At 36.6% G+C, this 72,066-nt stretch overlaps 3 protein-coding genes across 8 annotated transcripts; 1 reads left to right on the top strand and 2 right to left on the bottom strand.

Moving 5' to 3' along the window:
* Positions 1 to 14,469: 14,469 nt before the first annotated feature.
* On the top strand, positions 14,470 to 20,155 carry LOC132614493 (F-box/kelch-repeat protein SKIP6-like). Of its 3 annotated transcripts, XR_009572318.1 has the most exons (3): positions 14,470 to 15,855; positions 16,577 to 16,675; positions 19,164 to 20,155. XR_009572318.1 is itself a non-coding variant. In XM_060328949.1 (2 exons), exon 1 carries the CDS (start codon positions 14,777 to 14,779, stop codon positions 15,836 to 15,838), a length of 1,062 nt encoding a protein of 353 aa, XP_060184932.1. In that variant the 5' UTR covers positions 14,470 to 14,776; the 3' UTR covers positions 15,839 to 15,855; positions 19,164 to 20,155. The 3 variants fall into 3 exon arrangements, 2 of the variants coding, with proteins under 2 accessions (XP_060184932.1, XP_060184933.1); XM_060328949.1 differs by lacking the exon at positions 16,577 to 16,675; XM_060328950.1 differs by lacking the exons at positions 16,577 to 16,675; positions 19,164 to 20,155 and adding an exon at positions 17,941 to 19,151.
* Positions 20,156 to 21,007: 852 nt separating this feature from the next.
* On the bottom strand, positions 21,008 to 34,107 carry LOC132614494 (shikimate kinase, chloroplastic). 4 transcript variants are annotated; one of them, XM_060328951.1, is made up of 11 exons: positions 33,953 to 34,107; positions 32,003 to 32,294; positions 25,035 to 25,093; positions 24,563 to 24,617; positions 24,319 to 24,391; positions 24,048 to 24,135; positions 22,191 to 22,273; positions 21,957 to 22,086; positions 21,767 to 21,845; positions 21,556 to 21,617; positions 21,008 to 21,321 (listed from the first exon to the last, which is right to left on the bottom strand). In XM_060328951.1, exons 2-11 carry the CDS (start codon positions 32,217 to 32,219, stop codon positions 21,265 to 21,267), a joined length of 903 nt encoding a protein of 300 aa, XP_060184934.1. In that variant the 5' UTR covers positions 32,220 to 32,294; positions 33,953 to 34,107; the 3' UTR covers positions 21,008 to 21,264. The 4 variants fall into 4 exon arrangements, with proteins under 4 accessions (XP_060184934.1, XP_060184936.1, XP_060184937.1 ...); XM_060328953.1 differs by having other exon boundaries at positions 32,003 to 32,297; positions 33,953 to 34,059; XM_060328954.1 differs by lacking the exon at positions 33,953 to 34,107 and adding an exon at positions 33,151 to 33,496 and having other exon boundaries at positions 32,003 to 32,297.
* Positions 34,108 to 36,976: 2,869 nt separating this feature from the next.
* LOC132614446 (protein YELLOW LEAF 1, choloroplastic-like) lies at positions 36,977 to 42,973 on the bottom strand. Its single transcript, XM_060328901.1, has 5 exons — positions 42,810 to 42,973; positions 39,874 to 39,972; positions 38,737 to 38,897; positions 37,745 to 37,820; positions 36,977 to 37,466 (listed from the first exon to the last, which is right to left on the bottom strand). Exons 2-5 carry the CDS (start codon positions 39,920 to 39,922, stop codon positions 37,270 to 37,272), a joined length of 483 nt encoding a protein of 160 aa, XP_060184884.1. The 5' UTR covers positions 39,923 to 39,972; positions 42,810 to 42,973; the 3' UTR covers positions 36,977 to 37,269.
* Positions 42,974 to 72,066: the final 29,093 nt, after the last annotated feature.

Below are 72,066 nucleotides of genomic sequence, written 5' to 3'. Positions count from 1 at the left end.
CTGACCATGGATGAGCTCATTGGAAATCTCAAAACCTATGAGCTAAAAAGACAACAGGATCTAGAAAGAAGAGAGCCAAAGAAAGAGAAGAACCTAGTTCTTAAGGCTGCTGCTAAAATTGACTCTAGTAATGATGAGTCTGACACGGCTTATCTCACTCGAAGGTTTCAAAAGATGGTTCGGAAAAATGGTAGGTTCTAAAGGAAAGGAAACACAAGTAAAAATCCCAAAGGAAATGACTGTTGTCACAAGTGTGGGAAACCTGGACACTTCATCAAAGTGTGTCCTCTCCACAAGCAGGACTATTTCAAGAACAACTCTGAAAAAGCAGCAAAGAGGAACCTGGTTCCTAACAAAAAAATCAAAAGAAGAGAGGCAACTGACAACTTAGTGAAACAGGCTCTGGCTGCCTGGGGAGACTCCTCCAGTGAAGCTGAAGATGAAGATGATCTAGAAGATGATTCTATGATGGCTATTGATAATGGACCTTCAAACTATGAGTCAATCTTTGCACTCATGGCCAAATCTAACGGTGATGATGACAATGAGGATGAGGTAAATTTTCTTGAAGTTCAGAAAAACTTAAAAAAATTACTCTCATAAAAAATTAATGTCATTATCAAATGTGTTGATTGATGCATATCACTATCTCATAAAAGAAAGGGATGTTTTTACTGAAGAATTTTGTGAAATAGAACAAGAGATAAATGACATAGTAGACACTAACAAAAGTTTGAAGGAACTAGTTGATGAAGTGTCTAGAGAAAACTCTTTGTTAAAAAAATAGATCAAAAGATGGATGGATACCCCTGCTTGAGGAAAGGAAACAGCTAGTGAGATTCAGTTTGAGCTTGAAAAAGAACTTAAAAGGGACAAAATGAATCTCACTGCTGAGCTTGAAAGAAATAAACAACTTCACGAGAACTTAAAAAGGGCGAAACATGATCTTGATAAATTAGTTCACTAGATCTGATCCTCCGATGTGGTTGCATCTATGTACAAGGACAACACGGGAGGTAGGGAAGGTGTTAAATTTCAAAAAACAAAATCTGCCTACAATCCTTATAGCAAGTATGTTACTACTTCTGAAAACTGGCTATGCACTCACTATGGTCAAACAGGTCATTATAAAAGTGCATGTAAAGCCAAAATTCAAGTTGTTGAGATAAATAAGAAATTCATTGCAAAGGAATCTAGAATAGGGGGATTTGGTCCTCGTAAAAGAAATCGGAATTACATGCATGGACTAAAAAGAGTCTGATTCATCCTTTTTATCATCTCAAGGGACCCAAACTGGTTTGGGTTCCTAAATCTAATCAATGACTTTGTTTTCAGGCTGGAGTGAGAGAAAGCAGTCAAAAATGGTATATGGACAGTGGCTGCTCAAAACACATGACTGGAAATATGAAGAATTTTCTCTCACTCAAAGACTTTCAAGGTGGGAGTGTGTCATTTGAAAATGGCAAGAAAGGCTATATTCTTGGTGTTGGAAAAAATAGCAAGACACTCTCTCATGCCATCGAAAATGTGTACTATATAGATGACTTGAAATGTAGCTTGCTAAATGTCTCTCAAATCTGTGATAGAGGCAATGAAGTGAAGTTCAAATCTGATGCTTGCACAGTTACCAATATCAAATCTGAAGAAGTGGTCTTGATAGCAACAAGATACAAGAACATCTATATGGCTTATTCTAATTCTCTAAATGGGAATGATCTGACATGCATCAGTGCTCTTGATGATGATACTGATCTATGGCACAGACGATTAGGGCATGCAAGTTTCTCAATGCTGCACAAACTGATTGCGAAGGACCTGGTTCGTGGGCTGCCAAAGATCAAGTTTGTATATCATAAGGTATGTGATGCGTGTGTAAGAGGAAAGCAAGTCAGATGCTCTTTTAAACAAAATAAAGTGGTTAGTACCTCGAGGCCACTTGAACTTCTTCATATGGATCTTTGTGGACCGATGAGGATTCCAACTAGAGGCGAAAAGAGGTACATTTGGTGTCTTTGCTGCCTTTGTGAAACAAATTCAAGTGAAGCTGGGGAACCAGATTGTCAATATCAGATCTGACCATGGCACTGAGTTTGAAAATGTTAAGTTTGATGAATTCGGTGCTGAAAATGGAATAAGTCACAATTTCTCTACCCCAAGGACACCTCCGCAAAATGGTGTCGTTGAAAGGAATAATAGAACCCTTGAAGATATGGCTGGAGCAATGCTAATAGCCAGTGGTGCTCCTAAAAGCTTTTGGGCTGAAGTTGTTAAGACTGCTTGTCACTTGATAAACAGGTGCACGATTAAGTCCCTACTTGATAAAAATCCCTATGAATTACTCAGTGGGAGAACCCAAGTTGACTTACCTAAGAGCTTTTGGTTGCAAATGTTTTGTGCTTAACAATGGTAAGAAAGCTTTGGGAAAGTTTGGTGCGAAAAGCGATGAGGGAATTTTCTTGGTTACTCTTCACACAGTAAGGCTTACAAAGTCTACAATAAGATAACTTAGTGTATTAAAGAAAGTGTGCATGTAATTTTTGATGAATTAAATAACTTGGGTGATAAATGGGAAGGACATTTTTCGAATGTTCCTGATGAGGCCATCAAAATCACAAATGGAAAGGCTGATCTAATGATTTAAGTTAAGCAACACAATGAAGACGGTTCAAAATCCCCAAGAAGCACACAGGAATCTACTTCCTCCATTACTCTTCATGGAGCTGATTATCGAGTAGCTGATGCTATATCAAGTACTCCTGAAGCTGGATAAATAAATCATGAAGGTCAGGCTTCTCATGAAGAGAATGACGGTGATACCACGGAGGAACCAGGTCCCTCAGATCCTCAAAACTCTGGTCAACCTGAATTCTCAAACTTGAAGCACAGGGGATCTTATCCACTTCAAACTGTGATTACTCTTTTAGATTCTGGTATTCAAACTAGATCTAGGGCGAGAAATATGTTTGCCTTATCAGCCTTCCTGTCACAAATTGAACCCAAGAATATTAAGGAAGCATTGAAATATGCGGACTGGAAAAGTGCTATGCAAGAAGAACTCTATCAATTTGAGAGGAACAAAGTGTGGCACCTGGTCCCTAGACCTTCTGACAGAACTGTGATAGGAACCAGGTGGGTGTTTCGCAACAAGCTTGATGAATTTGGAAACACAGCAAGAAACTGAGTATAGGGGTATTATTGGGTCTTTACTCAACGTAACTGCAAGCAAACCTGATATTGTGTTCAGTGTTGGTCTGTGTGCAAGATTTCAATCAAGTTTAAAGGAATCTCATTTGAAGGCTGCTAAAAGAATTATGAGGTATCTCAACAGAACTCCAGACCTGGTCCTCTTCTATCCTTTAGGAGACAATTTTGATTTGGTTGGTTATGTTGATGCTGGATGCCTGGTGGACAGAAAAAGTACATCTGGAATGGCCCACTTTCTGGGATTATGCTTGATCTCATGAGGCACAAAGAAAAGGAATTTTGTGGCTCTTTCAACTACAGAAGCTGAATATATAGTTGCTACCTCTTGTTGTACTCAATTGCTTTGGATCAAACAACAATTGGAGGACTTTTGAGTGTTTACAGATTGTTTACCCTTGTTATGTGATAATACAAGTGCAGTTAACATGGCAAACAATCCAGTGCAAGACAAGAGAACTAAGCACATTGAAGTTAGCCACCAATTTCTGAGGGACAATGTTGAGGAAGGTTTGATCTGTACGAATTTTTGAAAAACAGAGGACCAGGTAGCAGACATCTTCACCAAAGCACTGAGTAGGGATACTTTGCAAGAGATCGATTGGAGTTGGGGTTGATCAAGATCAACTAATTGTTCCCCTATAAGATCCCTCAATGATTGCTATGATAGAGGATAAGTACATTTTGAAATTACCTTTTGGTAACATCTAACTTAGTTCTATACTATTATAGGTATGCACTCATGGCAATCTCCAGACAACACAAGTATGAATGATATTGCATTTTTCAGAGATTTTGCCTTGTGACTCAGGTTAGTAGTTTCATCAGTATTTATATGTGTTTTAAACTGCCTAGAGTGTCACGTCATTAAAATGTCTTTCCGCCAAAAATTCTTTCCAATTGTTACAATGCTTCAGAACTGGTCCGATAAATAAGGACCAGGTGTAACGTACCACCTCATCATCTCACACCCAATCTGAATCAATTCCTTCTCCTCTTCTTATATCCAAATCATCTCAACCAAACTTTCACATTACTCCTAAATACAAGACCTTCTCTCTCTCTCTCTCTCTAAAACCAAAAAAAATCATCATCGTTTTTTCCCCTGTTCTAACAAGCGTGTTAGCTTTGGGTTCTGTGTTCAAGAAAATGGTTGCGTCATCACCAAAGGTTAGAAAAGGCAAGTACTGAGGGTGAGAAACCTGGTTCCTCCACTATGAAACAGAAAACAGAAATGAGTGAATGGGAAAGAAGAGAAGTGTTGAAAAGGCAAAACGTTCTGAATGGCAGGGTCTTTGATCCAGAGATAGCTGAGAAAGCAGGGATGAGGGAACTTCTGAAAATAGTAGAATTCCAAAAATGGAGTCATTTGTTTCAACCTCCAGTCCCAAGTTTATTCGAGGACGAAGTTGTTTAGTTTTACACCAACTTGCTTGTCACTGATGATTCCTTATTTATAAGTGTGAATGGGATTGACTTTAGTTTGGATGAAGAAAAATTTGGAGAAATCCTTGCGGTTCCCACTAAAGGCTTGAAGACAGTCAAGCAACAATTCGCCTCAGTGGAATTCTTGAATCTCATTGCCAAGCAGGAGGGAACAATCTTAGCGGAACGGGTCTATACGAAGCAGCTGATGCCTAATTACCAGCTCCTTTTCGAACTGGTCAATAAAGTGTTGTTACCCCGCTCTAAAAGAAGGTCTATGGCTGCCATCCCCGACCTATATCACATTGAAGCCTTGGCCACCTTCACCCTAATTAGTTTGCCTGCTCTAATGATTGAGCACATAACAAAGGTGGTTAATGTTAAGGATGGTAGGCATGGACTGGCTTATGGTTTCTTCCTCTCCAAGGTGTTTGAGCATTTTAAAATCAAGACTAGCAAAGTGACATTAGGGACTAGGAAGCAGATGTTCACTCAGGGCACTCTTGAAGAGTGTGAATGTGTGCCCAAGAAAGGAAGACTTAGGAGTAGCTCAACTATCTCAAGTCTAATTGAGGCCGAGGAAAGGGCAACTGAGGAGATTACCAAGCTAAAGGCTGAAAATGCAATCCTCAAGACTGAGATTCAGAAGTGTGCTATGGGAGGAGAGGAACCTGGTGTGGTTGGGTCACTAAAAGAGGAAAATACTCAGCTAAAGGGCGAAGTTGAAAAGCTGAAGACAAAAGTGGAGGAACTGACCGGGTAATTGGTCCAGGACCAGCGAGCTGCCAATGATAGGATCGATAAGCTTCTTAAGATGATGTCCTCTTAGCCGACCAGTTTCCCCCTCCTTTCCTATGACCTCCTCTTAAATTTCCTGATCTCCTATTCCCTTAACCATCCTTTTTTAGTTTGTTTTTTTAATGACTGTGGTACTACTGGCTATTTTGAATCATATTTTGTACTTTTGAACTGCTAGGTTGTTTTTGCTATAAGTATGTTGGGCACTTTCTTTGATCTATGCAATGGTATCTAACCTGTTTTGTTTGTGTTATTGCTCATGTCAGTATTGCCTCAGTGGTCATGCGTTAATGTTACTGCTTTTATTTGCTCATGCTACTCTTACTCTTTTCAATGATGCCAAAAGGGGGAAGTAATTCAGGGGGTCACTTGAGGTTGATACGATGCTTAAATGTTGCTGATATGTTGTTATGTTGAAAGATGAGTTAGATTCTCAGGGGGAACAAGTGGGGATCTGGTTGTCAGGAGGAATATCAAGTTATGGGTTTGTCATCATAAAAAATGATGATTTGACAAACTGATCCGAGGAACCGAATATGCTTTTAGAGGGACCAGATGGAATCAGGTTCTCTAGTCGTTGCAGGGTCAACTCTACAGCTGTAAAGCTGCTGCACTGTACCGACTGGCAGCAATGTAGCAGCACAGTTGCAGTATGCTAGTGGCCAAAACAAGATGAAATGTCCCTTTTATATCATCTCACGTGATGTCCTACATAAACAACATGTTACGAGTGAAACCCCATCACTTCAAATATGAAAATCACTCTCCTCTCAAGTGAAGCAGCCGCATCTCTAAGTGCTCTCAAGAACAAAGCTGCAACAAACAGAAGGACCAGTTCCCAATCACTGAAGATGTCTTAAGTCCTTAGATTTGTTGAGTCTTTGTCATTTGTTCTTTATCTTGTATTCCTACACGACTTTCAAGAAGTGTAATAGTATGACAGATTATCAACCATTCTGAGTTTGTTCACTTGGCTAGAGATAGTCAAGGTGTTTTCTTTACAATAGAGTTATTGTAAGGGGGAGGGATTAAGAGTTTAATTCCTAGGTTGCAATAGATTGTAATATGAAGGTGCTCGTTATAGTGAAGTTTGAGCAAATCTACTGCAGTGGGTCGTGGTTTTAAATCCCCTAAGCAAGTAGTTTTCCACATAAATATCCTGTGTTATTTACCTTCTGTCGTACTCAAGGGAACGAATAAAGAACCTGATTCTCTATACTGTTTGGTGGACTCTTATATTCTATCACCACTTTTTAAAAATATTGTTATGGAAATCATATGCAAGGAAGATTTTCTTAACTTTAAATAGAAATTTTGATATAATAGAAAAGGTTGAAATACTGAATAGGCTACAATCGAGATTTTTATAAACCAAAACAACCCCTTAACGGTGACTTCTTGATCATTGGTCCGTTTCAGGGTAACATAGCTATGGCTCCTTCCATTTTAATTTATACTTCCCCCGGATTAAAAAACGTAATGAATTAGCCATTTACACACCCCTTAAGAAAATACTAATTCCTAGGCAAAAATAGGTAATTTGACTAAACTACCTCTAATTAAATAGATATGGAGATTTAATCACTTAACACTTAATAAGGGCAATTTTAGAAGAATAAGATTAATTGTTTCTTGATTTGATAAGTGGACACTCTTTTTTATCCGGAGGGAGTATTTATTAGTGTGATTGGACATGAAATTCAATTCTTTGCGCAGATTGCCCTTCAAAGGCACTGTTCCTCAAATTGCTGGGCTTTAATTTTTTCCCTTCGCTTAAAAAGGTGGCCGAAAATACCTTGAGGTTCTGAATTCGAACCCCCGCTCAATCAAAAAAATAATCGAAAGGCAAGGCTTTGCAAAAAGTCTGTCTTATGCGGCAGAGTTTATCTTAAGGCATAACTAAAGTCTGTCTTATGCGGCAGACGTTGCCTTAAGGCATAATCAAAAGTCTACCTTATAAGGTAAAGTTTTCGGCATAAGACAGACTTTTCATAAAGCCTTGCCTTGCGATTTTTATTTATTTTTATGACTAAAACGGGTTTCGAACCCAGAACCTTGGGGTATTTTAGGCGAACGACAAAAATTAAAGACTAGCAATTTGAGGGGCAAAAATTAAAGACCACCCCCAAAGAAGGACAATCATGCAAATTGCCCCATGAAATTTAAAAATAACAAAAGATTTTTTTTCAATTTTGTGATTGTAAATAAAAAATGTATGTAATATATCAAAAAAAATCTTAAATTTTGTAATCTTAAATATCACTTCATGTGAAATGTTAAAGTTGAATAATTATAATACTAAATATAGAAAATTACATTTTACTAAAAACATATTAAAAATAAAGTAGTAAATATACAACTATTTACAATACCTACAACTATTTTTTAATTTACAAAATCTACAAAATATACCCTATAAATGATAAAAGGAAAAAATCTTTAGATATGGTCAATTTAGTATAAATATGGTAACAAATTTAAACAGGTTATATTTTTTCCTTAATTTGTCCCTACAAATTCTCCTTTCCTACCTATCATTAATAATAGAATTAATAATATGATGAAGACAATAATATTAAGTATAAGTGACAAAAATAATATACATAAATTTTTACATATGGCCAATTTAGTATATATATGGTAACCAATTTATACAGGTTATATTTTTTCATTTATTTGTCCCTACAAATTCTCCTTTCCTACCTATCATTAATAATAGAATTAATAATATGATGAAGACAATAATATTAAGTATAATTGACATAAATAATATACATAAATCTTTAGATATGGTCAATTTAGTATAAATATGGTAACCAATTTATAAATTTTTCCTTTATTTGTCCCTACAAATTCTCTTTTCCTACCTACCATTAATAATATGATGAAGGCAATAATATTAAGCATACTTGACATAAACAATATACATATACCATATATACTAAACATGTACCTTTAAGTCGGTTTTTCCACTTTCCCCTTGAACTTAGCCTTCAAACATAGATAGTGTTAATATAACATATATTAAAAATAATATACTACATACTATATTTATGCATATATGTGCATGAGTGCATCGATATACTATATACCATATCTCCATATACCATATACCATATACCATATCCGGGTATATTTTCATGTACTTTTCTTATACCATATTACTATATCTCCATGTACTATATTTTCATGTACTTTTCTTATACCATATACCATATACTATATCAGGTATATTTTCATATACCATATCAGGTATATTTTCATGTACTTTCTTATACCATATACTGTCACGCCCCGAACCTGGGCCTGGACGTAGCACGGCACCCGGTGCCTGACTGCATGTGACCGAGCGAACCAACTGGCTGGCTGAATCAACATGTGATATAAAAAAACATAACTGAATGTGGAAACAACTAAACACATGCTGATATAATAAAGGTCTGACTGAAATCATAATGCGGAAATACTTAGACAATCTGAAATATCTGAACGTAGCCAACATGGCTTAAACCAAAACAACTGAACAACTGCCAACAAGGCTAACATAATAAATATCTAACTGTGTCTATGAAGCTTCTAAGAATACTGAATAATAGAGTTGTCTATAAACTGAAATAATTAGATAGCTGACAACGCCCCGAAGGAATTTGGGGCTCACCAGTAGCTGATACGTGCACTCCTAAATAGCTGAGTCGTCAACCTGTATATCGTTGCCTGCATCAGGAGATGCAGGCCCCCAAGCAATAAAAGGGGACATCAGCACATTTGAATTGTACTGGTATGTAAAGCAACTGAAGCAATAAAATACTGAAACTGATAATTGTAACTGTAACAGCAAGGAAGTAGAGATATGAATACTCCCTGCTCTGTATCTGAATCATCTGTATTATCTATGTTTGTATATGTGGGGCCTCGGCCCAATAATAAATGCACGCTATGGCCTCGGCCTAGTAGTGCGTCAGTCAATGGCCTCGGTCATGTATACGTATACACAAGACTGTGTTGTGCCCTCGGGCAAAATCACATATGTATAATTATGGTTAATTAATAAGGACTGAGACCATAACAATAATGAACAAATATTGAACTGAAATAGACATGCCGGACTGAACTGAAAAACATTGACTGTCTCTGAGCATACTGAATTTCTAGACTGACTCATGTGGTAACAATACATAAGTCTATAAAGATTACGTACTGAGTTCATGATATTCAAAGTGACAACCATGAACGAATTCTGTAACTGCAACCTTAGAATATAACAGTTCTACAACATATCATGAAACTAGGGCAAAACTGTATTCTGAGTCAAATTACTGACAAGTATGAAGAATGAGGCGTAGGGAGAATCATGAACATTCCCTAACGTAGATAGTTAACCTCACATACCTTAATTCCATCCTTTGAGCGTAATACAATGTTCGTCAACCCTTTCAACTTTGATCTGTATCAATACAAGTCAAAGGGATTCTATATTAGCAACAATATTCATGCTTTGGTCATCTAAGCATTTTATCAAACACTTAGTGGGCATAAAGCTCCACAATCTCCATTAATGGTGTTTCTTCACCTAATTCCCATTCTATTACTTCTAGGTGATTCTACAATCTCAATTAGGTGTAATTAACATCATTCTCCATCACCCATATCATTATAAAAATCTCAAGTCAACAATCCAAAACCCTACTATAGTTCATATAATTCTCTTTACTAAACCCATTTACTATTCTCCCAAGAACTCATCAATTCACTATTATGAATGATTAGAGTGTAGAAGCATTACCTTTTTGACGTTCAATCCTCTTGAATACGAGGTTTAGGGTTTCCACGCCCAACAATAATGTTCCACTCACAACTATATTGATTAGAAGGGTTTACTCAAGTTAGAAAGAGATTAGGGACTTGAATTCAACCTAGAATCATGATAAAACTTACCTTGGAGGGTTCTTGGGACTTGTTCCCTATGACTTTAGGGTGATTTTTCGTGACTAGGGGTGTTAGGGAAATAAATTCCAAGCTTAATTATAACTTAAAACGCGAAATCCCGACTTTTGACCCGAAACCCGACCTGTTACGCGATGGGTCCGCGATACACGTGCATCGCGCGATATTCTGCAGCTCAATACTCAGAGTTGCACGATTGGCCCGCTATGCGGGGACATCGCACACGCCTTCACGCGCTTCGAGAAGCGACGGGTGTCGGTTCCGCACAGTATTCGGTAAAATGGACATAACTTCTTGTACACAACTCTGTTTGGGCTCCACAATATACCGTTGGAAATATATTTCAAAGGGCTACAACTTTCATGTTTTAAGTTTCCTCAAATTCCCAACGGATTTTCACGAAATTTGACTGGAAGGCAGACATATCGAAAACTTAGCCGATTCTATAGAATTTGAAGTGTCTTACTATTAGCCATATTTAGACGATCATATCTCCTTGCTCCGACCTCTGCTTGGCCTGGTCCTTATATCGTTAGAAAGGTATTTCTACGTACTACAACTTTCATTAAGGGTACTTCCCAATTTCCCAACTAATCAAGGAGTTACGGCTGCCCGAAGTAGGCCTATCAACCATTTTCGCAAAACGTTCAAACCTTCAGTTTTTCCACTAAAACTCTAATGATATGAGTCTAACCTTAGTTCTAAGATACGGGGTGTAACATATTCCATATATCATATCTTTTCATGTACTTTTCTTAATATTAATATATTTAAATAAATTTATATAAGTCACAAAAAAAAATTGCATTCATCAAGTGAAAATAAAAAAAGAAAAATAAAGAGGAGGAAACGAAAGAAAAAAAAATTAAAACGGTTTGAAAGAAAGAGAAAGTAAAAAGTGAATATATGCATTAATGGTAGTAACTCTTAAAATTGAGTATTATTGATATTTTAGGAATGTAAAAAGTTGTATTTTTGTAATTAAAAAGTTAAATTTTTGAATAAGTTGTATTTATGTAATTTTTATAAAGTTGTTGTAATCTTTTTAATTACCATTTTAAAAAGTTGTATTTGTGTGAGTTTTGCCCCAAAATACCCCTGAACTATTCGAAATGGGTCAATTATGCCTCTGTTGCATTGTTTTGCTCAAAAATAACATCGTTCTTACATTTGTTGCTCAAAAATGCCCTTCCTAACTTTTACTGCAAAATAAGGAAAAATAGGTCAATTTTGCCCTTGAACACACGAAAAATTCAATTATGAGAATAATTTTTTTTTAATCTCATTCAAACAAAATAACGGAAAGAAATTGATAATTCTTCAGTTCTCCCTTTTCTCTCATATATTATTTTTCCGTTCATTTTATTTTCAATCTTACATTATCTATAGGGTGAAAATCATTTACACCCCCCAACTTTGCTTTAAAAATCAAGCTCCCCCCTCAACTTTGAACAATAGACAATCTCCCCCCTTTATCCTAATTGACTTTTAGAAATGCCTATTTTACCCTTACATTATTAACTTTTGTCTTCTTTTTTTGCTTCTTTAAAATCATGATTTTTTTTTAATCTATGTATCAAATTTCCTATAAAATAAATAAATGTTATCTTTTGGGAAAAGAAAAAAGTGAGAAATACTGATTGAGTATATAGGTTAATACTGTTCTACAATGAAATAAATTAGCAGAATAAAAAAATTAATTTTAATAATAATAAGAATAATAATCAAACTCTAATATCTATTTATACAAGTTAAAATAACAAATATTAATAACTTTATAAATATATTCCAGTGCATGTAATACAACAACAACAACAAAAAATAGAGTCAAATCTTTAAAAATATTTTGTATATATTGTAAATGAATTTTAAATTATAATTTTAGAAAATATTGCTTTAATGATTACCCAAACTTATTTATTTATATAGACAATAAAGAATAAGAGAGAAGTAAAACTTAAATTTACGCATATGCATGTACATACGTATATACATAATGCATATAATATTAAAATAATAATCTTAAAAAATAGCATTAGATTATGTGACAAATTCGTAAAAGTACTATTCTTATAATATTAATGAACTTATATATATATACACACACACACACACACATATATATATAACATAAATGAAGGATTGAAATAATAAGGGTGAAATAGATATTGCACAAGGTAAAGATGAGAGAATGTCTATTTTTCAAAGTTGAGGGAAGAATTTGATTTTTAAGGCAACGTTGGAAGGTGAAAATCAATAAGACCAATAAATGTACCTAGGGCTGTTCACAGTTTTGGTTAAAACCAAAACCAAACCGAAAATTTAACCAAATCGAATAAAATAACCGACATTTGGTTTAGTTTGGTTTTGTTTGGTTTTAAATTTGAAAAACCGATAATATTTGGTTTGGTTATGGTTATAGTAAAAAATAACCGAATAAATAACCGAACCAAACCGATAATTATATACATAAAATTTATAATTATTTATATGTATAATATTAGCTTTTCATAAATAATTAAAGATATTTTATACCTTTTCATTATTAATTTAATTTTGGTCTACTTATTTTTAAGGCCCATGTCTTAAAAGAATATGTCCAACAATCCAAGCCCAACTCTAATAAGTCGTAAGCATAAGGGTTTTTTGTATTTTGAAACTTCTGTTTGACTTGTTCTTTTGAATCTAAACTGCGTTGCAAGTTTGGTTCACCTGATTTGCCAACAGCGTGTCTTTCCCTCAATATGCAGCAAAGTTCACCCTTGTGGGCTATGAGGAAAAAAGAGTTTCATAAGAAATTTGAAGAATGTAGAGAGAGAATATTTGAATTGTCACGGCTAGTCATAAACCGAAAAACCGAACCAAACCGAACCAAACCGACAATAACCAAACCGGTGGTTATTATTTTACTTGGTTTGGTTATGGTTTTAGACATTTAAAAACCGACTAAATTGGTTTGGTTATGATTTTAACCAATAACCGACCCAAATCGAACCATAAACACCCCTAAATGTACCTACAAGCTGACGTAACATTAAATAGAAAATTAATGATATGAGTCAGTGAGATAACTTGCACGCTTATTCAGCCTCCATGAAGGACTACAACTTAATTGTACAGAAAACTAAATCTATAAATAATTATGACTAAACAAAAGTCCCAACTTGAGATACCAGCAGTTTAAAGGAGACGTGCAACATGAATTTATAAAACCTTAGATTTAATCAGTTGGGATATTTGCACTTTTGATCCTTCAGTTATTAATTTTGGTTAAACATATTTGACTTTTTATCAACTAAAATTATATTTAAACTATTTTTAAAACAATATTACCTTCAAGTATGCTAATAGTATAAAATTTAACGTAGAACGTTGATAATTAAATAGTTTAGCATTTAATAGCATGTTAAGTTTGTGAGATTCACACTCACGAGGATTAGAAGTGTGCATATCAATTAAGTGAAGGTTAACTATGCTTAACCATAAATCACAAAGACCAAAATTAAAATTTGTTAATATTTGATGGACTAAAAATCCAAATTTTCATAGCTGGACTAGTTACTCTTTCGGATACGGAATTGGTAATTAAACTTTATATGAAACATAAAATTGGCATTCTATACAAATTATAATTTAAAATAGTCAAAGTAATATCATAAGGGAAAAGGACACAAATGGTTATCCGGGTGAAATTGTTAACACTCTATGACCCAAGAATCTTAAAAGTCATTTTTTAGCCTTTTCAAAATAATTTCAATTTCTAATCATTTTTCAACTAATTCAAGCATATGTATATAACTTGTACCATTATTGTATATGTATCACTACTGTACATGTATACGAATGTATCATATGTAAATAAACTGTATCATTATTGTATAGAATATGTATCACTACTGTATATGTGTAGAAAAAATGTATCATACGTATAGAAACTGTATCATTATCGTATAGAATATATATCCCTAAAGTATATGTATAGAAAAAATATCATTGTTGTATAATTAATATATAATCAACGTATAATTAAAAAATGTATCACTCATGTATAATTTATGTTTAATAAATGTTATAATGAATGTACTACAACAACAACATGCTTGTACATTTCTCTAGATTTAACAATTTCCCTCTTCCTCCCCCAATCCTCATCAACAAAACCCTCCCAAAATTGAGATTCACCTAGATCCACAACTTCACCCGGTGTAAAAGTGCACAATTCTTTGAATACCATCAATAGTCACCCGAACTGATTCAATCTTTACAAAACAAATAGTAAGTCATTCTATACTTAATTCTAATCCTTTGCTCATAAATACTCAATCTCGTGCTGTCATTCTCCACCTCAAAAGTTGAAATTTCACCCTAACTCATCAACCATTCTTCTCTTTTCAATCTTACATAAAAAATGTCTGATCTTTACACACAATCTCAGCTCATCCCAAACCTACCAAATGACATAGCTTTACAATGCTTAGCCAGAGTTCCACGTTACCATCACGCAATTCTTTCTCTTGTTTCCAAATCTTGGCGTTCCACGATAAGCTCTACTGCACTCTACACCACTAGATCGAGAATCCATACTACTGAAACTTTCCTTTACCTTAATCTAAGGATAAACTCCACTTTCCAGTGGTACACTCTCTTTTCAAGAAACCAAGAAAAACCCATTAAGGTTTTTCAACTTTCTGCAATGCCAACTAGGACAATTGGACCGGCTTTCGCCGTTTTGGGGTCGAAAATTTACGTGATTGGTGGGTCTATTGGTGATATACCGTCGAATAATGTGTGGGTTTTTGATTGTAGGTTTAATTGTTGGGAAATGGGTCCAAGAATGAGGGTTTGTAGAGAGTTTGCTGCAGCTGGTGTTGTGGATGGGAAGATTTATGTGTTGGGTGGTTGTGTTGTTGATAATTGGGCTAGGTCGATGAATTGGGCCGAGGTTTTTGATCCGAAAACGGGGTTGTGGACCGCGTTGCCGAGTCCGATTGAGGTTAGGGAGAAGTGGATGCATGCTAGTGCGGTCGTGGGTGGTAGAATGTACGCGATGGCGGATAGGGGAGGAGTTGTGTATGATGTTGGGGGTTGTGCGTGGGGAAGCGTGTCGAAAAGGCTCGATCTTGGTTGGAGGGGGAGGGCCGCGGTAGTGGGGGAGTTGTTGTACTGTTATGATTATTTGGGTAAGATTAGAGGGTATGATGTGAAGGAAAATGTGTGGAAGGAATTGAAAGGGGTGGAGAAAGGGTTGCCTAAGTTTTTGTGTGGTGCGACGATGGTGAATTTTGATGATAAGTTGTGTGTTGTGTGGGAAGGTAAGAGGAGTGGCAAGGAGGTTGATATTATGTGTGCGGAGATTGAAGTATGGAAGAATGAAGACGGAGGGTTGAGTGGGAAAATTTTGTGGTCGGATATGATTCTTGTTGTTCCTAATGGTGCCTCGATTGTTCATTGCTTGGCAGTTGACTTGTGATGATTACTACAAACAAGGTGCGGTTATTCTCAAGCTTTTGTTAAGCATTTTATTGATTTGTGTGGTAGATGTGCTTATGGTATTCATAGCAAAACTAGGGGGAATTCCTTGAAAGGATGGTTAGATTGGAAATAACTGAAATTGAAGTTGTACTAACCTACTTATTAAAACAAAAAAAAGTTTACGTACTAACCTATACCAATCAGTGGTTCTGGACAAGAGATAGACATCTTAGTTGTAATTTTGGCATAAACTTGAATCCTGTAAATCAAGTCTGTTTGGAAACTTCATTTTGGAGGAAATTTTAATGACTTGGAGGTGGGAAGCATTAGTCTTTTGCTGAAAATTTTGCAGCATCTATATGCATATTGAATCTAGCAAATTAATAATGGTAGCAGTATCATCTGAGTATATGCATATGTTTATTCCTTGTCATTTAATGAGAAAAATGATAAGATTCTCCCCCACTAAGTGAGGTACAAGGAGCATTGAAATAAACTCCCCTGTATTCCTGTAGCTGAGTTTTTACGGAGCAAAAGCAAAAATATGATTAGTGTGGTTCCTCAAGAAGCTCTCGTTCAAGATTCTGCTTAAGCCTTTTCCTAACTGAATATACAGTTGTGCTTCAATGCAATGGGATTACATTTTTTACAAACAATTAGCTTGATAAAAAAACAGCTCTCAATAAGACTACTCTTAGGCCATCTAAGGTAAGTTTTGTCCAAATTTTTGTATTAGTTGGAGTTAATTAGCACTACTACAAACTTGGATTAGCTAGACTCCAACAAGGCTTTCAAGATACTACAAGAATTCAAGTTAGGGCTTGGTTTGAAAGAGGTAATTTCTCCACTCCATTCTTGAATATAATTATGGATTGAGTATTTGGGAGGTGTGGTGAAGTAGAAAGTACCATTTTATTGAAGTTCTATGCAAAGTCTTGAATGGCTTATTATTAAGCTAGGCTAAATTGAGGATGAAGATGAATAGTGTCGAGTTTGTATGAACGATGTCTTTTGGGGTTTCTAATGAAGCTACAAGACTCCATAACTCATTTAATAAATGAATTGGAGTTAAAATCAAGAATCTACCTTCAATGGAAGAATATAGATTTTTTGGGAACCTTAAGAATGATGCCTAAGTGTTGGACACTTAGTTGATTAAATTAGTACCACTGTGATACTTGGTTGATAAATATGAGTTTGTTTATGTAAATTAAAATCGATTGACTCGTTCTTTAACATGTAGAGCTAACGAATGATTATTAAAGTGTTGCACTGAGGTATGTCAAGCTTTAAATTATCTTGTGAGCTTTCATACTACTTCAGGCTTTCGAACTAGCGAATTGAATGGGATTCCAATGTCTTGCGAGACAAGCTTGCATCGTTTGATTTAAAAAAGATGAAATTCACTAAATGGCTAAGTCTTGATTTTTTTATTTTTTTTTTATTTTTTTTTAACAATGGTAACATAAGTCTTGAATTTTATAAATATATGACTTATATAATCCTTGTGATGTTTGTGCAATGAAACTCCACGTTATCTAAATGTCTCTCGTGACTTGTTGATTGTGGAATTCATGACATGTTTTCAAATGATAAAATAGTAACTCTTATCTCGTGATTTTTATTAAAAAATAAAATGAGTCTTTGGTGCTATAAGCAGTGTTGTCAAAGGCGTGCTTAAGCCCTGAAGCGAGGCTCAAAACATGTTGAGTGCTTCGCCTCGCTTTATGTGCGATTCAGTGTCATCATCAAGGCTCTAAGACATACTTTTCCTTGCAAATGAGCCTCTCTTGAAAAGATGACACTAGAAAATTGATATTTCACTTTTTTATAGTTTCTTTGTCCATATATTTGTAATTCATGCTTATTATTATTTGTCTTGGATTAAACATATATTATATATTTGTAGTTTTGCACCATTGCGCCTTTTTTCATTAAAGCCCACAGTTGATTTGCGCTTTTCGCTTAAAGCCCCAGCTGACCTTAGAGCTTTTTTACGCTTTTCGCTTTTGATAACACTGGCTATAAGTGAACGATTTCGGCTAAAATGTCATGACTTGATATGAACCATAAAAATGATAATTGTGTGTTTCTTTCCAGTCGGGTGTGCAGATTGGATCTCTTGGATCTTTGATGCGCATAAAATGAAATTCAGCCAACACCGTGATTTTTAAAAAGATAATGTGAAATGCATTTTGCCTAACCGGTCGGGGTGGTTGATCGGTCTTCTTGGATCCTTGATGCATACATAGAACCTATCTGGCGGGGATGAGCATGCCAGACATCGTGGATGGGATCCCAATGCATATACCATCCCTGTTGTGAAAATCTTGAATTGTGGATATTGAGAATGCAAATTAAGCGAAGCTGTACTTGCCACACTAAAATAGTTCTATAAATGCTTTGAGACACAATTGATGCTTTTATATATTGTTTTATTAATCAACATGATTTTATTCACTGTCGTGATAATTGAAATGTTTCTATTAAATGCTTTGATAAACTGATAATTGAAGGATACCTTTATATATTTAGAAACAATTTCATTTTAAATTCTCATTTTGCCCTTAATGAGATGATTTATAGTCACACAAATGCTTATGGTTTGTTCAAACCACAAGTTTCAAAAATCTTTCTTCATGGACTATTTATCTTAATGTACTTTTCACAATCCTCGTTTCTAGTTGTTAAGAGTTCAGAGTCAGACCCATCCCAATTCTTTGTTCACTGATATTAGGCCCCATATTATATTGTCCACGCTCATGTTAACGAGGTTTGGGTGTGCGGAGAGTGTTGAGCCCCACATCGCATATGGGATGGGTAATTGATCTCGTTATATGGACTTGGAGAATCCTCACCCCAGAGCTAGCTTTTGGGGCTAAGTTAGACCCAAGGTCCATTTCTTTATCATGGTATTAGAACTAGACTCATCCCAATCCTTTGTTCATCAATGCTGGCCCCCATATTATTGTCCACGCTCCATTTAATGGGGTCTGGGCATACTGGGAACTGTTAAGAGTCCCACATTGGATATGGGATGGGTAATTGGTCTCCTTAAATGGACTTGGACAATCCTCACTGTATGAGCTAGCTTTTGGGGTTGAATTAGACCCAAGCCCATTTCTTTACAGTAATTTATGCTTAATTTATTAGTGTATAAACTATTTTTAGAAAAATCATGGGCCTACATACCATCTTGTGCTCACGCTTTTACAAAGGAACGCTATTCTTGGATTTACTGTTGTTGAGTTGATGTGAGTTTGTTGGCCTTCATTATATGCTGAATATCGTTGAATGGAAGGCTGATGTGTTTCTATGCACAGATTGAAGGTGCTGATCAATGCATGAGATGATCTGTCTTTTCACATGTTGCTTGTTTGGTTCGCATCATAATGCTGCAGTTTCGTCTTTGAGAGTTCTATATATGACTGCACAAATTCAGATACCGGCAAGGAACCTCCAGTGTAAACCCTCAAGAATCAATATTTTCAAGTTGTTGAATGTTCCCATAGGCGATTTCCAGATAAAGGTAAGTGCTTCTGGTTCAACTTTCAGTGCCAGACTGGGGGAGTTGTAGATGTGAGTTGTGTTTCAAATACATTTGTGGAAAGCTGCTACATAAATTCTTGGAACAAATTCTAGCGTAACAAAGGCAATGAGCAATAGTTTGTAATTGTCAAGGAGAAAAGGATCAACAAATTTTTCTGACACTGCTTGAGTTTCAAATATTTCAACTCTGCTATTCAGCTGAGGTTCTTGTCAGAATTCCAGCCAAGATTCTTTGCAGATTCAAGTGCATTTCAAACAGTGCTCGACTTGACAGTTCGCTACTCGATATATTTGTAACCGCAATACTGTTGAATATTGTGGACTTCCAAGCTGTCATTTCTCTAATGACGATGGATTCAGACATGTTCGAAATAATCAGTTGTCCTCAACAACTAGTAGACATCAATCCCAAGTTATTTGGGGTCCATTAGCTATATGATTCCTCAGTGTCCATGTCGTCGTTTCATTTTTTTCCATCTCTGTCCAAAATAGCCTGTTGTGTTCAAAATGGGAAAATACTACTGGATCTGAATTGTACAAGTTTCCTGTATTATAATGTCAAGGAACAAAACTTTAGAAAAGCATGCTTGCCTAGGATTAATGCAGACATCAAGGTCTACTTTGGTAGTTCACTTTGTCATTGTAATTCCGATAAAGGGTTCCTACCATTTGAGTTTTCCATTTTTTACTTGGATAATTTTTTGCAGTATAAAGGAGCTCTATGTTGCTCAGACTTATAAAAAAATATCACTAGTTGTGTTGGCTATCCTCCAAAAATGTATAGCTTGTACGATTTGGTAGACCAACTTCCCCTTTCCCCTTACCCAATACCGTATTTATTTTGTGTGATTTTATTACAACAACAAAAACATACCCAGTGTAATCTCACAAGTGAGGTTTGGAAAAGGCAGAGCGTACGCAGACCTTTCCCCTACCTTGAGAGGTAGAGAGGATGTTTCCAATAGACTCTTAGCTCAAGAGAATGCAAATTAGGTCAGAAAAGCAAATAACGGAAGTGAAGAAACCATGCAAGATAATATAGAAAGCAAGACAAATCATTTTGGAAAAAGGACAAGAGTACAGAGAGTAACATAAAAGTCGTCTAGAAATGGAATAGTTTCCAAGTGTTCTTATTTCATCAGACAAATGATGTTAAGCAATATTAACATAGTAGTCATAACTCATCCTATTTTATTTCAGATTTGGATAATTCAATAGTCCCCATGTAAGTTCCATTTCCTTTTTCCCCCACCATGTTATTTCCACCATCGCCTTCTTTTGTAGAATAAAAGTTAAGCTCAAGTTCAAAATGGACTGTAGTAGTTAGTTGATGAAATCGATTTGGTTGGTAGTATCCCAACATAGTAATGTTGCTGTACCAAACACTTTAAGATACTCTTTTGGCTCCAAACGGAATTTTCACCTTATTTATAGAGGGTCAGCTTAATGAATTTTGGAAGTGCAAAAAGTAGGTAATTGGCATCCACTTCATTAAAATATTCAAGTGCCATGGCTTAAACTATAATGAATAACAGTTGTTCTGTGTGTGATCTAAGTGAGAGCTTGAAATCTGATACTCTTTATCTCGAGAAATTTAAATATTTAATTCTGTCACAAATGGTGAAATAACCACATAATTATTGAGTTTGCGTTCTTAGTATACAAAAATTGGACATTTAGGACAGACTACAGATCCAACAAATGGGGTTGATTATATACAATTACATATCCAGTGCATAATAATAACAAACAAAAGAAAAACGTTATCAAAACTTCCAAGTGTCTCGAACACCTAAAATCATGCCCTTGTCAAGCGAGCAAAGATCAAGTCGAGCACCAAACCACCCTCCTCCCCACTATTGGAAGCGAAAAATCTTATAGCACAACAACGCTCTCTTGGTGCTTTAAGAAGTTCTCAATTTGTATAAGAACCTGCACACATGCACACAGTGCATGTAGTTTAGTGAGAAGCATATTGAATTTGGCCCGACACTTGAGATATCACTGAAAGAAGGTGAAGAAATGCACAAATGCACGTGCACATGCAAATGGAATTCAGAAGTATGAGAAGATAATCGTTTTCAGGATGTCAAGAAATATGTATGAGCACTAACACACGTGCATGCAAAGAGGCACAGAGGCCGAGAGCCAAGAGATAGTAGGGACCTCTAAAGCGATTTCAGTAGGAGTAATATGGCACACATCTTTTTCCCGTTTCACCGCAATATCTGCAAAGAAGGAACATCTAAACTTCAGCATACAGACCACAAAAAGTAGAATTCTGAAGAAAAATGTGTGATGCTTCGTTAGGAAAAAACTAATTCTCAAAAAGTACAACTTATGGACAAAGAAGAAACAATGGATGAGGAATTCATACTTTCTAGTGAAACCCTGGCACTGGCATTGGCATAATTGTCACCCCTCGTCTCCATTAAAGTAGTTAACCGTTTCAAAGTCTAACCAAAGCCAAAGAGGGTATCAACAGGAAGAACATAACATATCAGCTTTGGCGCAAGACATACAAATCAAAACAGGAAATTCCAACTGCCTACTGGAAGGAAAACTACCTTATCATAAATGTCTCCTGATTCTTCATGTAAAAGGGGACGAGACTTAGTTCCTTCAGCAGTAATTCTCTTGGCCAAAGCTTCTAAAGGAACATCTAACCAAACACTAATACCCTTGTGCATATGTCTCCTGAGAATAGTGTTAATAGGAGCCAAATAAGCATGTCGCCAGAAAGCCACAATATAAGATCCAGTAGTCACAAAAAGTTAATTAATGTAATCTGATTCAAATACCAATTAATGGGTCGAACGACTGCACCTCCACCCGTTGAAACAACAAGCCGATGCATCAAAGATAGCTTGTGCAATACCTCCGTCTAAGTAGAAGATATAGAATGAAAAACCATTTAATATCAGGAATGAAAGGAAAGAAACAATCAACTTAATGGTAAGACCAATTAAAATTGTTCACGTGGAGTAGCAGAGTGCTAATATCATCTAGACTTGGTAAAGTAGATGTAGAAGTATAGTAACTAAGATGTATTGTATCTCACGTGCAACTGAGACAATCTAATAGCTTGTGTATATACAACTAAACCTTTCTATAACAACCTCGTGTCTCCGGACTTTTTTATGCCTATTATAGCGATTGCTTGTATACACCTATAACAACATTAGGCATTGGGATTTTATTGCTATTATAAACAAAACTTACCCAAAAGAGGACATGAATGATAATGAAGAAAGGGCAGAATGGGGGAAGGAATGTAATATGGAATGTGTCGAAAATGGCAAAATACAAAAAGTCCCCAACTTTATCTTTTAATTTCTGATACTCCAAGTTACAAGAGTTTTAACGTTCTAGATTACTTGTTGGAATTTACAAAATTTATTAAAGTTATGTTCCAATAAAATATAATTAATAGTCTTTTCTTTTTGGTTATTATAAATACATAGGTATTTAAGTAAGGTTATTACAGAGTAAATTTACAAAGAGTGTACCATTATAATGATGGATGTTGCTTTTTATAAGTAAAAGATGTTACAGAGAAGAAAAATATAACATACAAAGTCTATTCCAATGAAAAATTGCCTGTTACAGTGAAATTTTGTTATAGAGGTGGTTGTTATAGAGAGGTCTGACTGTACTTAGGCGCATCAGATCAATAAAATCTAAACTGCAGAAATCATGACTATCAGTAGATTCATATGGCTGATACTAATTTGTCCTGTAACTTATCATTCAATGAAGACCTGAAGTGCACTTCATACTCCGTGCAACTAATTGTCAGGGGAACTAGACAATAACCAATTGCAGTTATTCTCGTCAAATTTGCCTCTTTGTAGTATAAAGCACAAGATCTAATCAACGACAATTGAACACAATTTAGGTACAAATCTAAAATAGAAAAAAATCTTCTTCACCCTGACAACTGGTAGTTCAGAAATCCAGATGAAACATCGCCCGACATGCCCTCTGAATTTATAAAAGCTTTAGATTTAATTTTGATAAATCTGATATTCACCAGCTAATTTTAAATTCAATGAGTTTGCCCACTCCCTCATTTTCCACACAAATATGACACAGTTCACTGTTCCCCCACTTTTCCCATCCAACCAACATGCTCAATATCCATTTTCCAAAATGAGGAAGAAAACTTGGTTTGGTGAGAAATTTTCATTTTCTCACTTCAAAACCGAAAAGTATGGCAACTTGCAATTTACTGGATATTTCACCAATTATGTTTGCATTTATACAAGCACCACAAAAAAAAAAAAAAAAAAAAAAGGCACTTATTTGCCAAGAAAGCTACTATGAGAGTTTACATGTGCAATTTCACCTGACATGTCAAAGATGGCAGCTCATTCATCACTTAGTTCAATCTGGTCAAAGTTTCACTTCCAATTCACATATTCAAAACACGTCATACTTGAGAGTTTAAGCTATTGATTTCCAACAGTTCAATCTGTACTGAACGGTCATGTTACTAGACTGAAAACAACGCCTATAAAAAGGACTCCAACATATTAACACAATTGTAGTACCTCCTTCCATTAATTAAGCACTTTGTATAACACAACACGGTTGCTTAGATATGTGGCAGCAAGAACAAGAAAAAAGCACAAAAAGGAAGTTGTGCAGCTCCTAACCTCATTGTTCCTGAAGAAGTTCTCTCCACGAAGCTTAAAGATTTCAGCTACAGTAGTTCCACCAACAGCCTGCTCTATCAGCCTGTCACTGAAGGATGGACAAAAGAGAATGACTCAAACGATAGTTAATGACAAGATGACTCGAGCTTCACTAGGCATGCCATTTACTTAGATAGGCCTAACAAACTATTGAAAACTTGAAATGACATTTCTCATGAATCTACAATTTACGGAGAACAGAATCCAAAAAATATATGCTACTTAAGCTAACCAGTCGAAAAAGGAATATCCCAGTGTTTCTGCCAAAATCCGGCCCACAGTTGTTTTGCCGGAGCCCATCATTCCTATATTTAAGAAAAGTGTTGTGTTAACTAACAGGACACCAAAAGTGGATAAGCATATAAAGAAAAGGCTTGTAAATAAACAAGATCTAACAGGATTTACATGAACCATGATCTATTTAAAAGAAAATTCATAGGTAACTACTTAAGCAGAAAAGTCATAAGTGAACTGACCAACGAGGTATACACATCGTCCATCTAGATATTCTTCAACCTCTTCTGCTTTATTCTGAAATCAAAATGAAAACTGAAGCTATCAGAAGCCATCCAATACACAAAGCAACCTCGTATTTACAGTTTTCTTTGAAAACAGAAGGGTATATTCTTTCCTTCGCTTCTTTGGTTAAAGCCTAAGAGGAAAGAAAAGGAAATAGAGATAAGTGCATTCAGCAACTTGTTCTACTCTCTATAGAAACTAAATGATAAGTTTTCTCCAACTGTCACTTAGTGTTCTCTGTATATACATTTCCCTTATTTTTTTCATTTCTTTTTGTTTTTGCAAGTTTCCAGCCAAGGTAGATTTCCTACTGGAAGGGACATTGAACAGATAGGCAACACAAAAAATTATGAACAGACATGACAGTCCGATACAGATTAGATTATTCTGAGTGACAAGGTAAGGAGGCAAAAGGACATATTACTATACCTTCAATGTCTCGATTTCATCAATTGATGCAGAAAGACATCCAGACTCCAGAACTGAAGCTATAAACCAAACATCACAGTTCAATAAGAAATGGATTAGCATATTATGCTTTAATGTAAAAAATTTCCTATCCTGCTCCTTAATTTTTGTGTGTGTGGTGGAGAGGGGGGGGGGGGGGGGGGGGGGGGGGGGGGTCTCATACTAACCATGCACATCGTTAGTAACACTCTGTATATGTGGCGGCCTTATTACAGAATCATAATGTCACTTGCCAGCTATTAGGTGAATATGGTTTTAGGCGCTTCCAAAAAACACACATGCATGAAAGGTATAATAATGGTCATACAAACTTAGAAAATGTAAATATTCCCCCACAACCCGGATCTCTCTCTCGGTTGTCAAGATTTTGCGTGGAAGAAAACAAAATGTAAAAGATGCTGACTGCTTCGGTAGACAGGGTAATGCTGCATTTTGCTAACCAACTATACAGGAAAAACAGAACAGATTTAAGTATGTAATGGTAGGTATCTGGAAGTCTACTCAACTCTTCTTGGAACCATATAATACAATTTAAGTTCAGATACCCATCGAAAGTATGAGATCCAAATTCATGGCCCTTACTTACAAGCATGGTTGTAGAAATAAAACCATCCTTGTTAAAATATTTGCTACCAGAGACTGGAACTTCACAGATATAAAATTATAAAAAATAAAAAGAAAAATAAAAAAGAAAAACTAACTCATGTTTTACTGACCAGGGGAAAAAGAAAAAAGAAAAAAAAACTAATTGTGAGATTAGATCCTAATTAAGGTGCTAATCCAAGTCTGAAATTTATAGCTGACAAAACTTGAAAGGTAATATGATGCTCCCAAAAATCAGATTTTGATACTGGCAAACATGCTTGGCTTCCTTTTCATATATGTAAACTTCATGCAGTGTTCTGCTTTCAAATGGATCAAATTTCAAGTGAAATTCCTAAACATCCATTCTAGGTGCGTCGATTTCAAAAGAAGTATTTACTTTTATGTCATTGTTTCGCTGTGATTCCAGAAGGAATGAAGAGCTCACAACATGGAGAATTGTAAATTAAGTTATTCAATATTCTCCCAAGAATGTCCGGAGGTTGACTTCTAATCTAAAGTTTTTTTTTTTTTTTGATAAGGTAAAAGTATTATTAAAAGAAAGGTACCAAGAAGGTACACCAAATTACATCAGAAACAAACAGACCCTACAAGAGTAACAGATTACAAGTTTCCAAGAGAATCCAAAAAATCCATATACTGATCCATGTTCTCTAAAGTATTCTTCTTACACCATACGAACAGATTGAGCAAACAGAGGTTCTTAGTTCTAGAAATATGATTCTTTTTATTCTCAAAGCAAGAGCTGTTCCTTTCTCTCCAAATAGTCCAGAAAATACACAAGGGAATGGTCCTCCAAAGTTGCTTCTGACTCTTTGTTACTTTCTGCCCTTGCCAGCTCTCCAATAGACTTCTAACATCTGAAGGAAGCTACACGACACAGGCTCAATATAAGTTCCCAGCACTGTTTAGCAACTTTACAATGGATAAAGAGATGATTGACTGATTCCCGCTCCACTTCACATAAATAACCACGGTTGCTTAAATTGTATCCTCTTCTTTGCAAATTATCTTGAGTCAAACATGCATTTCTAATAGCAACCCAGCCAAAGCAAGCTACTTTGACCGGTGCTCTTGTTTTCCATAGCATTCTCCATGGCCAATTTGGTTCAAAATCATCAGAACATTCCTGCAGCAGGTTATATCTGCTTTTAACAAAGTATTTCATATCACTGCTCGCTGTCCATAACAAAGCATCCTCTTCATCTTCCTCTACCACCGTCGTATCCAAAAGCTGTAGAAACTGCCCGACCTCTTCCACTTCCCAATCATTAAAGCCTCTCCTAAAACGTAATTGCCACCCACTGGAGGAGTAATATTCTGAAACACTACCTACTTTGTTAACAGAGCAATTATACAGAGTTAGAAATCTGTTTTTTCAAGCATTCCTCTCCCACCTAAACATCAGACCAGAATTTAATCTTAGCACCATTCCCCAGCTTCAGCTTAGTATGTTGTTGAGACTTATTCCACAACTTGCTAATGTTGCTCCAGATACTGCCTCTAGAAACATTATGAACAAAAGGAGGGCTCCATGTATCCTTTCTTGCATATTTAGCATCTATCAAAGTCTTCCACAATCTATCATCACATTCATTATACTTCCACAACCATTTATACATTAAACTCTTATTATGAAATTTTAAATTTCTCACCCCCAAACCTCCTCCTTTCTTACTAGTAATTACCTTTTGCCATTTCACCAAATGTAACTTTCTCTTGTCTCCTTTACCTTCCCACAAAAAATTGCTTCTTAAGGTATTCAATTTCTTCTCAACACATACAGGTAGCTGAAACAAAGACATTAAGTAGGTTGGAATTCCATCCAAAACACTACTTACCAAAGTGAGTCTGCCTCCGAAAGATAAATATTGCTTTCTCCACGGAGATAACTTACTAGAACATCTTTCCAGCACCCCCTTCCAGATTCGTGTTTCATTTCTTTTCGCGCCCAAAGGAAGCCCCAGATAAGTTGGAGGTATCTGTTCCACCTTACAGCCCAAAATCTCAGCCAGATCCTCTATGCAATGGTCTGCATTTGTGCTAAACAGGCTACTCTTAGCCAGATTCACTTTCAAACCTGTGACCGCCTCAAAGACTAAAAGAATTCCTCTAAGATACAAGAATTGTTCTCTATTTGCCTCATAAATTAACAAAGTGTCATCTGCATATAGGAATATGAGAAGTGAAACAGTCTCCACCTCCTCTTCTCCCAACCTGTAGCCCCTTAATCCATCCCAGATGTTCAGCTTTCTCTAACATCCTGCTAAGTATCTCCATAACCAACACAAACAAATATGGGGATAAAGGATCCCCCTGCCTTATCCCTCAAGAAGATTTGAAAAAGCCTTGAGGACTACCATAATGAGGACTGAGAATCTCACTGTGGATATGCAAAATTCAATCTATTTCAGCCGTTTTTCACCAAAGTTCATTTGTCTCATTTAATCTAACAAACATGCCCAGTTAACAGGATCATAAGCCTTTTCCAGGTCTAATTTACAAAGTACCCCTTCCCTCTTGTTTCTCAACATATACTCCACACACTCATTTGCAACTAAAGAAGCATCAACTATTTGTCTTCCCCTTATGAATGCATTATGATTATCAGAAATTAGCTTCCCAATAATCAGTTTGAGTCGCTCTGCCAACAACTTGGCAATAATTTTATAGACACTCCCCAAAAGACTGATTGGCCTAACAAAAAACAAATTCACAGTGTCCCATACATCACTCCTGACAATATTCCAGCATTACTGACAAAAATGAAGATTAAAACCATCTGGACCTGGTGCCTGGTCTCCCTTAAACAGTTTAACCACCTCTTCTAGTTCTTCCATTGTAACAGGTATTTGTATCCACTCTTTATCCTCCTCTGATAGTTTGACTAAATTCTCATCTAACCATTTAGGCCTCAAGGTTCAGCTTCTGTAAACAAACCTTTGTAGAATTCCAGAATATGTTCCTTGATCACATTTTCATCCTCATTCAGTTCCCCTTAATAACTATTTTATCAACGCAATTATATCTTTTATAAGCATTTGCTTGTTTGTGGAAGAATCTTGTATTTCTATCTCCATCTTCCATCCATAAGCATCTTGATTTTTGCCTCCAAGATATTTCCTCTGCTACAGCAATATCCTCTAACTCTTTTCTGATGTTACACCTTTCAATTTCATTATGATCAGCATTTTGATTCAATAGAACACCATGATCCAAAGCTTCCAGTCTTGACATGGCTTTAGCCTTCCTATCTTCCAAATTTCCAAAGCTCTCTCTGTTCCATTTTTTTAAATCTTCCTTCAGTAGCTTCAGCTTTTTAGCCAAGATTACATCAGCTCTACCTTGTACATCATATGAGTTCCACCAATCACCCACCAAGTCAAAAAAATCCTTATGCTCCATCCTCATGTCTTCAAATTTAAAATAACCTTTCCCCTCACTGAAGTCACCACACTCGAACAGAATAGGACAATGATCCGTCGTGACTCTAGGCAATACTCGTCATTTTATAAGTTTAAATTGCTCATCCCAACTTTCTGAGAACAAAATCTATCTAATCTGGAAGCACATTGGTTATTCACCCCTCTGAACCCTGTGAAAGAACCTCCATGGAGTGGTGGATCCAGCAATGATAAATCATTAATGAACCTAGAAAAATCCCTCATGGCTCTTGTATCTCTGGCAATTCCATTCTTCTCTTCTGCAAACCTGACAACATTAAAATCTCCACCAATCACCCATGGATGTAAATTCAAATCATGGATTACGGCCAATTCCTGCCACAACCCTCTTCTCATCCTCCCATCGCAAGGTGCATAAACTCCAGTGAATGTACAAAAAAAGCCAGAATTTTCTTCTTCCATGGATACAGTGACTGAGTGTTGTCCTACATGTTTATCCTTACAATTCCATCTCCTTTTATCCCAATACACCACAATACCCCCACTGTTGCCATGCGCCTCTAATTCCACCCAATCACTCCACCTAGACCCCCCTACTTGCTTGACGTCTTCCTGTTTCCGGCCTCCCATATTTGTTTCAGCCAGACAAACCACATCTACATTACATCTCCTTAATAACGAATCAATTAAACTTCTTTTCCTTCTATCATTCATTCCCCTAACATTCCAACAAATAATTTTCATCTTCATTAAGAAATAGACAATGCCCTCCTACCCCCCCCCCCCCCCCCAAAACCACTGGATTCACGCTTAAATTTAACACCAAACTCCAATAGCTTTAATTCTCTCTCGCACTTCCGCCTCTAATCTAAAGTTTTAAGCTTTGGGTTCGTGAAAACTTGCCGACAAACTTTTATTGAAAACTTCTGTGCTCTAATTTTCTAACAGATTAACACCTCATCACAACTGACGTAGACTTAACTGGGTGTTAATTTATTCCTCTGAGTTAGGCATTAGTAGAATTTGTGCAAAGCAACGTTTCATTCATTCAGATGTCAGTAAAATTAAGGTCAAGGCGCTTAGTAAGTTTTTGGAGTTTTAAAGAACTTTATGTGGATTATGATTAAGTGTCCAGACAGAGATGGCAACCACCACCAAATCAGAGCGTCAAGGAGGTGGCAACACATGAGACCAAAGAAGAAAATGAACTCAAAGCAATTTACAGCAGAAAAAGCAAATCCACTAAAGTCAGGCTACATTAAAAAGTTATCATCCAATTGTAGGAGAAAGTTTTCAAGTAAAATCAGTTGATGCTTTTTGTTGTACTTGCATGTAAATAGTCAATATGATTAGCAATTAGGAGCGCACCCCAATATCTTTTTACAGCAATGGTTTTTAACAGTAACAAATGTAATTTTAATTTGTCACCCTCTAAGCCTAAATAGTTGCTGACAGATTTAAATTATTGATTAATCAAGGCAACTTGCCTGAAGCTCCTTAGGATGCAAGGTTCAGTTAGGAATATTAAAAGGAACAGGAAATGAGAAGAAAAGACATTTGCATTATTCTTCACCAAAAAGACATTTGCATTATTACCCCCTCCAAAATTCTAATAGGAGGCATTTAAATTTTAAACAAAAGAAGGAATGATAGATAAGTTCAACATTTTCCCACATGAAGTCAGCTTTACATTTCCCTCGTTTTCTTTGCACTACGAAATAGGTTGACCATGCCATCTTCTCGTGTGTCTACATTTTTGAGGCATGAAAGGAAGAAAAGGTCAATTATATATACAAATGAGTTGCACATGGTTGCAGAAAGGGGAATATCATCACTAACAAAAAGCTAAATGTTCAATGGAATGGAACTTAGCCTGTTCAAGGGATATCCTAGTTGCAGTGAAAGGTTATCTTAGTTAGCACATCAACCATCATGCTCGTCCAAAGAATAAGTATATAAATAAAAGAAAAGAAACAAAGGGAGATGGGAGTTTAGGATTTCACCAGAAATTTTGACACCCAGTAAAGTAGTGTTCTCAAATATTTCAAGCGAAATTCAAACCTATAGGTACAACAGGGCATAGGCTCACCAACACGTTATCCCCAAGAATGCAAACTACTCAAAGTCTGCAACAATCAATTGCATGTTTCAAGCATTCCACACATAACTAAAACAACAACAACTAATGGTACTACTACTATACCTTAGTCTGAAGCTAGTTATAGTCTAAGTTGCTCGGATTCGGGTGCAGGTGTCCGATACGGGTGAGGATCTAGAGGTCAGATCCTTCATGATCTAAATTTTAAGATTCGGGGATATGGATCCAGTTATGGATATGGGTGTGGGGATTCAGCTAAAACAAATTCAAATATCTAAAAATAGAATTATAAAACCTAAATTATGAGATATTATGTTGAAAACTTGAGGAAAAAATATTGATCAAGGGGAGAATCCAGGAAGGAGATAAAAGGAAAAGGAGTGACATAGAAATTTCTACATACAAGGTATCCATTTTCTTCAATTTCACCTTAGCTTTTGTTTTGATTAAAGAAATCATTGAATCTGTCCCCAATTTCTCCGCCGATTTTGGTCAAAGTATCCAAAATCGGTTGACCAGATCGGGTACGGATCCCACACCCACACCCATGTCGTGTTGACACGGGTGCGGCACCGAAAGTGAAGAGTCCGAGTAGCATAGGTTATAGTTGGTTATATGAATCCTCTACATCCATTTCACTCCATTTGGTGCCACTTCATTCAATTGAATATGTGTATGTGTGTGCGTATTTTATATATGCGCACATATATACATATTTCTATTCAAACTCTGCATCAGTCACATGTTTGCATAACTACAACGTATTGCACTGAATTGAATCATGAATATTTACAGAATATAAGACTGCAAAAACTAGCAAATACCTTGAACATTGTGAGAAGAACATGAAACTTTCAACTCTACTCGTTTATCAGAACGTGCAGCTTTTCTAGGCTGTAAATGGCATGATACGACTATCCGATTCCTTCGTTTTTCATTCCATTTCTCCGAGAAACACAAGGAACCACTCGATTTCCTTACAACCTTATCTGAATTGATCCATGAGGATAACTGAAGACTTTGCGAAACTCTAGCCTCCATAATCAAGAAATGTATCCTTTTCAAATCAGAAAGAGCTGAACAATATACTCTATATTGTCACCAATCTTCTGTTGCCTGCTAAATCAAGAAAGTTCCAGAAACCCACAATTAATTACCTCAAAATCTACCCAAAAATAGCAATATTAAAACTTTTAAAAGGAAAAAAAAGAAAAAAAAAAGTCAAGATTTTGTTCACCCAATTGCTAACAGGTATATAAGAAAGGAGTACAAATAACAGACGAAAAATGGAAAATATGAAGCCAAAAGAAGGGAAGATTGTAAAAAATATACATCCCAACATAAAATATTACGCCACTTAGCCCAGTATACAATATTATACAACATTACACCTGGGGGAAAGCATTATACATAATGTATCAACCTTGTATAAAAGTGTATAATGGTGTATTTTACACAAATATGGGCTAAACCGGGTAACAAACTCAAAATATGGGCTACATGGCGTAAATATTTTCTCCTAGTAGACATAGAGCGTAATTTTTCCCAAAAGAAAAAATGTTTGATTAAACAACTGAACAGCTCAACACTATAAAGATAACATACAGATCCACAGAAAAAAAAAAAAACTAATCTTTGCGAAAAATGCATACTATGAAATTGAGAAAATTTATTGACTTATCAAAAAAATATAATATACTGAAAATTGTCTTCTTAAACAGAAAAAAACTTAATTGAAAGAATAGAACCTGCACCAATTTTCCTAATTCAACCTTTTTTTAACAACCAATTGAGCTTACTATATCCTAAAAAATTTTACTTCTTAAAAGAAAAATATATAATCGAATTAACAAAACCCCCACACTATTTTCTTGAAAAATTAATCTCTATTACAACCCAAAACAAAGCACAGAAAAAGAAAAAAAAAATCAATTAAATCAATAAGTGAATTGAAGGATTGAAAAATGCATACCTTATTGAGCAGAATTAGGAAAATTGGAACGTAAATTATAATATGTATTGAATGAAGAAAATGAAAAATTAAGAAAAATCGGTGAAGTTGTAAAACTTAAAAAGTAGGAAAGCTTTTGTGAGATTTGTGAGTTAGGTAGGTGAGTTACTTATAAAAATGTGTGTTTTGAAATGAATTTATATATATATATATATATATATATATAGTGGCGGAAAGGTATCATGTGTTAGGTGAGGTGAGGTGAGGTGGATAAATTGGTGAAGAGAAGAACAAACAAAACGAGAAATATCACTAAAAAGGAACTTTTACAACATATGGTTTCGATAGACTCTCGGCTCAAACAAAAGCAAAGCAAAATAATCTGGGAAAAAAATAACAGAAGTAATGAAGCCAAGGCAAAAATGCTAAATAAAGCATAAGAAAGCAGTCTAGATCCACAGGGAAAACCCAATCTTTGCCAAAGATGCATTTAAAATTGAGAAAATTTCTTTACTTATTATTAAAAAATATAATATACTGAAAATTGTCTTCTTAAACAGAAAAGGAGTTAATTGAAAGAATAAAACTTGCACTAATTTTCCTAATTCAGCCTTTTTTTAACAACCAATTGAGCTTACTATATCCTAAAAGAAAACAAAACCAGATATAATTTTACTTCTTAAAATCAAAATAAATAATCGAATTAACAAAACCCCACACTATTTTCTTGAAAATTAATGTCTTCTACAACCCAAAATAAAGTACAGATTAAAACAAATAGCAATTAAATCATAAAGTAATTGAAGGATTAAGAAACACAAACCTTTTATTGAGCAGAATTAGGAAAATTGGAACAGTTAATTAAAATATGTATGAATCAAGAAGATGAGAAAAAAAAAATTGGAAATTTTTTGTGAGATTTGAGAGTTAGGTAGGTGAGGCTGTGTTTTGAAATGAATTTATATATATACCGACTGTGTGGCGGAAAGGTGTCATGTGTTAGGTGAGGTCGATAATTTGTTACCAGAAAAAAATATATATATTGTCCCAATTTAAGTGTTTTAATTTGATTAAGCACGGATTTTAAGAAACAAAAAAAGACTTTTGAGTATTGTGGCTTAAATTAAAGATGAGTTTAGTACTTTAAATCTTGTGGTCTAAAAACTTGCCAAAACTTATTAAATAAGTGTACATCTTGTGGTCTAAAACTTGTCAAAACTTATTAAATATAGAAAGAAATACTTTTTTTAATAAATAAAAAAGGAAAGTAAAACACTTAAATTGGGACGGAGGGGGTATATCACTAAAAAGGAACAAAACTTTAGATTTCATTAAAGACATAATACTCTTTATGTCCCAATTTATGTGATATATTAGGTACGGAGTTTAAGAAAGAAATCAAGACTTTTAAAACTAGTGGTATAAAAAAAGTCATAGATATTCGTGTGGCCGTATATCATTTCATTAAGGGTAAAAGCAGAATTTTTAAGTTAAGTTATTTTTAAAAATAGAAATGCATCATTCTTTTTTAGATAGACTAAAAAGAAAAATGTATCACATAAATTGAGACAGATGGAGCATTTAGCACGAGGAAAAAAGAAGAATTAAGCTTTGTTTAATAAAATATCATTGATTTGGATTTGGCATTTTCTCTTTTGGTTAAATTTAACTATAATTTGGTTGTTGCATTTGAGCATTTGCATGAAGTTTACTATGTCAACTCGAATTGGTAGGTAAGAGTCAAATTATAAAATAGTTTTCGGATTCAATTATAATTAATAAAAGGAAAATTTTTAGTACCCTTAACAGCAAGCGAAAATATACTGTAATAACAGAGAAGTCTTGTAGGTTATAGGTGTGTTTGGCTACATCTTTTTAAGCATTAAGCCAAAGAATTTAGGAAGATTATATACATGGTTGTCTAGCTTACTGTATTAACAATTTAATAATTTCGCATAAATTTTACAATGTTTGGTTGGTCGTATAAAAAAAGTTTATCATTGTATAACTTAATGAAACGTTCGGTTGGCTCATTATGTTTCGCATTTCTAGTACATGCATAAGTTATGAGAAGATATATATATTATTTTATGAGATTTGAAATATGAAATAATAATATATGTATCAACAACACATAAATAAGAATGACTCAAGACCAAACTAGAAATCTTTTGAGATATGTGTTTCAAGTGGAACCAACATATTGTTTAACATCACGGAGCTTTGAACTTTCAAATACCCAATGCATATTAGGTAACTCCAATTAAGTAAAAGTACAGCAAATTTGGAGTTGTATTTTCTTCTTTTTGTTTTTCAGCTACAGTAGTTCTTAATTAGCAAACCCCTAATATTTCTATACACACAAGTACTATTGGCTTAACTTAAAATAATCAATTCCACTTGCTTTTTTCCCAATGTTTCTATTAAATTTGCAGTGTCATTTTCCTTACCAACTGGCAACTTTACAGTTAACATAATGGGTAGGTGACATTTTTGGTGGTTGTTGAGGTTTGCTTCTTAGCTTCGTTGAAGTTGAATGATGTTGCTGACCATTGATTATGAAGAATTCCAAAGCTTGGGTCCCAAAATAATACTCCCATTTCCAGTCTCAATTGATGTTAAACCCCAATACTTATTTACATACAATAACAACAACGGTAATCTCGACTTCACTTGCCTTTACTTTTATTGTTTTACCAGATATTTGTTACTACCATATGCATCAAATAACTTTATTCACCAAAATCTAAGCAGAATAAAAGAAATCCGTTGACATTTTGTCTTCGTTGGAATTTAAATTATTGATCTCTCAGAATTAAAAAAAAAAAAAACTCCTTTTAATTCGGTAGAGTGACATCATGTTTAAGGCATAAGTCCTCGATTCAACATGATGAAGTCATCGATTCAAATTGATGAGGGGCTTGCTTTGTACAAATCCAACTTAGCATTCATATATGTATTCTCGGACCCGCAAGGGAGGCTCAGTTGGTTGAGTATGGGCTTTCATAATAGAGGTCTCAGGTTCGAAACCCACTGCCTACGACAGTAGGGGATTTGCCTTCTGGGTCGAGCTCGTCACACGGGACTTGCTTAGTGCGGGTCACCTCTCCTGTGTAATTTGGCTCAGTTGATTGAGCATGAAGCTTTCATAATAGAGGTCTCAGGTTCGAAACTCACTGCCTACAACAGTAGAGGATTTGCCTTCTGGGTCGAGCTCGTCACACGGGGCTTGCTTAGTGCGGGTCACCTCTCCTGTGTAATTTGCGAGCTGTTGCACAGGAGCTGAATTTACTCTGTGCACACCCAAAGGGTAACAACTGCGGTTCCCATGTCATTAAAAAATATATATATATATATATATATTCTCGGGACACCACTCTCCAAATAATACAAAGGGAAAGGAGACCAGACTCACCTCCCCTACTTTTGTCAACCACAACCATCTTATCTATTCTATTCTCAAAAGGCCTATAGATAGAAGGCCTTTTTTCCGAACTGTCTCGTTTTCAAGCCTTCACGGACTTCAATCTTTGTTGACTGCTAGGCAAGAACTTTGAGTGCAAACACCCAATATTTAAAAGAACCTCAATTTTGTTCTTATTTTTCTAACTATATATACACTATAAACACACTAATTACAACAACAATATACCCAATGTAGTCCCACAAGCGAGGTCTAAGTAGGGTAGGATGAATGCAAACCTTACCCTACCTTTACAATAATTATTTCTGAAAATTATATTTTTCTTAAATCTTTTTCATAATGATTTTTTTGGAGATGTTGCCTGATAACTGCATTCCACAACATTCTAATCTCTCCACCCCAAAGAAACAGAAAAAAAAAATTGAACGAAAAATAGACATTACACAACAAATTAAAACTATGATGGCAACTTATCCAACCATCTAGGGTATAGGAAGAGTTGAAAAGAATGAGCATTTCTAAGTGCATAGTGTATTTTATTGTGAAACATTATGAGCTAATAAGTAATGCTACACCCGAATACATAACCAATAGAAGAATATCATCCCACTACAGGGGGGCTCGAAGCCATCACTGGAGAATAACAAGGGTAGACCAGTTACAAATTCCGTACTTCCAAATTTTTTGATTTCTATGCATCAGTGTTCTGGTTTTCTTCATCTTCTCCGTTGGTCCCGATAGGGTCCTTCCTCCTCCTGGTCCTTCAAGAAGCCTAGGAAAGCAAGAAACCCGAAAAAGAAGAAGCCACCTTTCCAATTGCCTCCACCACCACCACCTCCGCCCCCGCCTCCATCATCATCACGAGGGGGGAACCCACTCCCACCATCATCCAGGTCAGGAGATTTCTCCTTTCCTGCATTCAGCCCCGACACATCAGCATTCAAATGATACTTGACATTGGATCTTTACAAAGCACAAAAATAGCTGTTGATTTTTTGTTGTTTAACCTTACTGAACATCATTGGTTAAGTAGAGCTAGATTTATTCTCTGATCTTTTTACAGCGGCAGGATGGTGCAGATGCTATACTAACCAGAAGTATAACAGTGAAAACAAATAAGTTGGTTAATACAAATTGTTTTATTTCCATTCATTGTTCTACCAGTTGGTATAAAGAGCAAGAAAAGATCACCTTGAACTGGTGCAACTGTAATGGTTGATGATTCCCGTGTAACCGTCTGTGTCTGGCCTTCAGCACATCTAGCATTCTGCATTGATGCAAGAACAAAGTCAAACAGAAATGGCTGATAGCAATATAGTTTACTTGAATGATGCAGGAAACGGAAAACCAAATACTGAATGCACGATTGCAAGTAGTAGTAGTAGCAACAGCATCAAGAACATACATACTAGTAATCAGTTCCTATTTCGGACTGTCTTGCCTGTAGCTTGAAATGCTATTTCGACGGAAAATACCATCTACGGGGGTTTCATAGGGCTTACTCCCGGTAATTATATTTAAAGATCACAAGAAGTTTAAAATAAAAGAAATAAAAGCAACCAACAACAACATACCCAGTGCAATCCTACCGATGGGGTCTGGGGAGGCCATGTTTATTTATTATCCTTTGCCTAGAATTCTTTTTTTTATTATTTTTTTATAAAAATGGATTTATCTGAACAATACATGATTGATAAATCCATGATTTTCTTTTAGCCTTTCCAGGATTGGGTCTTATATTAGGAGGTCTAACCACTTTCAAGTAATATATAAACATATATCTCCACATGTTACCTTCTCAAAAAAAAAACAAAACAAAAAATCTCTAAATGTCATAGATTCACATATCTATAAACAATAACTAGTTAATAGAGATGCTGATTAGCTTGATTTCAGGGTACTTGTTTTAGTAAATGCAGCTGATTTCAATATGCTGACTGCAGAACCTGCTTGGCATGGGGAACTACATATACAAAGACATAGTCCAATGTTAACTTATGCCATAACCAGCTACTTACAGTAGCATTCTGAAACTCTGAAGCTTCTCACAGCAAAGTTGCACAAGATTAATATAAAAGACAAGACAAGTACAATTGACCCACTAAGTTCGCTAGAGGCATGTAATTAGCTAAACAAGGCACTGGCAGCAATTATACAAAGAAAAGTACTCTAGAGAATGATACCAGAGCAGCAGAACATATTATTGAAGCACGTTTTTGTTGAACAGGACATATCAAGTGACTTTTATTGCTAATGAGTTTAGACTGCATGCCAAGTGGATGTAAGCCAGCAGGAACTGATGCTATTGGCTTGAATTGCTTCCAGCATTGATCCCCTGCGCTCACTATGACAACAATATCCAATAATTAACAACTAAGATAACACGAGCAACAGGATGAGCAGCAAATCTTCAAAAGGAATTTGCCAACATTGGATATTAAAGTATCAATTATCAAATGACTTGAACATTGTTGTCACAACTTAAATGTAAAGTTCAATTAGATTTAAAAAAATGTAAATATTCAATTAGATTACTTCAAAACTAAACACTGTCATATCAAGTTAACTAGAAAATCAAAGAGAAGAGCTTTTTATTTTTTCCCAACGAGTCAAAATAGCACCAAATTCAAGCTAGCCAGATGATAGATCATAAACCAACATTATGACTTCTACCGATCTGCAGCATGAAGGTATTATATATTTGATATGAACTTCAATGGAGCAACATGGCAATGAGGATTCAAATAGCTGACCGCCTGATCCCAACTTGTCTGGGTTTAATGCATAGTTGTTGTTGTAGTGATTGTGGTGTAAGGTATATATTTCACTGTGAGTGGGTGAATGCCAATTGGTATTTTCATAGAGAGACAAGGGCAAGCTAAAACAGTCTAATTAGTCTATGCAGAACAGCAACTATGATATAACAAGAGAATCATTACTCAATGTGACTGTCTTAACTCCTACAGGCTACAGCACTTACGCAGCAATCCAGATGCTCTTACATCTACTGTGACAAAGGCTTATAAGTGAGCTAACAGCAAGGGATGCTGATTTATTAATTTTAGCAGGATCAAGAATATGACAGTTTTCACCATCTGATCGTAATTGCATGGAAAACAGCAATTCTAAGATCCCTCTTTTTTCAGAAAGGTAACATCATGTATATTCATCAGCACCAAGTTGCTCCTGGTATCCAATATTTACAATTACAAAAGGCGTTGTTCATCTTACCAATTCAAAACAGTGACTCTAACGTTCCTTCAGAAGACATGCAGAGGTACCAATTAAAAGGAACCAATCAGGGATATACTCCCACATACCTATTGGCAAAGTAGCTGCACTCATGGTGGTGCTGGAAGTTAACGACATCTCTTAGCAATAATTCTGAGTCTCCCTGAGATTGAACTCTTACTAGAATCCTGAAATTGAAAGGAAGATAGATCAACATGCAATTCATACAGGGTGATAATTGCAAATGCAAGACAGTGCCATGAAAGAATTGCTCTTTAACGGAAATGGAAAACCTTCCTCGCCTTTGGCACATTATAAGTATTTGCGATTGACAAAATGGAAACTAATGAAATGATGGTAGTGTCCACTATCAGACTATGACTTCATTCAGTTATTTGAGTCATGAGTGTTTAAAATTCAGTGAAGCTTATGCATATACAGAGAATCAGCCAATATTTTTACGGCAAACTGCAATTCTTGAAAGGTAAAATTACTGCCCAGTGAGGAAACAAAGTTCTCCATTACCAATTTCCACATTTTCTTTCCAAGGGAAACAAAAATATCACTATATTAGGGAATGAACATAGAGGACCAACTCCATCTCAGCTGACTGCAGCAAACCACATTTTCTCACCTTTTTCCTTTCTCTATCCATCCCACTCTCTTAATAAGACATTAGCAAGTTCAACTTGGGCACTACGAGAAAGTTGCCAAGGCAGAATTTTATGCATATGAGGAGAAAAATTATCAAATTTCCTGTCTTTTTTAGGCCTTCTCTAACTTAGGCCAAAAAACAACCACAATTGAACCTAAATTCTAAACTTCGTATGAAACAAATCAGGTTCTAATTGAAAGCCTGAGATAGAAGATCCCTTCTACATCAAAGGGTTAATCTCAAGGAGAGATGTGCATTCCAATGAGACACACTACTATCCAGACATTAGCGGGCTCTATAGCTCCAAGCCTCCAACTCTGGAGGAAATAGTTATGCATTTCAAGGTCATCATCAAACATAGTACTACTAAAGTCAAAGTAAAATGACAAACTTAATTGCAATTTTTTTAATAAGAAACTTAATTGCAAGTGTTATGTTATAATCTTATAAAACTGTAAATACAACCGTCTCTTAAATCAGATGTCACATGTATTCTGTCGCATAACCAAATAGAAACCAGCCAGGTATTCCCTCTTAAAAGGAGGGTCACAATGGCTCCTATTTGAGCATAGAGTGCACTATGTAAACTAATTTAGACATTAACAGCTTATACAGGATTTTACATAAGCAGTGTCTATAATTCGCGCTTGTAAGTAAGTTTGAGTCTAAGGGTTTGTAAGTTTTACAGGTTTTACTTTCTGTTTCAAATCGATATTTACCTTGTATTAATTCCAAGCGGTGACAGCTTATTGTAAATACACATGATATTGTTAAAAATATATATTTATAAACACACATATACTGGCTCTACCCCATAAAGGTCTGTGTATAATCTACCCTCTCCACACCCCACTTTGTGGGATTTCACTGGGTATGTTGTATATTTACAAACACATATATACAGTAAAATGAGCCGAGGGTCTCTCGGAAACAGCCATCCTACCTTGGTAGGAGTAAGGTCTGCGTACATTATACCCTCCCCAGACCCCAAGATGTGGGATTTCACTGGGCTGTTGTTGTTGTTGTATATATACAGTAAAAACATGCTAAAACTGAATGTACTCATACCAAATACTAACTAAAACCCCTATCGATACATAGCCATACCAAAATCCATGTATATAGGTTTAGCACCCCATAAAACTCTAGTTTGTGCTAAAATATCCCTAGGGTTTCACCCCCATGGTATGTCAAGAACAACCTCAATCTTTTACCATAGAACACTCCTAAAATAGCAGAACAAAGCAAGTACCAATACATGCCAACAAAAGGGTGTTCAAAACGCACAATCATCATTACTTCCTGCAAGGGCATAGGCACCGCCAAAAACCATGTCCTCAAATAAATTGTAAGCTACATCATGCTACCCCTTTTTCCAATTTAAATAACAAAAACACACCTTGATATAATTTCTCCGCTAAATAAAGTTCAGATCTTCCCCCAACAAAAGTAAGAAACACACCAATACCATAAAACCCCAAAAATTTCACCACCATAGTATGTCGAGAACAAGCTCCATCATCTACCATAGAACACTCCTTATATAGCAGAACAAATCAAGTAACTATACATGCCAACAAAAGGGTGTTCAAAACGCACAATCATCATTACTTCCTGCAAGGACATAGGCACCGCCAAAAACCATGTCCTCCAAAAAACTCTAAGCTACACCTTTTCCAATTTAAACTAACAAAAACCATACCTTAACATAATTTCTCCGCGAAATAAAATTCAATTATTTCCCCAACAAAAGTAAGACACACCAATACCATTAACAACCAACAAACTTCATATAAATGGAAATATCCAACCTTTACACAAAATAAAGTAAACCAACTGATCATAAAAAAGGGAAAAAACCCCAAAAAACGAAGAAAAAAATTAGTAGAAGCCCCTCCAAGGATCTCTAAAATACAATATACTGCACCTTTAGAAGCCCCTCCAAGGATCTCTAAAATACAATATACTGCACCTTTTTTTCTATTAGATTACTAAAACATACCTCACATAAGGGTATATTGATTAGATGATCCTCTACAAAATTGAATAGATAGCCTCCGTGTTATATCAGAATCGCCCATGTTCATATGGGGGTCATATACCTCTATTCTTTTTTGTAAAGACCCTTTTTAACTAATTTCCTCCTTAAATAACTCTAAATAAAGTTGCAATAACTCCCAACACAAGTAAGACACACCAATAGCATTGAAACCCCGAAAACTTCATCTATATCAATGTCAATATCCAATCTTTTCAAAAAATAAAGTAAACCCAAATGATAATTCACAAGTAGAAAAAAGGAAAACCCAAAATAAAAAAAACGAAAAAGATTTTGAAAAAAAAAAAAAGAAAAAGAGTAGAAGCCCAAACCTTTTTTCAGCTATCCAATAGGAGTAGAGTAAAACGTGAGTCTGCCTGTAGCACAATATTAAAGAAGAATTATACAAATAACGTTTTGTTCGGTTTCTGGAAAGGGGAGAAAGGTTTGGATGAAGTTTATTGCTTTGTTATCGCCAAACACCATTTATACACACCATTCGGGTTAACCGCCAATGACCCATTTTAGCTACTTAAGTCGTTTGGTTGGAGACAAGTTATACTATTAGGGGTCGTTTGGTAAAAGGTATAAGTTGGATATCCGACCACTAATTTTTATACCATATTTAATAGAAGGTATAAATTTATTCTGGCATAAATTTATATCTTGTACCAAATATGGTACAAAAATTAGTGTTAGGATATCCCAGCTTATACCTTCTTATCTCACTTATACTGGGATTATTTTATACCATCTTTTAGATGAGATAAATTAGTCCCGGAATTATAATCCCGGAATAATTTCGACTATCTACCAAACGACCCCTTAGTTACCATGCATTAGTAATTCCACCCTCCCACAGACATAAACTAACACTATAATTTTGGTATAACTAATTTTAAGATTAATTATACCTTTATTTTATCCCAATTAAATGTGGGTAAACTTATTTCAAATATAATTCGAGGATTATTTATCCTAGTATCAAACGAGAGAGTTTTTTCTTTGGAAAAATAGTAGTTTCATTCCTGTATTATTGCTTAATTTCAATTTTTGAACCTAATAATTTTTTATTCTTCATTTTCAAAAAAAAAATATTTGATTCTTATATTTAACCTTTAATTAAACCACGGAGCCTTAAATTTTATATTTGTTTTTATTAAGATTGAGATGCATAAATCTGAATAGACATTTGAATATTAAGATGTGTATTAATTAAGATTTAGATGTCTCAATATGAATACACATCTTAATATTATGATGTTATATTAAGATCTGAATACTAAATAATTTAGATTGTTTGTTTTCTCTTGTTTTTTTTTTAAATTAATGAATATTAAACTTAAATAAAATACTAAATTAATCTAATTCTATATCAATAAAAAAAATTATGGCGGTGATAAAGCGGAGGTGATTGTAAATGTCGATTGAGGGCGGTGTTGGTTGAAGGCGGTGGTTGCGCCGACGACGGTAGACATTGAACGTGAATGAAGTGGTGAATAATCATATTTGTAGAATCCTTGAACAAGACATCTTAATAGTATCAAAAATTCGTTTTAGATCTTAATCATTTAGATCTATCTAGACTCATGGAATGATTTTAAAATAATAAAAACATCGCACTTATTAATTAAGATAAGATTTGAATGATTAAAATTCTGACCTAAAAATAAAAAAATTTAATGACTGAGATATGAATAATGCGTGCAGCGAGAACTTGGAAAGTTCTCCTCGGTTCATCGAAGGCATATACGGGGTGATTATCGAGGGTAAGTCCGAGGAGACGGAAGGAACAAATCGAACATGCGCAAAGGGAGTCCGAGAAAATAAGTCCAAATCTGTGAAAGGCTATCTTTCACAGATTTATATCCGAGAATCACGCCCTCAACAGACGTACCCGATATTTTAGGAACCATTTACCCACGTTGGAATTCATGTCTTTTAGTTAGAGTAGGACACTAGCACTATAAATGCATGTGTACCAGCCCCGTTAGAGGGCATCATCTTCTTCATCTCATCTACATCTCATGTTATCAATTCTCATAATTTCTCTAATAGCAAAAGCCCGATAATTATAAAGGTTTCGTCTTTGATTATTTAGTCCGAGCAAGGAGACAAAATCTTCTCTCACTCGGACCCGCCATCTGCACTCACAGGCTATCTCCTCCACTTTACGTTGATTATTTAATTTATGTTCACTCATTTTATCTTGTTAGTAAGCCCGGTCACATATCCTTTAAACTGCGTACAAATTCAATTATTGCTCTCTTTTGGGGGTAAACAGTTTGGCGCCCACCGTAGGGCTAAGGATAATAATGACGGCTTATTTACTAGAAAACCTTCACTTGCTCTGTTCGTTTTTGTAATTTCAGGATCATGTCGAACCTAAGCCACTTCGCTCACCTCAACGACGATGAATCTAGCGAGCATAACGCAAACCTCAACGGGGTACCACCCAACAACGCACCCGCCGTTGATCCAGTGGGTGACTAGCCCGTCCAAAATCCGCATGCTAATGGCGTGGATAGGCGTGGAGCCCCCGGAGGGGAGGCAAGTTAATTTACGTGTGATTTACAATTTGTTGCAGAAATACCACATCACCATGCAACAACAGTAAGAAGCCATTGTGCGACTTCAAAGGGATCTTAGCGATGCGTTGGCACCAAAACCGGACCGAGTGTCAGAACCAGTTTGAAGGGAAATGGAGGTCGGTGACAGCCATGATAGGCCGTCCATGGGCGAGTCATCAGAGATGATAAGAATGCTCGAAGTCTTGACCAAATGGATAGATACCAACGAGAAAAAAATGGATGACTATAACTCCCGGTGGATCAAATCCCGGGAGTGCCTCCGATTCTCACTAAACAAGAAACTAAATACATTGTGAGAAGGCCGTTTCCTCCGAGCGCCGCACCAAAGCCGATCCCGAAGAGATTCAAAATGTTGGATATACCAAAATATGAAGGAACAACTGACCCGCAAGAGCACATTACTGCCTACACATGTGTTATAGCCGGCAACGATCTCGAAGACGATGAGATCAAGTCAGTAAGCTTGAAAAAGTTCAGTGAAACCTTGACCAAAGGGGCCATGCAGTGGTATTGTTTGTTACCCTAGCACTCCATCCCATCATTTAAGTTACTGGTGGATGCCTTCGTGAAAGCTCACACAGGGGCACGGAAGGTACAAGCACGGAAGGCGGACATATTTAAGGTTTTCCAAAGGGACGACGAGCGACTCAGAGAGTTCTTTACCAGGTTCCAGCAGGAAAGAATGTTGTTACCCCCAGTACCCGACGAATGGGCCGCCCAAGCATTTACGAAGGAACTTAATCCCAGAAATTTCAACGTATCCCTCAAACTGAAGGAAAATTTGTTGGAATTCAGTGCTACAACTTGGGCAGATGTGCACAACAGGTACGAATAAAAAATCAGAGTAGATAATGATCAACTTGGGCTCCCATTGGGTCCAGTAACCCGGATAAGGAACGACAGATCGAAAAAGGCATTTAAGCCGGAATACAATTTTTCGGACAGGTATCTGTAAGGCCTGGCTTCAGGTGGGAGAAAAGCAGGAGTAACCTCGGTCTTAGCATGAACCGAGGAGACAGGCGGATTGATCGGGGGTCGTCTAGCAGAGGCCTCCAGTACAAAGCCAACACCGTCATAGTCTTACATACCGGAGAAAGCCCTAGGTTGTCGGAATATAACTTTAACGTTGACTCATCGGCCCTGGTGGCAACAATTGGAAAGATAGGAGGAGCGACATGGCCGAAACCGCTCCGAACCGACCCTTCACAGCGGGATCCAAAGTTGATATGCGACTATCATAGTACCCATTGGCATCGGACCGACGATTGCAGGGGATTAAGGGATGAAGTAGCACGGTTACTTAAGAACGACCATCTCATAGAATTCTGGAGTGAACGAGGGAGAAATAACTATAAGAACGGGGACGGTAACAAAAAGGCTGAGCCGGAAGAACCACAACATGGAATCAACATAATCATTGGCGGGGTTGAAATACCCCGGGGACTTGTCATGAAGAGGACGAAGTTCTCCATCACGAGGGAAAAAAGAAGCGAGGACTACGTATCGGATGGATTCATTTCGTTCAACGACGAGGAAGTGGAAGACATCACCCAACCTCACAATGACGCCCTGGTAATCTCTGTACTTATAAATAAAACTAACGTTAAACGTATTTTGATTGATCCAGGTAGCTCGGCAAATATCATCCGATGGAAGGCCGTCGAACAACTGGGTATGTTGGGTCAAATCATACCCACAACTCGGGTCTTGAACGGATTCAACGTGGCCTGTGAAACCACCAAAGGAGAAATCACTTTGCCCGTGAACACAGCCTGAGTTGTGTAACACATAAAGTTTTACGTCATTAATGGAGAAATGAAGTACAACGCCTGGTTCAGGAGGCCTTGGATACACATGATGAGAGCAGTACCTTCCACATTACACCAGATGCTGAAATTTCCAACCCCCGACGGGATAATAATAATACGGGGAGAACAGCCTGCTGCCAAAGAGATGTTCGCACTCGAGGAAGCAACACCGAAAGAACCCGCACCAAAGGTCGTAACAGTAAACCGCACTAAGAATTCGGACGCGGACAGTGGGGCCAAATAGCAATCACAGAATGTGGTGGCCGAAGAAGAAGATGACTTCGGCATATCGAGAACCTTCGTGCTGCCGGACGATGATGCAACGAAGTCAACAGTAGAAGAACTAGAATAAGTTGCCCTCTTCGTTCATCTCCCGGAAGGAAAGGTATACCTGGACACGGGACTTACCCCGGAGCTCAGTAGTGAATTAATTAAATTTCTCAAAGCTAATTCAGATTATTTTGCGTGGTCCCATTTAGACATGACAGGAATCCCACCGGAAGTAACCACTCATCGATTAAGCTTGGACCGGAGTTTCCCCTCGGTAAAACAGAAACGAAGGCCAATGTCTGAAATCAAGCACACGTTCGTCAAACAAGAGGTAACGAAGTTGTTAAAAATAGGGTCCATCTGGGAAGTTAAGTACCCGGACTGGTAGCCAACGTCGTCGTCGTACCGAAGAAAAGTAACAAATTTAGAATGTGCATTGACTTTAAGGATTTAAATAAGGCGTGTCCGAAGGATTCTTTCCCGTTGCCTCACATCGATCGTATGATAGATGCGACGGCCGGACACGCTCTATTAAGTTTTCTCGACGCATACTCTGGGTACAATCAGATCCGAATGAACTCGAAGGATCAGGAGAAAACATCTTTTATAACTCGATATGGAACTTATTGTTATAACATAATGCCCTTCGGATTAAGAAACGCCGGGGCCACCTATCAACGCCTAGTTAACAAAATGTTTGAAGAACAGATAGGGAAAACGATGGAAGTTTACATTGACGACTTGCTAGTTAAGTCCCTGGAAATAGAGGACCATTTAAAGCATTTGCATGAAACCTTCGATGTTCTGCGCAAATAAAACATGAAGGGGAAGGTGTACACGCTTGAATACCTCTCCACGTAAGTCGTAATATCATCGTTAGGGCCCGGGATGATAATTGTCTCCCTTAGGGCGCTTCTCGGGAGCAAATTTCGAGTCAAAGTTGTATGACAACCGCATCACGTCCTTTCTCCAAGGTTCATAAGGGACCTCGGTATCTGCCTCAGTAACAGTACCGACGGCACGATGGGAATCATCCGGAGTATTCTCACGAGAGGAAGGTCTAGAACTTGATGCCATTTTTTCCAAGAAAAGGAAAGACGAGTATTTGGGGAAAGCTCGGTAGAGACTTGAAGAACAAACAGGAAATGGTTAAATATATGAAGATCAAACGCAAAACCAAAGTAATTTGGTGAAAAGTTGAAGAAATTTGGTGAGTTGGAACAATGAAGATTAGAAGGTTTAAAGTTTTGGAGAGTTGAAAAAAGGGGAGAGAGGATTTCGAAAATGGAAAGTGAAAAAAGGTTGTGAACTGGTATTTATAGAGGCAGGAAATCGCTTCCCATTCATCGCCTCCCACACGATCTGTCGTGAAAAGACACGTGCCCCGTACTGACCAATCAGGAACTGACGCGTGCACCAAAGCGACAAATCTGCACATAATCAAAACAAAACATAAAATAGTTTGAGGGCAAATAATTTTTTTTTTTGTCAGCACCTGCGACTCGCAAGCATGACCTGCTGTTCGCAGGTGATATCACCTGATTTTTTTTTTTTTACTGTCAGCACCTGCCAAACGCAGGCATGACCTGCGAATCGCAGGTGATGTCACCTGAAAACTTGGTGTGGCTGTTGGGATCTATTTCAACATCAGCTACTGGTTTGTGGCTGCTTTGAAACCCCGACCTGCTCAAAACAATTCCAAAAATTATGAAACTTTGCAGATTAGCAATAAAATAAACTATTCTAAAAAATAAAATTTCAAAAACGACTTAAAAATTTTAAAACGATGGGTTGCCTCCCACCAAGCGCTTGAGTTAACGTCGCGACACGACGGTTACCAATTTTACCACTTTTCCTTCCATTTAGAAGATATGAATTTGCGCCCCAACTTTGAATCAAGATCATGATGACGCTCATGGGGCGGTGGTAGAAAAACAAGGAGGCCAACTTTCGGGTATCGCATTTTGCACTTTTTGGCCTTTAGGTGAGGAATGTCATTTTGTCTTCTTGGCATAGCAAACTTCAAAATGAAAACACTTTGGTCTTCCACCATAGGCTCGAGTAGTTCAATTTCCATATCATCCACCAAGCACAACGTTGAAAAATGGTTAGAATGAGGTCCAATGCGCCCAGATTCCAAATTTGCCTCATCTTTGACATTATTACCCAAAAATGAACTAGAGTCAATTTCAACATTTTCCATGGCACCGATTGACTCTAATTTCCTTTCTTCTCCGGCATCTCCAATAAGCATGGATTCGGTTGGAGGGTGTTCAATTCTTGATTCCTTATTTTCATGATTGGCCTCCAACATAGGCATTATCTTCTCATATTGAGCATTTGAGAGTTCATCTTGATATTGTTCAAATGCCCATGGAGGATTTTTGTGTTCATTCATCAAGCCATTTTGGAGACTAGTTTCCAAGTACTCCTCCAAGGCTTTTTGCTTTTCATTTCCTCCTTCAAGTAGGCATTCCATCATGAGCTTGAACTCTCCATTTTGACCATTCTCAACTTCTTCCACTTCCATTTCCCTATCATTGTCACAACAAAAAGTAGAATCGTCATAGTGGGGGTTCGGGGAAGGGAAGGACACATAAGCACAATCAGCCCAACGACCATTTTGACCACCACATCTATCACATATGCTCCACTCATGGGTTCGAGATTGTGCGCACAATCCTCCTCCGGGAGACTTTAAACAATTTTGCCAAGAGTGGGGTCCTCCACAATAAGGAGAAGGGTCATCAAAGTATGAACAACTTCCATCCGATCCATTTTCATAGAATGATGCCATTTTTTTTTATTTTTTTTTTTATAAAAATAAAATCAACCAAAGAAAACAACTACACAAATATTCACAAGTTTGGACAAAAGCAAGTAAGCTTAAATCCCAAACTAACCCAAATACGCCAAATTGTTCCCCGGCAACGGTGCCAAAATTGATAACGTCCAAATTCACTCCTCAAAGAGAAAGTGTACACGGTCATGTGCAATATAATTTACCCAACTATGATTCGGGGTCGATCCCACAGGGAACAATATACTAGGCGATTTAAACAAGTAAGGAATTATCACTTTCTAAGCTAAGCCAAACACTTGATAATAATTTTGGTTTTTTGATTTTGAAACTACCAAAGATAAACTAACCTAGAAAGCAAGTAAAATGATCAATGACCACAAGCATGGATACAAGGAACTCTCAAATAACGATCCAATATATTTTATGATTTTACAACTAAGAGCGGGTTTATGTTAATAGATAATGTTTTGTAAAATCTCATTGAAAGTCTTCCAACCAAATCAATGAATTTCACTCTAAGCTTTTCCAAGCCTTAGAGTGTGATATCAAGCACAACCAATTGAATCTCAAGTAACTTTCCTATTCCTAGCTCAAGTTATTAGATGGGTTTAATGACCCAAATTATTGTTAATTAATCTTTCTCAACCTAGATTTCCTCTTCCGAGCTCAATCAAAGTAAATGGGCGAGTCTCAGGGTTAGCTAATCCCTTAACAAACATTAAAGAACAAGATTAATTAAATCAACAAAGACCCACTTCAATAGCAATAAAAATCATTCAATGCATAAGCAAAACAAGAGTTTCATCCAACACTTTAATCGTAGAATATTTCCATAAACAAGATTCAAGTGAAGAAAATAAATACTACACACTTAGATATACAATACAAACCAAGGAATTAAAGGTTTAAGAAATGCTCAACCAAATCTTCAAATCTTCAACCCCAAAGTGTGGTGCAGGAACCTAGTCTTCAAAACTTGTATGAAATGGCCAAAGATATGTTTTACAAACCCTAAAAGAGTATTTATAACATTCCAAAAAACGAGAACAAATTGTGAACAAAAATGCCCTGCGTGCAGCACATGCCGCAGCAAGTGCTACTCGCAGGCACAACATGCTGCAGCGAGTGCTACTCGCAGGTGATGCATGCACAACATACTGCAGCAAGTGCCGCTTGATCTATTTTTGCTCTATTTTGCTCCGTTTTGTTTCGTTATGCTCTCCGGGCATCTTATCCTACAAAACGACATAAATACACAAAAAGTAATAACAAAAGTGCTCGAAGAGTCACAAAAGCTTAAGGAATTAACATCGAATATCCCATAATTTTGCGACACATCAACACCCCCAACTTAAAGTCTTTGCTTGTCCTCAAGCAAATCAAAACCAAAATCTCAATGAGGATCCACTTTAAGCACAAAAACATGACTTTGATTGGTACAAATAATTAGGCTACAAACATGTGAATCTTCAACCAAATAACTCCCTCATTTCAAAATACAATTTCAAGAATGCAATGGAGTTTCAAAACAATCAAGCGACAACACTCAAGCCTCAATAAGTGACTCAAAACCACTAGCTTACTAGATATGCTCATTTGACTCAACTTGGAATTTTTGAACATCACCAATCTATCTCAATTCATATGCCCTCACAAGAAAAAAAGTCTCAAAATCACTATATTCATAACAACAACAACAACAACACGGGGGACATAAACACAAAGTCCCTCACACTCAACAAAGAAATTCTAGTGCTAACAAATATCACACCATTAGCTTGCCCTTATTTTCAATCATCACTAACTTAAGAACATTCGGTTGGAGATCACATAGGGACTTTTTAAGCTTATAATGTGGGCTTAGGGAAGGGTAGGATAAGTATTTGGGATACAAGTGACTACGCCCTCCTTGAACACTACACAATACCTTTTGTCCACTTTCCTCTTCATTTCAAAACATCACTCCTTCCTTTGCATACTAGTTTCCCCAATTATTCTAACTTCTTTTTGTGCAACCATTTTCTTGATTTCTATTTTTTTTTTCACAAAGATACATTTTTTTTTGCACAAAAAGTTTGCAACCTTTTTGTATTTTTCAAATTTTCTTCATTTCTTTTGACTTTTCCACAACATCAATCTTCACCACTTCTCAAGCAACACTAGCACCCCCAACTTAGGCTTCTGGCCTCAAATTCACAATTTAACGTTCAAGGAGGAAAATGTTCAAAAGAGAGAATTTCGTCAAGAAGGGTAAAGACTTGTAATGTGGCAATCAAAGGAAAGGTCATAGGCTCAAATGGGGTTACTAGTGATATTATTTATGCAATGGGTAGGCTAGAAAGGCTAAAGAGACTTTTTCAAAAATCACAAAGATAGCCCAAGGTCATCTCTCCAACCAACATAATCAAAATTAGCATTGAAAGACTAACCAGGCAAGTTCTAGATGATAAAAGTAAGCACAAGAATTATTCAACAAACACTCACCACACATGGCATATGAACTAGTCAAGATGGAGCAATTTCACTTCCTAAGCAAGAACAACTAGAGCAATATCTCATAATCCAAGTAAACCTAACTAGTAGGTAAAGAGTCACCAAATGAGCCAAAAAGTTGTCACAAAGGTCATTCTTTCCTATGCACCTTGCTTTTTAACTTTCACAAAAAAATTGGAGGGTATTCGCATTTCAACATTTCACATGCAAGAGACTAACTCTATTAGTACCAAACAAGCCAAGAGTTTCCATATTTTTCCTCAAAGGAGCACCTACACCTAAACTGCATGACTAATTAAAGAAGCTAAGAAAGAAAATAAAATAATAAAAGTGACTAATCCACAACATGCCAACAAAATAAAATCTTCAAAAATTTGAGCAAGTTCCATTTGTAACAACGTCTATTCACAACCACACCAACAGTCACAAAACAAACCAGCAAGGGCACACAATATCCATATATAAGACAAAAGCCCAGCAAGGGGACAATTTATGCATAGCCAAAATATAATGTGCTACCACATGCCACCCCCAACTACAAACATTGCAGTGTCCTCACTCATAATCAAAACAAAACATAAAATAGTTTGAGGGCAAATAAAATTTTTTTGTCAGCACTTGCGACTCGCAGGCATGACCTGCGGTTCGCAGGTGATGTCACCTGATTTTTTATATTTTTTTACTGTCAGCACCTGCGAAACGCAGGCATGACCTGCGAATCGCAGGTGATGTCACCTGAAAACTTGGTGTGGTTGTTGGGATCTATTTCAACAGCAGCTACTGGTTTGTGGCTGCTTTGAAACCCCGTGTTGACACCCAATTTTGTCCCCCCTCTCCTCCGAAATACCTATTTGCGCTTCTAATATTTTTTGGCAAATTAAAAAAAATATATATATATATTTTACTATAATTATTAGTTTTATTAAAATCGACGTTTCATTATTCCATTGCATTCACCACTATTATTATCATCATTATTATTATTATCATTATTATTATTATTATTATTATTATTATTATTATTATTATTATCATTATTATTTTAATTCACAATTTTTTGTCTATTTTGGCATTTTACCAGCTTATGCACACGCATCACATTTATCTTCGCGTAATTTAATAATTGCATTTACTTACTGTTGAATTTCAAATATATTATCGCCCGACTATTACGGCGTCATTTTATTTTTCATATAAATGTTAGTAAACACATACTTTATATTAAGGAGGTATTTTAGCACACTCAGTATATGATTAATTTAAATGGGTTTCTTATGTAAATTTAGAAGCCAAACTATTTCTTCCATCCAGCCCAACATTTTAAAAATAATCAGCCCATTACCCATTTAAACCCAGTCCAGCCCACACCACCGACCCGATCCGATTTGGCCCACTCTTTTCCTAAAACCTAAAATCCCCCCCCCCCCCCCCCCCCCTTTCTTTTCTTTTCCTTCTCCTTCTTCCACCCGCCGCCTTCACCCCTTTTCTTTCTTCTCCGCTCCCCCCCACTTTCTCTCCCCCACGTTACCTCCACCTTCTCCTGTTCCCCACTCCTCTGTGCCTCCACTCCACCATGTTTTATCCCCCGCTCCTCTCTCTCTTCTTGTCAAACGAAAACCCTAAAAGTTCCCTATAAATACTGACTTTTTTTGATCCAGTGAGGAGGTCTTTTCGATTCATGAAATTTTCGCAAGAAAGAAGGGATCTTTGGATTCATAAAGGTTCCCAAGAACAGCTTGTTTTAGCCGGAGAAATCCCCTAGAAATTAGGGTTCGAAGTCGGAGTAGCAAAGTTCCCCCCCCCCCCCCCCTAAGGTCTTTTCCTTCAGCCGTCGGGGAATTCCACAGGAATTAGATTTTTTTTTTGTTTAGTCGCTCAAAATCCCAAAAAAAGTTTTAATGCTTAGTAGTTGTTGCAGTTTCTGATATCAAAAAAGAATCTATATCGTCATTTTTGTTTTACTCCTTTGGTCTCTGTTTGGGTCGAGTGTGTACGAATTCGGAACTCGCAGTGTTCGAAGTAGATCAAAGATTTGAGGTCTCACTTCGCTGCGCCCGGAGAAGGTAATTCTCCCTCCCCTTTTTTATATTTCTATTTTTATCTGTACTTCTTAATCGATGTGAAGGATGTAGGACATACTGTTTGGTTCGATTATTTTAAGTTTAATGGATAAGTCTGCTATGTTTGATACTAATCCGGGTTTAATCAGTCTTGCATGATGGTTTAGTTGTTAAATTAATCATATTTATACAATTATAGAATATGTATTAGTCTAGCAGTCTAGTAGTATTAGTCTAGTAAGTCTCTTGTTTCGTAAGTGCAATATTCTGGTTTGGAGCAAATAACTTGAGTCTGCTAACAAGCCTGTTTCCTGCACAATTCTATGTGCCATCAAGGTTGGTTCAACTGTGACCAAGCACATTCCTTTAAGCCCAGGGTATTACCAATCTATGTCATTACAAATTGTGTTGTGGTCATAAATATATGTTCATCTTGTTAAGAAGCAATCGAATGCCTATTTTTAAACTGCTGGTGGTAGTTTCAAATCTGGATGCTGAATGAAGGAGTAATTCTAGTTCTGGTCTTTCATTTGTTTAGTGCGTAGTTTTATTGTCGTCTTGTTAAATCTGTGTCCATGATATGAGTTTAGGTCGATTGGCTTGGTGTCTCAAAGTTGCAGAGTGTGGGTAGAAAGATTGTTAAATGCAGCTTGAGCACTTGTGAATCTATCTAATATTCTGGGAAACTTATGATGCATGTTGAGGTCCTATTTGGTCAAATTTTATGGATACATGCTGTGTGCACCTCCTTTGAAATCTTTGAATTATTTTGCTAGCTTAGTTATCATTTGGTTGAAGTAGTTGAATCCAATATGATATAAAGCATGCTCAGTTATGTCATAAAATCTAAGACTTCTTAAACCACTTATTCTATTGATTAACTGCAGTAGTTGCCTCTTGATGATCCTGACAACCTCGTGATCTCGCATCTGTTTTATCTGTTTTAATTTTGGTACATGTAATGATCTTGAGAAAATAGGTAACTGCGACAACTATTTTTTAACTAGATAATGCATTCTTCTTTTCATTTGCTGAAAATATACAATTGAGTGTTAAGATGATTCAGTATATATGAATTAGTCCATGGAACTTCCACCTGTCTGCTCCCTTACTAGAAAAAGTGTTCTGTGAGTCAATCATGTATGATGTAGGTCTGCGTTTGCAATAGCCGTAATATTATCATATATTACTTGTTTCAAAATGACTTTGAGGCCTGGTATTCTACCTATCTGTGTTATGTCTCTGCCTCAGTATTTTGTCTTCCTCTTTATGTGTTCATGATAAATGAGAAACTGATTGAATAATGTGAACTGAGAGGCGACGATGTTCTGTTATCGCTCTAGTATTACAAGCTATATGCACAGATGATTTTTTTTTACTATAACTACTGGTGTCTTGCTTTGTTAACACAAAGATATGAACTGAAATGTGTCTGAATGCCATAAATGTCCCTCCTAAATTTAGTAGATGTTTGGTATACCATGAATCATCCCGAAATCTGCAGATCTCGTTGCTGCTGGTGTTGGGCAGGTGTTGCCTTAGTGTGTATAAATATTCTAATGTTGTTTGCCTTAACATACTGGGCAGTTTTGCTTGCAATATTCACTACTATTGCTGTGTTGATGTTGTTTGCCTTAGCATATTATATAGTTTTTCTTGTAATGTCCACTGCCATTGTTGGGCAGATTATGTGCCTCAGTACGTTATAAATGCTTTTAATGTTGTTAAGTTAGCGAGATTGTATACCTATGTATACGCGAGGTATACTTCAAATATACATAGAATATACACGATCTACTGATTTGTTTGAGTTTGTATTCTACATGTTTGACCTTATTCATCGATTATATACTAATCCTTTTCTTCCGTTTTATGCATGAACATCGCACACGAGTCTGAGGGACTCGTTCTTCTTCCGTATTCGGTGTTGGGCTAAAATCCCAACGAAATCCGTCCAAGCCCTCTGTCCGCAGCACATGCCCAAAAGGAAAGAAATAAAATTCTAGGCCAAAGCCCAATAGACAGGAATACAGGCAGCAGCCATAGCAGTCTATAAAAAATAGCTGGGCCAAAGCCTAACAGCGGCCTGTTCACAGCAGCCCAAAAATGGGTTAAGCCCATCTCATTATATTTTACACCTCTATTTTATGTTGTTGCATTTAACTTGTATTATGTGACTAACTTTTATTTTGTTTTTTTATTTTCTTAATTTAGGTGAACTTTAGTGAATTTAGTGGGTTAGCTTTAGTGAAAGGGTAGTTAAACTTAAGAAAGATCAATTAATTCCATTAGCTTCATTTTCTTTCCCTTTTATGTCAAAACTGTTTGCGACATCTAGTATTTATTTTTTAGAGTAATTGATTTGCAAAATAGCATGACTATATATTTTCGAGTTAAGAGAATCATATTTTATGCTCACTATCCTAGAAATTTCAACACGTCACTAATATGCAAATATAAGTTCAAATACATTCTATGAATAATTTTTCAAAGTTTATCCAATAATACACTTCTTTTAGGCATGTATAGTTAATATAAAAGAAATTAAACTCATACCCTATCCATCACATTTTAAAGAAAATAAGTTTAGGTATTTTTACATCACCATATTAATATAATACAAAGTTTTGTCTAAAGTTCACATTTTGCTAAAAGATTATAGGTTTATATCTTTGCAAGTCTTATTTTCAAGAATATTATTACATTTTTCATTCAAGGCTTTAGCGTTTCCAAGTTTTATTTTAAATAGCCTTTAAAATTTTCTTTTATGCAATACATCATATTTTCTACAAGTATTATTTCAAATGACATCATTATTACTTTCATTTAAAGTCTTAGCGATTTATAAGTCCTATTTTAAAAAAATGGCATTTTAAGTTTTCTTTCATATTATATTTTCTATAAATCTTATTTTCACTAATATAATTTTCCTTTTAAAATTTTAACGACATTTGTGAATTTAAACATTATATTTACTCTCAATTAATTAACCTAAGTTTGGTCGGATAACCGTAAGTTAACGGATTCTAAAGGATGCCTAACCCCTTCCCTTTAGGATAATATAGAGCCCTTACCTAGAATCATCCTGGTTAAGCAGACTATTAATTGAGGTTTAGTTTTAACTTTGCCTTAGTTAACCATCTAGGTGTCCTAATTCACCGTTAAATTAATTAGGTGGCGACTCCTTAAAAATAAATAAATAGGAATCACCAAAATGTCATACTCCTAAATCGACCCTGTTAAAATGGGGTGTGACAGCTTGGCGACTCCGCTGGGGACTTTTAGGCTCTAACCATAACAAACTTAGGTTAATAAATAATTTGTGGGATATTTTGTTTGTTTTATTTTATTTTGCCTATATTGTTGCTTTATGTGCTTTTAAATGTTTGTATTTCATTCCTTATGTGCATTTTTTCTATGTAACATATATATTACTGCTTTTCTTAAATTGGCATTCCGCTCATATCTCCTCCATTTCTGGAAATTCACACTATCACACGTACACGCGAGGTGTGTTTTGCGCACCCGCAAATTTCTTCGTAGAATCCAAATTTTAGGAGAGTTGGCTTATGCGCGGGGTGCCCGAGTAACGGGGACCGCGTAGCCTTCTCACTCGAGCAGTCCGCTCGGGAACCTTGTGTCTAGTAAACCCACTCTTAGTCTACCTAAGGTAGAGCGAAAACCAAAACCTTGTAAGGACATGCATCATTTTAAACCTAGGAAGCTTAATACCCTTGGTGTATTAAGTTCATTAGTCAACTTTACCAAATGTCCAAATGAGTCTATGACTCTAAGTGACACTACTATTTATGTGCATTATTTGAAGGACAAATATGTGGAATATGTGGACCTAGTACTCTATAGATAAATATTTCAAGGAAACTGATCTTTTGTTGCAGGTTGTCGTGGAGCACGCAAAATTAATGCCGGAGGTTGAGGACAACCAAAGGAAATTAGTGGAGTTGAAATATTTGATATCTTAGATTAACTTTGAGATTGGCATGTAATAATTTTTATTATTCTTGTAAAGTAGTTTTTAGGAAGAGTTATGGAATGATATATAAAAGACATGTTTGTCCTTCAAATATTCGTTAGGCCTACCTCTGGCATAAAGAGGCCCCTTTGCATTATAGAACGCGATGTATTATGTGCAATAATGTGTTTATATGCAATAATATGTCCTTACCGTATACTGACTCATTTTCTTTTTTTTCTTTTTCTTGTTTTATATTTTTTCTTTTTAAACTTATTTTCAAAACAAAAAAAGGTTGACTTGTGCTAAAGGGGAACTGGCGGAGCATTCATATTTCACACGGTCCAGAGCCAAGAAATCAGATTCCAACCCATCACTAATCACCTGGTTAACTAAAAAGACTCGTTCTAAAATGGAGCAAAGTTTGATCAATGCAACCACTCCATCTGAGCCATCTCTTAGTTTACCGATCACAAGTGATCCCACATCCTCTAATGAACCAGAAACACATTTGGAGATCATTTCTCGTCTGGAGCGACGAGTTGCTGAATTAAGTCACATGGTACTTCAAAATCGGTCATTTTCTCAAACTCCGCCACATATGACTCCATCTCACGGGGTTCGTCAGACTTTGCCTATGCCACCTCCATTCCCAAATTTGGATGAACTTAACCAAGCAAACTATTTTACCACTTCTCAACCAGCTCTTTCCGAACCCATTGCCCACCTAGTTACTCAAAATGCTCCTATTTTGTTTACAGCCGCCTCTTCAAAAACTCAGTTCATACCGCCGACACATAATGTTACCAATGCGCATCAAGTTCCGCCAGTGTATACTTATACCACAGCTCCACCCATGACACAAATCCAAGGACAATATCGCACAGATGTTGATCATTATGTCGAAGTCGAAAATGAGGCAAGGGCAGTTAATGATGAAATGATAAATAGAAAGCTCAAAAGTTTGGAAGATGCCATGAGGAGTTTACGTGGACTCGGTAGTAACCAAAGCGCGAGATATGAAGAGTTATGTGCATTTCCTGAGGTAGAATTGCCACCAGGTTACAAGATTCTGAAATTTGAGAAGTTTGACGGGTCGGGAAACCCTTTCTTCCATTTGAAGGTCTATTGTGAAAAGTTGATTGGCGTGGGAAAGAATGAGGGGATAAGAGTCAAGCTATTCAATCAGAGTTTGAGTGGAAAAGCCTTGGAGTGGTATTCTAAGCAAGATACAACCAAATGGCGTACTTGGGATGACTTGGCAAATGCTTTTGTGGATCATTACAAGTTTCATGTCGAGATTGCTCCTGACAGAATCTCAATTACAAAGTTAAACAAGAAGTCAATCGAATCATTTCGAGAATATGCTATACGGTGGAGGGAAGAAGCATCTAGGGTACACCCACCCATGGAGGAGACATAAATGGTTACTTTCTTCATTCAGGCACTAGAGCCGGAATACTACGAACGTTTGGTGACAATGGGCGGAAAGACTTTTGCAGAAGTGATCAAAGCTGGAGACATGATTGAAGATGGCATTAAGACAGGGAGAATAACAAGTCTTGCGGCTTTACAGTCTACTAGTAGGTCCCTACAAATTGGTGCTCTCGGAAATGGAAAGAAAAAAGAAAAAGAAGCGGCATCGGTAATGGCTTTGGGAAACACATCATACCACCATCAACAACCCCCGCGATATCAGTCTAACGCTCACCACTCACAATATTTCCAATATTCTCCACATCCATACAACCAAGCTTTGTCATCTTACCAACCTCAATCACCACAAATTTCCTACCCCGTTTACAACACACAACCAGCATATCGAGCTCCACGACCACCAACATACCCAGCTCCACCATCACAATCTCATCATCCAAACAATGCATCCACACCTCGCCCAAATAAACCGTTTCGCAAATTTACACCATTGGGAGAGCCATTGAGCGTTGTTTTTGAAAGACTGCAAGCTTCAGGCTTAGTATATCCTGTGGAAGGTAGAATCCCAGATCCACTACCTAGAATTTTTTATCCCACTAAAACATGTGCATATCATTCGGGGGTAAAAGGTCATTCCACTGATCGTTGTTACGCGTTGAAGCATAAGGTTGAAGATCTTATCGAAGCAAAACAGATCATGGTCAAACAACCGGCACCAAATGTGGTTAAAAATCCGCTCCCGACCCATGATGGGGCCACGATAAATATGATTGGAATAGATGAAAATGATGACGATCCGGCCGAATTCATTGTGCCTGTGGATAGCGTGGAAGATCATGGTCTTGTAGCCGTTGCTTCTCCGGCTGTAGTGATAAGGGGTTGCGTACCTATCGAGATATCAGGAGCTTCGTCGATGCCTGTGGAAGTAGTTCAAGCACCAAATCAGTTACCAGTGCTCGATACCAAAGTCGTACCGTGGAATTATCAACAAGCTGTGATGGAGATTAAGACATCAGGAATGACAAGGTCTGGAAGATGCTATACTCCAGAAGAGCTAGCTAGATTGGGGAAAACTAAGGAAACCAATGTACCTCCCAAAAGGGTCGTGTCAAAAGCTGAAGCAGAAGAGTTTTTTAGGAAGATTAAGGCCAGTGAATACTCAGTGGTGGATCAGTTGAAAAAGACCAATGCCCAGATTCCTATTCTCTCTTTGCTTTTGAGCTCGGATGTGCACAGAAATGCACTCTTGAAGATTTTGAGTGAAGCATATGTTCCAAGCGAAACAACTAGTGAGACGCTAGCTGGGACAATCGAGCGCGTGCTGGACAGTCATCGAATCAACTTCGATAATGAAGAACTCCCGCCAGAGGGACGTTGTCATAACAAAGCACTCCATATAACTGTCAAGTGTCGTAACATGTTTGTGTCTAGAGTGTTGATTGATGGAGGTTCTGGACTAAACATCTGCCCACTAGCGAGTCTGAAGAAGATCAGATATAATGTTAGCGAGCTCAAGACAAGTGATGTGAATATTCGAGCATTTGATGGGGCTCAAAGGCGTCCTATTGGAGAAATAGAGTTGAAAGTGTTGATTGGGCCTGTTGAGTTCATTATGGATTTTCAAGTACTTGATATTTCCACGACATACAACATGCTGTTAGGTAGGCCGTGGATCCATCTGGCTGGGGCCGTACCATCTACTTTGCACCAAACTGTCAAATTCGAGTGGGATCAGCAACAAATATGTATACATAGGGAAGGGGACACGTCTTTCTATCGAGAGCAATCCATCCCATTCATCGAGGCAGAAGGAGGGTTCGATGGAGCAACTTACCACGCTTGGGAGGTTGTGAATGTCACTAAAGAGGGTGAAGTGTGTCAAACTCAAGAGGTCAAAAGGTCATGCGCCGCAATTATGGTCGCAAAAGAAATGCTGAAAAATGGGTATCAACCGGGATTTGGGCTAGGGAAGACATTAAATGGGCGGGTTGAGCCAGTCGTTCTCCCTACGCAACAGTTTACATTTGGTTTGGGATATGAGCCAACTGAGGAAGAAGTGAAGAAAGCACGAAAGAATAAAGGAAAGGAGATTCCATTGCCAAAACCTGTCCCTACCATTGATCAAACTTTCTCAAAACCTGCCATCTTCAAAACTTCAGATCTGACTGTTGAAGTTGCCTATGATGATATTATAGAAGGCATCAAGAACCTGTTCGTGGAAGATGTAGATGATCATGCTGTAGTAATCAAAGATTTTACTGAAGTACTGACTTTATAGGCTACTGAGCCAGGACCTGAGTTGCAGAATTGGACTTCTATCTTAGCCCCGGTCCGCCGGGAATTTTCAGTAATTTAAGTTTAAATTTCCTTTTGGTAATAGGCCGGAGGCATCAACTAGAACATTTAGTTCCTTCTGTCATGTTGCCTCTATGTTTTGTTACGGCCTTTTTGATTTAAGACTTTGTCATTTTGTTTTGTAACGAACTACGTTTGGCCTGACTTCCTGTTGGATACGTAGGCAGCCCACATCGGGTTCGGCCACTCCTTTCAAAATATTTCAATGTCTTTGTTTTGTGGGTGGAACTACGTGTGGCCTGATTTCCATTTTTGGATACGTAGGCAACCCATATCGGGTTCGGCCCCCCTTTTTTATTAAAAACAAAAAAAAAACTCAAAAGTTCTTATTTTGATCACGAACTACGTCTGGCCTGATTCCTTTGGGATACGTAGGCAACCCGAGGCGGGTTCGGCCCTTCTATTTTAAAATTTTTAATATTTTCGGTTTGTCCAACTATTTTTGTTCCTATAAGATACATAAGGATTTTTATATAAGATTTTGGTCTTCCCACTGTTTAAATTCATATGTCTTAGTAGCTTGAAACTGGGACAAAATTTTGAAATCGGTCAAATCGCTTCCAAAAACTTTCATTATAAGTTCTCACTTTCCAATCGTTTAGAACCAAGTGCCTCCAGGACTTGAAACCGGGACAATTTTTAGAAGTTAGCACAAAAGTGGTCTTAAATGTTTGACGATTCTAAATAAAAGTCCGCCCATATCTTTCTAAAAATGTTGATAAATTCAAATTCGAGTCTTCACAATCATTCTATCTATTAGAGCCACTAAGTATTTCCCTTCGAAGTCATCCAAATCTCGTTATTCTCAAAAATACACTTTTATTACTTATAACTGAAACTCCCGGGCAAAGCAAAATATCTGGTGGGACATCGAAGAACGTGGACGCGACCGAAGCAAAAATCAATTCAAGGGCCAAGTTCCCCAACAAGCACAAGTCAACCAATTTTCTTTAAACTCACAACTTTTCTTTGATGAGACAGGTTTCAATTAACATAGATGTGGCGCATATTTGACTCTTCTTCAAATTTTAGTTATGGACGTGAACAAAGAGTTAACCTTCTGCAAAAGGCAAATATTCTTCAATGTGGATGTAAATTTAGCTTGCGCTAAACGGTGGATGTTGTTCCATTCTTCATGAAATTTTGGTCGCAACAGCGGACATGAATTTATCTTCTCAACCAAGGGCTGTGAGCATAATTCTTTCAAACCCAGCTATTTACATATTCTTATCACTAACAGTTGTTTTAGCTCGTGGCATTTCTCGATGGATCAAGGGCACATAATCATGGAGTTATCTTTCTTCAAGGTGGATACGGACATGGTCACCTATTATCGGGTTAAATTCTTCAACCTTTTCATCACTTTATATGTACTTATTTATTTCAAATCGATAACGAGTTATTTTTTTAGAATGTGATATTTACTAAGATGACAAGATCAAAATCTTGCATCATATATTAAATTGTGGGGATGATTATAGATTTAACTTCCGTCACAACGGGACATAGGTTGTGGATATAAATGTGGATACCTTTCTACAATACCATTTTTTAAGTGGACGTGGATTTACATTTACATTGTGGATGTGAGCATGGAAGTGGAAGTAGATTTATATTACAAAATAAAAATACACATATAATTATGGAAAGTGGATGCGGATTTATTTTTTCAAAAGTAGAAGTGGATTTATTTTGCGCCGTATAATACGGACGTGGAAGTAGAAGTGGATTTATTCTTTACACCGTATAATACGGACGTGGATGTGGATTTATTTTTTCACCGTATAATACGGATGTGGAAGTGGATGTGGATTTATTTTGGTACCGTATAATACGGATGTGGAAGTTGATTTATTCTTTGTACCGTATAATACGGACGTGGAAGTGGATGTGGATTCACATTTTTGTATTGTGGAAGCGGATGGGGATCTAAATTTTCAATTCAGGCACCCACCTTAGAATGCGTGTATTTCAAATTTCAATTCAGGCACCCACCTTAGAATGCGGGTATTTCAAATTTCAATTCAGGCACCCACCTCTGAATGCGGGTATTTTATATTTCAGTTCAGGCGCCCACCTCCGAATGCGGGTATTTTATATTTCAGTTCAGGCACCCACCTCCGAATGCGGGTATTTTATATTTCAGTTCAGGAACCCACCTCCGAATGCGGGTATTTTATATTTCAGTCCGAATGCGGGTATCATATATTTCAGTTCAGGCACCCACCTCCGAATGCGGGTATTTTATATTTCAGTTCAGGCACCCACCTCCGAATGCGGGTATCTTATATTTCAGTTCAGGCCCCCACCTCCGAATGCGGGTATTTTATATTTCAGTTCAGGCGCCCACCTCCGAATGCGGGTATCTTATATTTCAGTTCAGGCACCCACCTCCGAATGCGGGTATTTTATATTTCAGTTCAGGCGCCCACCTCCGAATGCGGGTATCTTATATTTCAGTTCAGGCACCCACCTCCGAATGCGGGTATTTTATATTTCAGTTCAGGCACCCACCTTCCAATGTGGATTCAACTTTCGAAACAGGGGTTGCAAATGTAACTTCTCCAACCCTGTCTTATTTACACATATATTTCTTTATTGCTAACATTTGTTTTTAGCTGGTGGCTTTGAACAATATTGAAGTTGGCATCACACATCAAATCGTGGAACTTTTTTCTTCGGCAGCGAACTGGGGTAATTTGTCGGAAAGGATAATCAGACTTCCCGACACGGGTCAAAGATCTACCTCGAACACTCGTCTCTAATCACAAGTATTCTTTTGCATTCCAGCAATTCAATTTTCGGAATTCTCAAGTTCTATCATAATACCCAGTGTCATCATAATTCAACACTGGGATAGTATCTTGCAAGATTCGCGCCAATCAGGGTTCAGGTGTCGTAGTTATCCCAGAACTTCACTCGACCTGATTCTCGTGCAGCCCGGGATATGTAGGCAACTCAGAGACCGGAGTTCGGTCATAATCTTCTCAAGTTTCCTTTAGCCGGGACAAAATAGGCTATTGAGTCAACGTCTTTACCCGACAACTCTTTTCATTATTACCGGGCAAAGAGGGACAAGTTGTTGACACCCAATTTTGTCCCGCCTCTCCTCCGAAATACCTATTTGCGCTTCTAATATTTTTTGGCAAATTAAAAAAAATATATATATTTATATTTTACTATAATTATTAGCTTTATTAAAATCGACGTTTCATTATTCCATTGCATTCACCACTATTATTATCATCATTATTATTATTATCATTATTATTATCATTATTATTTTAATTCACAATTTTTTGTCTATTTTGGCATTTTACCAGCTTATGCACACGCATCACATTTATCTTCGCGTAATTTAATAATTGCATTTACTTACTGTTGAATTTCAAATATATTATCGCCCGACTATTACGGCGTCATTTTATTTTTCATATAAATGTTAGTAAACACATACTTTATATTAAGGGGGTATTTTAGCACACTCAGTATATGATTAATTTAAATGGGTTTCTTATGTAAATTTAGAAGCCAAACTATTTCTTCCATCCAGCCCAACATTTTAAAAATAATCAGCCCATTACCCATTTAAACCCAGTCCAGCCCACACCACCGACCCGATCCGATTTGGCCCACTCTTTTCCTAAAACCTAAAATCCCCCCCCCCCTTTCTTTTCTTTTCCTTCTCCTTCTTCCACCCGCCGCCTTCACCCCTTCTCTTTCTTCTCCGCTCCCCCCCACTTTCTCTCCCCCACGTTACCTCCACCTTCTCCTGTTCCCCACTCCTCTGTGCCTCCACTCCACCATGTTTTGTCCCCCGCTCCTCTCTCTCTGTTTGGTTCGATTATTTTAAGTTTAATGGATAAGTCTGTTATGTTTGATACTAATCCGGGTTTAATCAGTCTTGCATGATGGTTTAGTTGTTAAATTAATCATATTTATACAATTATAGAATATGTATTAGTCTAGCAGTCTAGTAGTATTAGTTTAGTAAGTGTCTTGTTTCGTAAGTGCAATATTGTGGTTTGGAGCAAATAACTTGAGTTTGCTAACAAGCCTGTTTCCTGCACAATTCTATGTGCCATCAAGGTTGGTTCAACTGTGACCAAGCACATTCCTTTAAGCCCAGGGTATTACCAATCTATGTCATTACAAATTGTGTTGTGGTCATAAATATATGTTCCTCTTGTTAAGAAGCAATCGAATGCCTATTTTTAAACTGCTGGTGGTAGTTTCAAATCTGGCTGCTGAATGAAGGAGTAATTCTAGTTCTGGTCTTTCATTTGTTTAGTGCGTAGTTTTATTGTCGTCTTGTTAAATCTGTGTCCATGATATGAGTTTAGGTCGATTGGTTTGGTGTCTCAAAGTTGCAGAGTGTGGGTAGAAAGATTGTTAAATGCAGCTTGAGCACCTGTGAATCTATCTAATATTCTGGGAAACTTATGATGCATGTTTGAAGTCCTATTTGGTCAAATTTTATGGATACATGCTGTGTGCACCTCCTTTGAAATCTTTGAATTATTTTGCTAGCTTAGTTATCATTTGGTTGAAGTAGTTGAATCCAATATGATATAAAGCATGCTCAGTTATGTCATAAAATCTAAGACTTCTTAAACCACCTATTCTATTGATTAACTGTAGTAGTTGCCTCTTGATGATCCTGACAACCTCGTGATCTCGCATCTGTTTTATCTGTTTTAATTTTGGTACATGTAATGATCTTGAGAAAATAGGTAACTGCGACAACTATTTTTTAACTAGATAATGCATTCTTCTTTTCATTTGCTGAAAATATACAATTGAGTGTTAAGATGATTCAGTATATATGAATTAGTCCATGGAACTTCCACCTGTCTGCTCCCTTACTAGAAAAGGTGTTCTGTGAGTCAATCATGTATGATGTAGGTCTGCGTTTGCAATAGCCGTAATATTATCATATATTACTTGTTTCAAAATGACTTTGAGGCCTGATATTCTACCTATCTGTGTTATGTCTCTGCCTCAGTATTTTGTCTTCCTCTTTATGTGTTCATGATAAATGAGAAACTGATTGAATAATGTGAACTGAGAGGCGACGATGTTCTGTTATCGCTCTAGTATTACAAGCTATATGCACATATGATTTTTTTTTACTATAACTACTGGTGTCTTGCTTTGTTAACACAAAGATATGAACTGAAATGTGTCTGAATGCCATAAATGTCCCTCCTAAATTTAGTAGATGTTTGGTATACCATGAATCATCCCGAAATCTGCAGATCTCGTTGCTGCTGGTGTTGGGCAGGTGTTGCCTTAGTGTGTATAAATATTCTAATGTTGTTTGCCTTAACATACTGGGCAGTTTTGCTTGCATATATTCACTGCTATTGCTGTGTTGATGTTGTTTGCCTTAGCATATTATATAGTTTTTCTTGTAATGTCCACTGCCATTGTTGGGCAGATTATGTGCCTCAGTACGTTATAAATGCTTTTAATGTTGTTAAGTTAGCGAGATTGTATACCTATGTATACGCGAGGTATACTTCAAATATACATAGAATATACACGATCTACTGATTTGTTTGAGTTTGTATTCTACATGTTTGACCTTATTCATCGATTATATACTAATCATTTTCTTCCGTTTTATGCATGAACATCGCACACGAGTCTGAGGGACTCGTTCTTCTTCCGTATTCGGTGTTGGGCTAAAATCCCAACGAAATCCGTCCAAGCCCTCTGTCCGCAGCACATGCCCAAAAGGAAAGAAATAAAATTCTGGGCCAAAGCCCAATAGACAGGAATACAGGCAGCAGCCATAGCAGTCTATAAAAAATAGTTGGGCCAAAGCCCAACAGCGGCCTGTTCACAGCAGCCCAAAAATGGGTTAAGCCCATCTCATTATATTTTACACCTCTATTTTATGTTGTTGCATTTAACTTGTATTATGTGACTAACTTTTATTTTGTTTTTTTATTTTCTTAATTTAGGTGAACTTTAGTGAATTTAGTGGGTTAGCTTTAGTGAAAGGGTAGCTAAACTTAAGAAAGATCAATTAATTTCATTAGCTTCATTTTCTTTCCCTTTTATGTCAAAACTGTTTGCGACATCTAGTATTTATTTTTTAGAGTAATTGATTTGCAAAATAGCATGACTATATATTTTCGAGTTAAGAGAATCATATTTTATGCTCACTATCCTAGAAATTTCAACACGTCACTAATATGCAAATATAAGTTCAAATACATTCTATGAATAATTTTTCAAAGTTTATCCAATAATACACTTCTTTTAGGCATGTATAGTTAATATAAAAGAAATTAAACTCATACCCTATCCATCACATTTTAAAGAAAATAAGTTTAGGTATTTTTACATCACCATATTAATATAATACAAAGTTTTGTCTAAAGTTCACATTTTGCTAAAAGATTATAGGTTTATATCTTTGCAAGTCTTATTTTCAAGAATATTATTACATTTTTCATTCAAGGCTTTAGCGTTTCCAAGTTTTATTTTAAATAGCCTTTAAAATTTTCTTTTATGCAATACATCATATTTTCTACAAGTATTATTTCAAATGACATCATTATTACTTTCATTTAAAGTCTTAGCGATTTATAAGTCCTATTTTAAAAAAATGGCATTTTAAGTTTTCTTTCATATTATATTTTCTATAAATCTTATTTTCACTAATATAATTTTCCTTTTAAAATTTTAACGACATTTGTGAATTTAAACATTATATTTACTCTCAATTAATTAACCTAAGTTTGGTCGGATAACCGTAAGTTAACGGATTCTAAAGGATGCCTAACCCCTTCCCTTTAGGATAATATAGAGCCCTTACCTAGAATCATCCTGGTTAAGCAGACTATTAATTGAGGTTTAGTTTTAATTTTGCCTTAGTTAACCATCTAGGTGTCCTAATTCACCGTTAAATTAATTAGGTGGCGACTCCTTAAAAATAAATAAATAGGAATCACCAAAATGTCATATTCCTAAATCGACCCGGTTAAAATGAGGTGTGACACCCCGACCTGCTCAAAACAATTCAAAAAATTATGAAACTTTGCAGATTAGCAATAAAATAAACTATTCTAAAAAATAAAATTCAAAAACGACTTAAAAAATTTAAAACGATGGGTTGCCTCCCACCAAGCGCTTGAGTTAACGTCGCGGCACGACGGTTACCAATTTTACCACTTTTCCTTCCATTTAGAAGATATGAATTTGCGCCCCAACTTTGAATCAAGATCATGATGACGCTCATGGGGCGGTGGTAGAAAAACAAGGAGGCCAACTTTCGGGTATCGCATTTTGCACTTTTTGGCCTTTAGGTGAGGAATGTCATTTTGTCTTCTTGGCATAGCAAACTTCAAAATGAAAACACTTTGGTCTTCCACCATAGGCTCGAGTAGTTCAATTTCCATATCATCCACCAAGCACAACGTTGAAAAATGGTTAGAATGAGGTCCAATGCGCCCAGATTCCAAATTTGCCTCATCTTTGACATTATTACCCAAAAATGAACTAGAGTCAATTTCAACATTTTCCATGGCACCGATTGACTCTAATTTCCTTTCTTCTCCGGCATCTCCAATAAGCATGGATTCGGTTGGAGGGTGTTCAATTCTTGATTCCTTATTTTCATGATTGGCCTCCAACATAGGCATTATCTTCTCATATTGAGCATTTGAGAGTTCATCTTGATATTGTTCAAATGCCCATGGAGGATTTTTGTGTTCATTCATCAAGCCATTTTGGAGACTAGTTTCCAAGTACTCCTCCAAGGCTTTTTGCTTTTCATTTCCTCCTTCAAGTAGGCATTCCATCATGAGCTTGAACTCTCCATTTTGACCATTCTCAACTTCTTCCACTTCCATTTCCCTATCATTGTCACAACAAAAAGTAGAATCGTCATAGTGGGGGTTCGGGGAAGGGAAGGACACATAAGCACAATCAGCCCAACGACCATTTTGACCACCACATCTATCACATATGCTCCACTCATGGGTTCGAGATTGTGCGCACAATCCTCCTCCGGGAGACTTTAAACAATTTTGCCAAGAGTGGGGTCCTCCACAATAAGGAGAAGGGTCATCAAAGTATGAACAACTTCCATCCGATCCATTTTCATAGAATGATGCCATTTTTTTTTATTTTTTTTTTTATAAAAATAAAATCAACCAAAGAAAACAACTACACAAATATTCACAAGTTTGGACAAAAGCAAGTAAGCTTAAATCCCAAACTAACCCAAATACGCCAAATTGTTCCCCGGCAACGGTGCCAAAATTGATAACGTCCAAATTCACTCCTCAAAGAGAAAGTGTACACGGTCATGTGCAATATAATTTACCCAACTATGAGTCGGGGTCGATCCCACAGGGAACAATATACTAGGCGATTTAAACAAGTAAGGAATTATCACTTTCTAAGCTAAGCCAAACACTTGATAATAATTTTGGTTTTTTGATTTTGAAACTACCAAAGATAAACTAACCTAGAAAGCAAGTAAAATGATCAATGACCACAAGCATGGATACAAGGAACTCTCAAATAACGATCCAATATATTTTATGATTTTACAACTAAGAGCGGGTTTATGTTAATAGATAATGGTTTGTAAAATCTCATTGAAAGTCTTCCAACCAAATCAATGAATTTCACTCTAAGCTTTTTCAAGCCTTAGAGTGTGATATCAAGCACAACCAATTGAATCTGAAGTAACTTTCCTATTCCTAGCTCAAGTTATTAGATGGGTTTAATGACCCAAATTATTGTTAATTAATCTTTCTCAACCTAGATTTCCTCTTCCGAGCTCAATCAAAGTAAATGGGCGAGTCTCAGGGTTAGCTAATCCCTTAAGAAACATTAAAGAACAAGATTAATTAAATCAACAAAGACCCACTTCAATAGCAATAAAAATCATTCAATGCATAAGCAAAACAAGAGTTTCATCCAACACTTTAATCATAGAATATTTCCATAAACAAGATTCAAGTGAAGAAAATAAATACTACACACTTAGATATACAATACAAACCAAGGAATTAAAGAAATGAATTAAAGGTTTAAGAAATGCTCAACCAAATCTTCAAATCTTCAACCCCAAAGTGTGGTGCAGGAACCTAGTCTTCAAAACTTGTATGAAATGGCCAAAGATATGTTTTACAAACCCTAAAAGAGTATTTATAACATTCCAAAAAACGAGAACAAATTGTGAACAAAAATGCCCTGCGTGCAGCACATGCTGCAGCAAGTGCTACTCGCAGGCACAACATGCTGCTGCGAGTGCTACTCGCAGGTGATGCATGCACAACATGCTGCAGCAAGTGCTGCTAGCATGTGTTGCCAGAAAGTGCTGCTTGTTCTATTTTTGCTCTATTTTGCTCCGTTATGCTCTGCGGGCATCTTATCTTACAAAACGACATAAATACACAAAAAGTAACAACAAAAGTGCTTGAAGTTCATGTCTTTTAGTTAGAGTAGGACACTAGCACACTAGCCCTCAACAGACATGCCCGATATTTTAGGAACCATTTACCCACATTGGAGTTCGTGTCTTTTAGTTAGAGTAGGACACTAGCACTATAAATGCATGTGTACCAGCCCCGTTAGAGGGCATCATCTTCTTCATCTCATCTGCATCTCATGTTATCAATTCTCATAATTTCTCTAATAGCAAAAGCGCGATAATTATAAAGGTTTTGTCTTTGATTATTTTTAGTCCGAGCAAGGATACAAAATCTTCTCTCACTCGGACCCGTCATCTGCACTCATAAGCTATCTCCTCCACTTTACGTTAATTCTTTAA

Source organism: Lycium barbarum, chromosome 10, assembly GCF_019175385.1.
Source record: "Lycium barbarum isolate Lr01 chromosome 10, ASM1917538v2, whole genome shotgun sequence".
NCBI classification, from domain to species: Eukaryota; Viridiplantae; Streptophyta; class Magnoliopsida; order Solanales; family Solanaceae; genus Lycium; species Lycium barbarum.
The sequence above is the reverse complement of the archived record's forward strand: the minus strand, read 5'-3'. Positions and strand labels throughout refer to the sequence as shown.

Bases quoted from the DNA above. Each gene is read 5' to 3' on its own strand.
- LOC132614493 (XM_060328949.1), top strand. From the start codon at position 14,777: ATGTCTGATCTTTACACACAATCTCAGCTCATCCCAAACCTACCAAAT.
- LOC132614494 (XM_060328951.1), bottom strand. From the start codon at position 32,219: ATGGAGGCTAGAGTTTCGCAAAGTCTTCAGTTATCCTCATGGATCAAT. The intron at 24,136-24,318 runs GTTAGCTTAAGT...TCCATCCTTCAG, and splicing joins GGATATTCCTTTTTCGACTG to TGACAGGCTGATAGAGCAGG. The intron at 22,087-22,190 runs GTATTTGAATCA...CACTATTCTCAG, and splicing joins GTCGTTCGACCCATTAATTG to GAGACATATGCACAAGGGTA.
- LOC132614446 (XM_060328901.1), bottom strand. From the start codon at position 39,922: ATGTCGTTAACTTCCAGCACCACCATGAGTGCAGCTACTTTGCCAATA. The intron at 38,898-39,873 runs GTATGTGGGAGT...TTGTTGTCATAG, and splicing joins TGCAGCTACTTTGCCAATAG to TGAGCGCAGGGGATCAATGC. The intron at 37,821-38,736 runs GTATCATTCTCT...GCATCAATGCAG, and splicing joins TAATATGTTCTGCTGCTCTG to AATGCTAGATGTGCTGAAGG.